Raw genomic sequence first — 72,089 nt, 5'->3', positions numbered from 1 at the left:
TAATGTTAAATGGAGAAGTTGCAGACAGATCAATGAGAGACCCAAATTCCTATATTGTTTTGTTTAATGACTTTGAATATTTTGTTTAATGATTTGAAGTACATGAAAAGCGGGCCAGGAAAAACAGTAGAAGTGAAACATTGGAATGTAATTATTCCAATACAAACTTCAAACAGGCTTCTATCAGACACATCCTAGACTTAAAACCAGTAAGGAGAAGGGAGTCGAAATAAATAAGGGCTTAAGTCACTTCAGTTCTGAGATTCAAACCACATATTAAATATACTAAATTCCATACAAGAGAAAATTTCAAAAGGACCTTTAGACAAACGTTTTAATTCAAGAGAGCTCACAATAAATCTATATGAGAACGTGGAACAGTAGTTCCCGGCAAGCCAATAGCCCTCTGCCCATGACCCTGACCAAAAGAGCTGCACTTGGTTTCCTGTATCTCTTCCCTTCATCGGGCTCTCAGAATCCACCGGCACACCCTGCTGTCAATTATCCTGTGTTCCCGCACATGAAGTGGTTTGCCAGTTCTCAGGAAAGGAACTTTAAGCTACATAGCGTGGGGCTAAAAAAGTTTCTCAGACATCAAATGGACATCCCTTTCAACTTGGAAAATCAAATATGATGACCCAGAGAAAGTTCTTTTTAAAAACAGAAAAGTAAGAGACAACAGTTGGCCTGTTTTAATCATCTTGTTTTTACTGCTCCCCACCAAGCATTTGGAAAATCATCTAGAAAGGAGCCCCTGACTACATTTTCTTATTACTAATGAAATTTGTTTTTATTTTTCTTTAAAAGTGAGGAAATTGTATGCAGTTAAACAAGTGGGTAAGGGAGGGTGTACCCATAGTTTTAGTTTGCATTAGGAACAGTTGCATTAGGATTAAATAAGACAAGTCAGGAAGATAACATCATAGAAGAGATGGGTCTTGAAATTAGTTATATCATCTACAACTTAATATCTGCTCCCGATTTAGTACAACTGAAGTTAGCTGACCAACTTGATCTTTCTGAATTTCAACTACACCTCCTGCAAAATAGCAAAAAGATCCACTCACAGGGTTATAAATATTAAATAAAATAATCTTTTTTAAAGTGTCTGCCTCTCAGCTGTAGATGTCTTATTAGTATTAGTATTCTTTTCTTTTTCCCTTTACCCAGTATCTTAGCCCATTTGGGCTGCTATAACAAAATACATAAAATGGGTGACTTATATACAGCAAACATATATTTCTCACAGTTTTGGAGGCTGGAAATCCAAGATCATGGCACTAGCAGGGTCGCATTCTGGTAAAGTCCCTCTCCTGAGTTGCAGACTGCCTACTTCTCTCTGTGTCCTCACATGGTGGAAGGGGTGAGGGAGCTCTCTGGGGTTTCATTTATAAAGGCACTAATCCCACTCATGAGGGCTCCACCCTCATGACCTCTGCACCTCCCAAAGGCCCCACCTCCCAATACCATCATCTTTGGGGGTTAGGATTTCAGTACATGAATTTAGGAGGAACGCCAACATTCAGACAATAGCACGAAGGACACATATGTAGGTGGATTCTACATATATAGGTTGATCCTACCTTCAGCTGGGCTTCCATTTGCCCTAGCTATTCTCAATCTGGCTGCATATTAGAATCACTGGGGGTGATGTTTTAAAATACTGGAATTCGGGGGCCAGCCTGTGGCACAGTGGTTAAGTGCACGCACTCCACTGCTGGCAGCCCGGGTTCAGATCCCAGGTGTGCACTGATGCACTGCTTGTCAGGCTATGCTGTGGTGGCATCCCATATAAAGTGGACGAAGATGGGCACAGATGTTAGCCCAGGACCAGTCTTCCTCAGCAAAAAGAGGAGGACTGGCATGGATGTTAGCTCAGGGCTAATCTTTCTCACACACACACAAAAAAAAAAAATACTAGAATTCAAAGAGATATATACACCCCTATGTTCATTGCAGCATTATTTACAATAGCCAAGATACGGGAGCAACCTAAGTGTCCTTCAATAGATGAATTGATAAAAAAAATGTATATATGTACAGTGGAATATTACTCAGCCGTAAAAAAAAGAATGAAATCTTGCTGTTTGCAACAACATGGATGGACCTACAGGGTATTATGCTAAGTGAAATAAGTCAGACAGAGAAAGATAAATACTGTACGATTTCACTTATATGTGGAATCTAAAAAACAGAACAGACAAACAAACCAAACTAAACAGAAAGAGACTCATTGATATAGGAAACAAACTAATGGATACCAGAGGTGGAAGGTGATGAGAGGGATGGGCAAAAATACGTGAAGGATATTAAGAGGTACAAACTTCCAGTTATAAAATAAGTAAGTCATGAGGATGTAATGTACAGCATAGGGAATATAGTCAATAATATTGCAATAACTTTGCATGGTGATAGATGGTAACTGGACTTATCGTGGTGATCATTTTGTAATATATACAAATATTGAATTACTATGATATACACTTGAAACTAATAGGATATTGTATGTCAATTATACTTCAATAAAAAAAACATACTGGTGCCTAAACCTGACACCAGACCAACTAAATGGGATTTTTCTGAGAGTGGGCCCAAGGCATCAGTATATTTTAAAAGTTCCTGCAAGTGATTCTGATGTGCAGCCAGGGTTGAGAATCACTGTTGATCTCTCAAACCTCCTTCTTTACAATGTCATTTGCTAGAATATTCACTCTTCACTTTCTAATACAGTAGCCAGTAGCTACATGTGGCTATTGAGCACTTGGAATGTGGCTAGTCTGAAATCAAATGTGCTCTAAGCATAAAATACAGATTTCTCATGAAAATGAGAAGGTAAAATATCTCATTAATAATTTTTATGTTGACTATATGTTGAAATGATAATATTTTGGATATTTTAGGTTAATAAAATATATTACTATAATTAATTTCACCTGTTCCTTTTTACTTTTTTATGAGAGTACTGAAATATTTAAAATTACCTATGTGGCTCACATTATAAATCTATTAGACAGCACTGCTATAGATCAATCGTTCTTACAGTAGGATCCCTAGCCTAGAAGGGTCAGCATCACCTGGTAACTAATTAGGAATGCAAATTCCCAGGCCCCACTGCAGACCTACTGCATCTGAGACTCTGGTGGGACCCAGCCATCGGCTTTAATAAGCCCTCTGTTGATTCTGATATGTGTTAAATTTAAGAACCCCTACCCTACATGATGATCAAATCATGTATTCCTTCTCAGCTGAGTCTCTTTGTTCTCGTCTAAGTGGTCTACGATTTGGAAACAAAATGCCAAGTGGCTTTCTTTAGGGACTGTGTGACATTAGAGACATGAGTTCATCAAACCTGAGAGCAGCATCTTTTTTATGGCTACGGGGAAAATTCTTATCAAACTAAAAGATAAAAGAGGTACAATTGTATTTTAAATAAAATATTAGATGACATTCTTGAATCTCTTCATATTTTTTGTATTACCACCTAACGTTTGTTTAGGATCTGTTAAATATCAAGAAGTTTAATATAGACGACCACTTAAAATAACATACCATGAAATTTGTACGGCACCGGATATAATCATCAAAAAGGTGTGGATTGTTTTCCTTTTAGAGATGATGCCACTAAGTCTCTGACATATTTACTTGCTCCCTGATCTGTATATTTATGCTCGTAAGCTCTCTCTGGTGTCTCCAGAGCGTGGTAAATTTCATCTGTCAGCCCCTTTGTCAACTCTCCTTCGAAAAGGAAAAAGAAAATGATTCAAGGTCAAGCAGCTCCCTCACCACGAGCAGTTTAACCTAATTTGTCTGAAAGGAGATTTGAATTCTCAAAAATAAGCCTAAATTGGAAGCTAGCAAATTAAACATTGACATTTAGTGAAAGCTAAGAGCTGTGTCCTTCTAAACCAAAGGAACAGGTGTTCTGAGTATCTCTGGAAGCTCTCATGGGCTACACAGGCGGTCATCGGGCAGTAAGTACCAGGCGCTCTGCTGAGCCCGCTGTGGGGTGAGGCACCTGTCCCTTGGGCACCCCAGTGGGCATGGAAGCAGCTGGACTTCTGCTGATGGAGGTGGAGGGCACAAGAGACCCAAAGTGAAATTCCACAAGAGAAGGGAGACAAAAGATAACACTCACTAATCCGTAATTTTGACTAGATCATATTTCCTGAAATATTTAAACCATGAAAATTAGTCATCTGAGCACAATAAATGTGTACTTTTGGTTCTATACCATAAGCAAGACATAAAAGTGACAGAAACAGACCTAATGGGAGACTCAAAACCATGTCAATGGCAAGGAGTCCCAGATCCAATGCCTACCTGTCAGAATCTATGGGACTTGTGGTTACAAAAAGAGAGCAGGCTGTGAAAATTCAACCATGTAAAAGAAAAAAGAAATCTCACCTGAGTGAAATGAAAATGAGAACATCACATATGTTAAGTATAAAACACCATTATTGTTACTTTAGTTCTTTTAAAGATTCTTCCAGAATATTAGCTAAGAAGTATAGAGTAAGAGTTAAAAATCAGGCTCTGGATTCAGCCTGCCTGGGTCTGAGACCCAGTTCTGCCACTTGAAAGCTTTAGGACCTTCAAGAAGTTAACTTCTCTAACAGTCTCTCTTGTAAAATGATCTTGCTGCCATGCACCCCATAGAGCTGCTGATAGGATTAAAAGAGGTATATATTTTAAACGTTTGATCGAGTACCCAGCACATAGGAAGCTCTCAATAAATAGTAGATATTACTTTAATGACCATTGCCATCGTCAATACAATCCCTACTGTCATTTCCAAAATGCACAGGCTCACACACATCAAATAGGGAATCAACATTTTTTAAAGGTCTACAGTAAGGCACTCTGTCGATGTTATTTCATCCTTCCAATATATCTAAAGGTAGGTATTATTCTCTGCCTTTTACTGGCGGGAAGAGAAAGCTCAAGGATGTTAAAAAAAACTTGCTCCAAATCACACATGTAGAAAGAGAGAGAGCCAGAATTTATACTCAAATCTAGTTGGCTCTAAAATCTAATCTTTTCACCACGCAGTCTACTTGGAATACTCACCATTGAGGGGAAAAAAAAAATCCTACTATAGCTTTTTTCAGGGAGGGAATATTTTTTAATTTTTAGAGATAGAAAACGAAATTTTAACTAGAATGAATAGAAGTGTATTACATGCTGGAATTGGTAAAGTTTTTTCAATTTTTCTTTGGGCACTCTGAGACTTAAGGCCTTTAAACTATGGGGTAATATTGGGTTCCATCCAATGGCAACAGAGAAACCAGTTCTCAAGAGATCTGATATATCAGAACAGATGCCCAGTTGCATATATGTTTAATTTTAACAAATAGTTTTTCATAACTATAGGATTTTCTATATTTATTAAAAAAAATCTGGCACACGAGAAAATATCAAATTGTGCTATTCCACCTCCATATGTGCCAGTTATCTATAAATATAGAAATGCAATAATTATCGCTAAAACTGTTACTTGTTAAATTTTTGAAAACAGATAAATTATGAATATGAATTTGAAAAATAGCTTAAGGAGTTAAGAAATGAATAAGGATCTAGAATCACTGACTTTCTGAAGCAGATAGGACCCCAAAAGCCACCTAGTCCAACACCCAGAGGAAGTGTTTGAATTCACTCCACCAAGTGGTTTTCAAGCCTCTGCTTCGGCACATCCAGTGACAGCAAGCTCGTTACTTCTGAAGGCTCTCATTTGCTGTTGGATCACCCTATTTGTTGAAAATTCCTTCCTATGTTTATGCAAAGTCTATCAATACGAATGCTACCATGAATGAAGCCACCACTATATGTCAGACATCCTATTAGCATTAGATTATTACCTCACAGAATCTTTAACACAACCTTATGAGATGCTCATATGGTCACATGAGACACATTAATCCAGGCACCAAACGTGACACAGCTAATAAGTGGACTGGTCTGCCTGGCTCCAAGGCCTGTGCTCTTTCCACTGCTTAGCAGGGCTTACAGGTCCCAGGTCCCAAGTTGTGTTAGTACCAGATGGGCTTACTAGGGTAGCACAGGGCAAGTTTCCTCATTAGGTTTCCACAGGACACCTCTTCAAATACATGATTGACATCTATCGTGTCGCCATAAATATTCTCTTCTTCAGGTTAAATATTCCTGAGCCTTCATTTTGTGCACGTAATGAAATTTTGTGTTTCTTCACCTTTCTGGAACTCTCCTATGGACACTTTCTAATTTGCCAATGTTCCTTTCCAAGCCTGATGACCAGAACTAGATATGATACACCAGGAATGACCTAAAGAGTGGAGAACAGACACTCATCATGTCCTCATTCTGGATACTTTAGTTACATCGGGGCAAACTTCTAGCTTTTTTTGACAGCCCATATTACCATCAACTCCTGTCATCTCTACAGTCAACAAAATCCCCAAGTCTTGCTTGTTTTAGACCCTCCCTACAGCATCTCCTCTCTTTCTAGAAAAATTATCTAACCATGTGATTCACGTGGCAAGTGACTGCTTTTTATATACCCCCTTCCTTGGCTGTAGCATTTGGCCTGGAGTGGAACTTGACCCAGGCCAATTAGAATCCTTCCAAGGAATGTTTTTAACTGAGGCATTATTATTTCATTTATTTTGACTAAACTAGAAACATGTGAGTCTGAGAGTCGTCTGAGGCCAGAGTTCCTCTCTTGTAGAGACAACTAAAAAGTACAGAAGGAGAATCAGAAAAGAGACAAATCAAGAGAGTCCTGGCAGCACTCAAGTTCTAAAGCCCTCGTGATTTGTTTACAAGAACCAAAAGCCTCCTTCCTTTGAGCCCATGAAAGTTATATTTCTGTCACTTGCAACCCCAGGAGTCCTGACTAATTCGCCTCTACCTTATCTCTGCTTGGACAGTGAATTGACTTTTTGGATCTAAGTGCTGGCCCTGACATCTATTTAATATTCTTAGATTCAGGCCATGTTTCCAGCTATAAAAATATTTTGGAATCCTCATTCTGTTATCCTTTCCAGGTTCATGTCATCTACAAATTTGATCATTTAGCGACAGACCCCTCATCCAAGTAATTAACAAAAGCTGCAGCATAGGGCAAAGCTATAGGGCAGGCCTGATGTCGGCCATAAAATTCACCTGTCAAAGTTGAATTAGTCTATCAGTCAGCAGTATTCCCATGACTTAGCCGTACAGCCAGTCAAGAACTGAGTTCAAATGTTGATGTTTCTACAACTAGTCTGTAGTGCAAGCTCCTAGCCCCCAAATATGATCTTTCTTCTCTATGATTCAGCATTCCCATCACTGAAGTCCCTTCCAGGATTGTAAAGTGTATCAAAGACAAATGGCAATGTAATTTACAGAATTCAAGCATAGGGCTGAATAGAAAGAGAGTAGGGAAGTTCGAGATTTGGAGAGATCTAGCTCTCGTTTTATAGATGAAGAATCTGAGGTCAAGGGATCTGGCTATTGTCATTCAGCTTGTTAAGTGTTTCACCTTTTTTTTTTTTAATAACGAATGTGAAGAATTAAAATGCTTTTCAGCATCTATTGAAATAATCATATGGTCTGTACTCAGCTATGGGCTTTTTCAATCAAAGAAAATGATTCCTCTTTAATAAAGCTAGAACCAGGCTGACTTAGATGAGATTATCTGAGGGTGGGAGAGGGGGTACTGAAAGTGGGGAGATGGTAAAATTATGAGGAATAGCTGAAGATAAACTTTATACACTTCATAATTGCACAGTGTCAGCCCTCTCTAGGCTTCGCTCCTAGGCACAGCCAAATAGTGGAAAATGAATGAGCATTGTGGTCAGATAAGCTTGGGTACAAATCCCTCCACTTTCCTAATCTGAATATTGGTGTGATAATGCCCACTTCACAGGGCTGTTGTGAGACACAAGTGGCTAGAGTGTGTCAAGAACATTGCCCAGTGCTGGGCACAGAATGGTTTGTCAATAAATTTTAGTTCTCTTCCCTCTCTCCTTTATTTCTTCTGATAATATGTAAAAAGATATAAAAATGTCCACATTCACTTTGGAGAAGTAGGAATAATAAAATTAAACTTTATGAATGGATAAACAAAATGTGGTGTATCCAGACAATGGAACATTATGCAGCCTTAAAAAGGGAGGAAATTCTAGCAACATGTTGCAACATGGATGAACCTTGAGGACATTATGCTAAGTGAAATAAGCCAGTCACAAAAAGACAAATACTGTATGATTCCACTTATATGAGATACCTACAGTAGGCAAATTCATAGAGACAGAAAGTAGAAAGGTGGCTACCAAGGGCTGGGAGGAGGAGAGAAGGGGAGTGTTGCTGTTTAATGGGTATGAAGTTTCAGTTTGAGAAGATGACAAGGTTCTGGAGATGGATGGTGGTGTTGGTTGAACAATGGTGTGAATGTACTTAATACCACTGAGATGTACACTTAAAAATGGTTAAAATGGTGAATGCTATGTTACGCATATTTTACTGCAATAAAAAACTTATCACTTAAAGAAAATTAAAGTTTGTGGTGGTTTTTGAGTGTTGTCAATTCCGAATTAAAAATGTACACTGAGGACGGGCTGGCCCAGTGGCATAGTGGTTAAGTTCACTCACTCTGCTTCAGCAGCCTGGAGTTCACAGGATCCTGGGCACGGACCTACATACCACTCATCAAGCCATGCTGTGGTGGAATCCCACATACAAAATAGAGGAAGACTGGCAGAGATGTTAGCTCAGGGCCAGTCTTCCTCACAAAAAAAAAAGTAAACTGAGGATTTCCAAGTCATATATCCCTCGTCTATAAAATCCCTAGAAAGCCCAAGATCAGCTTCGTTAGGGTCTTACAGTACATCCCTTTGGCTGGAACAGAGTGGAGCATGAGCGCAGATGCAAGGCCCACTTTGAAGAGGGGGTGAGTTCACCCAAATCCGAGAGCCTGCAATTTGCAGTAGCCTACAGAGCCGCTGCTGTTCTGAGCTCTGTGGTGCTGATCCTTGCAGCTCTCCAAGCTTCCACTTACATCTCCCTCCTCAGTGCTGATCCCGAGACTGAGAGATAGTGGAAACAGCAAGTTTCATCTTTTATATTTTCTGATTCAGATCACTCTAGTTTCACATTTATAATAATAGTTCTATCATCATAATAAAAAAAAATCATGTCAGCTAACATCTGAGTATTAAGGAAAAATCTTATAGTAAAATCCTGATCTTCGTGGCTCATGGTAAGTGCCAGCTCCTCTGAACTCAGCACTTACTGGCTGTGCTATTCAATTGGCATTTGTCATTTGGGGCTTGGTGACATATCTTTTTTGTTGTCTTGTATTGTCATCTATCACTGAGTCAGATTCAGTAAATTCTCTAACAAAATTTGACATCATCATTGCCTTGGGGCTGATTGCACATCCCTCGGCTATAGAAGAAAAACACATGCAGACCTTTTCTGTTATTGTTCAGCATATTTTCTCTGGCTTTGCTGTCTAAACCAGTATGAACTAAATTGCCACTTAATATTTGAGACCTCTAGCCTCTCTCTGTACTGTTGCCAGAATTATCTACTTAAAATGCAAATCTGGTCATGTCACTTCTATGCTTAAAATCATCCCATTCATTTATTTGCTTAGTACATATTTTTTGAACAATGACTAAGTGGAACATAGCCAGGCCCTGAGTTGGTTGTTGGGAATACATAGATGAGAAGACATATTCTTGTCCTCAAGGAGATGACAGTCTGGTGAAGAGGCCACCATGACACCAACTGCAATATAATGTGGGTGCAAATAGACCTGAGTACAAGGCTCCCAAGACACAAATGAACATGAGATCTAGGCGTATAGGGACAGTTTCACAGAAAATGCACCTTCCCACTGGATAACACCTAATATGAGAATCTCCATTTTCCCCCTTGGTTCTCCTTGCTTCCTTTGGACTTTGGTACTGGAAGCTTGGAATTAGGCACAACTATCAGTGTCAACAAGAGAGAATCCTGGAGAGGCAGCACTTTTAAGGCAACTAATAGTCTGGGAGAAGATATTTGCAATATATATTTGACAAAGGACTCTTAGAACATACATAGAATTACTGTATCTGTAAGGAAAAACCAAACAACCCAATTTCTCAAAATGAACAAAACGCTTGGACACTTCATAAATGAGCTATCAAAATGCCCATTAAGCACAAGAAAGGACGCTGACTACAAGGTGAAAATTAAATTAAATTAAATCAGGAAAATGCAAATTAAAACTGCAATGAGATACTACATACTCTCCAGGATAGCTAAAATTTTAAAAGACTGAAAATACCAAGTATTGGTGGAAATGTAGAACATCTGGATCTCTCTTCCATTGCTGGTGAAATATAAATTATTACAACCACTTTGGAAAACTTTTTGGCAGTGTACAAGACTGGTACAAGAATGCTCATAGCAGTTTTTCTCTAAGACCCAAGAACTGTAAACAATTCAAATGTCCATCAACTGCAGGATGGGTAAATAGACTTTGGTATACTCATGCAATGGAATAGTAAACAGTAATAAAAAGAAACAAACTTATGCTACAGACAGCATCATGGTGAATCTCACCAACATAACGATGAGCAAAAAAAAGCAAACGACAAAAGAATCCAACATAGCCAAAACTAATCTATGGTGATAAGAGTTAAAACAATGGTAAGCTTTAGAGAGTATTTACTAAGAGAAGGCAGGTTCGAGCCTTCTGGAATGATGGCAGTATTCTATAACTTGATTTGGATTCGTATGTGTGGGGAGATTCATTGAGCTATACACTTAATATTTGTGCACTTTTTATATATATATTGTACCTTAATAGGGTTAATTGTTTAAATGATTACTACCTTTGAGCTCTGGGCATCTTAGTTGTCCCTGCCTTCCACCTGTCAGAGTCTCCACCTCTGGTCCAAAGCCCCATCTTAATTGGAGGCTCCTCTGTCCACAACAGATTGGTAGAGTTTATATCAAATAACCAAATCCAGAAATCCAAATTATTTTCTATATACGCATTGAAACTCTTAAGCTGCTCTAAGAGATGGCACGGCATGGACGATTATCTCTCCTTGGTGATAGAGAGAAGCTACAGGCTGTTCAGAGACGTTGTCAATGGACAACTTTTTCCCTGATGTAAGCAAAATTGTAAGACAAGAACTTGGATCAGTAAACTGGAAGGACACTCTGCTCTGCACCACACATAGTTCCTTTGAATATTTAAAACATTGGGCATCGAGTCAGGGGACAAGGCCCAAATTTTCTCTTATAAGGAAATTCTGCAGCCAAATTTAGTTGGGCAGAAATTTGTTACAGGAATTCTAGGTCTCTGACCAGCAGAGGTTGAATGGTCTCCATCTTCTTAATTGAATGAGAAAATATCTGTAAATCTGAAATGCTGCAGCAGTGTCTCCAAGAAGGGTTCCTCGCTTAAAAGTAGTCATTATTGATTGGGCTGTGTCAATTCCAATCCCTTACAGAGCAGATACAATTAGGACAATGAGAGCTGAGGACAGAGTTTTTTGGTGACATTACTGCCTCACAGGACTTTCTCGTCTGCATCGACTGAGTCAGTGTAAGATAAAAGCATCCAGTTCAAAAAGATCTGAAAGCATCCAGACTGAGACGCCACAAGAGAATTAAACAAGGCTCCATGTGTCCCATGAGGAAATGTCTTCCAGTTGTGGTAGAGCCACGCCCCCTTCCCACAGATGCAGACTGGCATCCCTTCTCTCCACCTCTCTGCTCAGCCTCATACAGAGCAGCGTGAGTGTCCCCTATGTCAGGCATTTGTTTTCCATAGATCTCCTTAAAAATACCTTCAAATCTGGGTCCAGGTATGAATTACATTTTTTTAAGGAATTACGTTACCAATCACTGTATATTTTATTCTTGTTTGAATTGCCTTCCCATCAAGACAGGAAGGTCTCTGCTCTTAGAACGACTCCAACATCCATCTCCATCCATAGGTGAACCTTCCGTAGGTGGATACCAGCTTCCAGTGCAAAACCTTGAGAGGCTTGATGTGAACTTTTATTAGACCTCAAGCTACAAAACCAAAAATAGACTATTGCTCCCAAGGTGAATAATAAATCTTCTATCCTCTGATGCTCTCTTAGCTGTCTATGCCACCACAGCAAGCAGGGGTCAGAAATCTTGGGTAGTTTTGCTGACCCTAAGAAAAATAGTGCAATGGATTTGTTCGTTTTTGTGTCCCTGAAATGCCTCCTATTCTTGATTTTTCTTTTAATTGATCCAAGACTCTCTCTCTTTTTTAGGTACCATACTACCCCCAAAGAACCTATGGAATGCTTCAAGTGGCATCAACTATCCATTGCTAATGCTAACTTTTATTATAAATAGGTAATAGCTTAAGATGTGACCTCCATGATGGGAATATTTTGTATTTTAAGAGATTGGGGAAAGCCGCCATGACTTTTACCCCCAACCATTTTTCTACTGCTCTGTTCTCTGGGTCTCGTGAGACAGGCATTCAGGAGAACAACCATTCATCTGATAAGATGGGTGGTACCACCTGCTGACAGAGTGTCCTTCTCTGCAAATCTTGGGCGAAGGCTGAATTGTCAGTCTCAACCAGAAGGGATAATGAATCTCGACTAAACTTGAATGATAAATGTTGTACCAAGAGAATAGCAGAGCTGAGCCTCAACACACAACAGAGCAACCTGCAACTGGAAACGCATCCATAGCAGAATTCCAGAGCTAGAATTACCAGGATGTGCTTATTATCTCTTTGCAGGGAAGTAACAAGAATAGATTAAGGCACACAGAGATAGCACTGAAGCATCTAGCGATTCTGTACTGGCCCATAAGTCAGGCTGCTCAAGGCCTTCTGGTCCTACTGTAAAGCTGGCTAGCACATCCGTTTATACAAGAGTTTGATTATTTTGTATTCTGTTTTCTGTAATTACAGAATTGGTGGAGGTTCTGAAGCTAAGTCAGGATGGAAATACCAGTTTGCATCTGCCTGATTTTGAACGCTCCAGGGGAAAGAGGAGAAGGCATTGGTGACCAGCCTGGAAATTCTATCTTCTGACCTGTCTGAAATTCTTCTGTGCTTTGGAAAGGCTATCATAAGCCAAGCACCACCCTAGATTCTGGGGATAATGAGTTCACTGTTTGACAGCCTGACTTTGAAATATCAGCTGGCAACTGGCCATACTAGAAGGGAGAGTTCAGGCAGGAGGTCAGGACTGGAGCTACAGTTTTAAAGTCATCCATGGAGAAGACATGGTTGAAAATACAGAAGTAGAGAAAACTGCCCTAAGAGAGCTTGTAGAATGAAGACAGAAGCAGGATGAAGGCAGTACTAAGGGGAGAGTCAACATTTAAGTAGAGGATAAAGGGAAAGGAGCCAGTGAGGATAAGATGAATGAAAATCAAAGAAGTGGGAGGAAAACCAGGAGAAAAGAATTTCAAGGAGGAAAAATAAATACTGATGCCAGGGTACAGCGAGGCCAGGTAAAAGGAAGACGAAAGCAGATGATTTGATTTGATTTGAGAATTAAGAGCTGATCATTGCTGACATTTCCCAGAGCAATTTCTATGAAAAGGAGCAATGTGGGGGCGGGGCAGCAGCAGAATCAAATTGTGTTGATGAGCCAAACGTGGGTCAAGAAATAGAGGCATTCGTTTTAAGGGAGTCTGAAAAGGATAATAGTGGAGGGAGACAGTAGTTTTTGTAGGATATGTTTTTCTCCTAAGATGAAGGAGATGTAAATGTGTTTGTAGCCAGAGGGGGAAGGAGCCAGTGCAGAGAAAGAGTAAATGAAGATTTAAGAAAAAGAGGGAATAATTGACATAGCAGAGACTTTGGGGAAACAGAAGGAGATAGGATCAAGACTCCACAAGTGCCGGGGTTAGCCTGCAAAAAAGTGAAGGTAAGGAAGGAAAAGTAAAAAACCCAAGCTGGTAAAGAAGAGGGTGAGAAGTAGATGCAATTCATCTCCGATGGTTTCAGGATAGGAGGGAAGGAAAGCAAGGAGAGAGCAAATGCTCAGACCTTTCTGTTCTCTCAGTTTGAGTGAGATCCTGGAGCAAGTAGGTGGGAGGAGAAATGCGGACAGGGGGCACAAAAGAGGAGCCCATAATCAGAAAGCAAGGATTTCTGAGATGATTACAGGGTTGAAAGTTCAACATATTTCTGAGTGTAGTCATGGCAAACACCAGAATGTTCGATAATCCTATGGGAAATCCAGCACCATGATAGACAATGAGGGAGGAAACTCAAATGTTCTGAATCAAGATTTGAAAACAGGTAGGAAATTGACTGGACGTTAATATAATGATGAGCACACCACATGGCCCAGTTCTGTTTTTCCAACACGAGTGTCAACATCAATGTTAATTTAGTGAGTAGTCTAGAGCTGGACTTGGAAGACTGAAGACAATAGTATCAGAACACAGATCACACCTTACATACATTCACTATGTGTTCCTCATCTGATTTTTTTGTTTGGTGCCTTTAATTAGAGTTTTTTCATTACTGAGTGTGTGTTTCAAGCACTCAGTGCATTTTTCTATCCTTTCTTCTTATTTGTATCCCATTTTAATATTTTTTTCTCAGTTTAAGATTGTTTTTAAAATAACTATTTATTTACCATCTCTCTGCACAGCCATAAACTCTAGGTTGGTTGTTGAAAATTAACAGACTTGGGGGGAAAAGAGGAGAGGAAAGATAGAAAAAATTCCTCTTGTCTTGATTCTCCCGTCCTTGGTTCATCTTACTCCTTGATACATCTCTTTTTCCCATTGGTTTCCCCCAACCCACTGGGGGATGAGAGAAGCAGTCAATAATGGTTTCATGGGAAAATATTTTTCGCACTCATCCTTTCTCACCATCTTTGTCTCCCATGTTTGAAATCATCTGCATTTATTGAAGATAATATCATTTCCATGAGTCATTTCTCTTTAGGGAAATGCAATGTAATACAGAAGCTTTAGGATGACTACCTTGAGCTTCCAAATGAGTAATCCCCCAAATCATCCCAATAATGATTTGAGATGTCACGAGGCTCAAGAAACTGAGATTGGATAGTGAAAATTGGCTCTCCTTCCTCTCTACAAGCCAGCAGGACTGCAGCTGAATCAAGTCACCCCCAACGTGTCACCAACGTGGGGAGTCACCCCCAGAAGGCCAGCTCTGACAAGGCAACTGCAAGCCTTCCAGCTCTGGTGCTCCAGGCAGGAGCTGGCAACGCATCTCCCAGACTTGCACATTTTCCTCTGCGGGGTTGTCAATCTAGCGCCTTTTGTGACAACTAAATTTACTGGAAGAAAATTCAAAATTATGTCAGCGGCAGCCAGCTTCTGAAATTTTCCAAATGTGCTTTTTTAGCTCTCTATTTCCCTTAAGCCACATGATGTCATTCGCCTCTCAATCCCTGAGTGCCAAAAATTCTACTTTCATATCTTAGAAATTTGCCAAACTATAAAAACCTCAGATATCAGCTTGGGTTTTTGTCCCCCCACCAACTGGGCAAAAATTACTTTCTACACTTTTCAAAGTAAGAATGTCAATGACAAAAAAATTGCAGCTCAAAAATCTGTTAAATCTTTTACCATGTTTCCCCCTGTTTGGGCTAATGGGCTGTCCTAATTTTATTCAGAATTTTCATTTCAATAGCTTGTCGGCTGCTGTTTCACGATACATCTAACACTCCTGAAGCTCTGGACTTTACAGGTAACCAAGAGACTGGTTTTCAAACGAATACTTTGCTTCAGGATGTATTCATTAGTGATTTTTTAAGTTAGAACATTTTCCCACTGATTTGGAAGTTTCGTAGGTTCTTGTTATGTATTTACTGAAGCTTTTGAGTTCACCTAAAAGTGAAAAAAAAAAAGCCTTCTTTCAGCTTCCCTTTCTAATTACAGTCCCATTTCCTTAGCAAGTCCTTGAAAAAGAATTCCCCTAGTCTCTAATCATCTCTCTAGTCATAATCTCCATAATTGTGTCCCTTCCAGATTCCTTCCTGGCACAGCTCAGAGACTGATTTGCTCCATGTGGTTAAAAACCTTTTATTTTACGCCAGTTAGGACTTGTTTTCATGGCTTGCTTTCTTGGGCCTTAATGCTACCTCGGACGCGATTGATCACTACAGGCTTCTTTATTACTCCCAATGACTGATTGTAGTCCTTGTGCCATTATCTTATTTTAGGGGCAGACTAAACTCTGCCTGACAGGATTATAACTCTGGGGTTCCACTAGGTTTCCACCTCCTCTCCATTTTCTTTTACACATTTAGTTGATCGGTTCAATATAAAAGCACTATGAAGAGAATTATTTCTCCCCTAACACCACACCAAATAAAAATCAGGGGTCCTTGATCTTAATACATTCTTAGACTATTGATTCTCAACCGTGGGCAATTATGCCCCCAGCCCCACCACACCCCAGGGGACATTTGGTAATGTCTGGAGACGTTTTTGGTTGTCACGATTGGGGAGAGGGGCTGCTACCGGCATCTAGTGGGTAGAGGCCAGGGATGCTGCTTAACATTCTGAAATGTGCAGAACAGCCTCCAACGACGAATGATCTAGCCCCAAATGTCAATAGAAGGGAGGTTGAGAAACATTGCTTTAGGCGAACCATCACCCAACCACCACAATAAGCCCACTGAGATGGTTTCTTAGATATCTCTGTATCTCCAGCCTGGCATAACAGAATTGTTTGTTCATGAGTCTTTTTTTTTTTTTTTTTTTGATGAGGAAGATTGTCCCTGAGCTAACATCTGTGCCAGTCTTCCTCTATTTTGTATGTGGGACACCACCACAGCATGGCTTGAGGAGCAGTGTGTAGGTCGGCGCCCAGGATCTGAACCTGTGAACTCCAGGCAGCCAAAGTGGCGCCCAGAAACTTAACCACTATGGCACTAGGTGGCCCCCGTGAGTCTTTTTACTTAAAAAAAATATGCCTCATAGGCCTTCTAATGATTAGTTATCTTCAATGGTAGAAAATTTTTACTTAAGGTCTAATAGAAATCTTCTTGCTGCAGGTCACACCCTTTCTTCCTTACTCTGTCCTCACTGAAGTGGGGAAACAGCTGCACACACTCCTCTGTGTAACGGATCAACAGTCTAAACATGCACTGTTTGAACCCTGGGAGATGGAGTCAGGCCGTGGGAAGGGGTACTTATATTTCTGGGCATTCCCAGCTCTGTTGGGGGATTCTACCAAAGATACTCTGGGCCTGACAATCAGGCCCCCTATGCCTATAGTAAGACCCTCATAAAGGAGGGGGAAAATCTACCTGATTAAGCAGGAGCCATCCCCAGGTATGAGAAAGCCAAGTGTTATGGACAAGAGCTTAGGAAGACAGCTCAGAGGGTGTACCTCTAATACCCATCCCAACCAGACCCTGAGACATCAGCTCCTGAAAGAGGGGGTGGTAACAGAAAGCATGAGTTCAAGGGCACAAGTGACAAGATAGCAGCAGCAGCAAACAGAATTGGCGATCACCACGGTGAGGGCTGCGAGTTGGGGATGGAGGTGAAGGCAGAAATGAGGTCCACATCCGGGGATGGGAGCAGAAGAAAATTCACAGAGGGTCCCTCAGGTGCTTGACTCCCTGGACCACTCTCTTGTACCGTTGGGTGTCTCTCTAGAAGCACTTTGAGCTTTTCATTGACTTCTTATGGTGTGGAGTCCAAACTGGGCCCCATCACGCAACCTCCCTAGGGGCACTCTGAGGCTGAATCCCCAGGGATCACTGCCCTTGGGTGTGGTCGTACTTCTGCACCAACACCCTAGCAACGTGTTGGCACTTCTGACATTTTAAAAAGTTATTGAATCTCCAAGCATCTCATAATCTAGGAACTCGAATGTCTTTTTGAGGCATATGATCACTAAACTTGTAGAATAATCTCCTTTGCTATCTATTATGGATTATCTCCCCAATAGGACACAGGACTTACAAAGACTTTTAAAATATTAACCATATGTAAAAAATACATAATTTAATTATGTATAAAAATTTTATTATGTATACATATACAATGTAGCCGTACATATATGGCTATGTTAAGTTATGGTTTCTGCACCAAACACTTCACCAGACCAGCCATTAGACACCGAGATTAGCTGGTTTGGGTTCCATGCCCTTTTATATACACTGATCACCCTAAAGAAGTTCTAGCGAATGATGAAAAGGACTAATGTTGAGCTGCTTATGGGATATCTCTCTACTTCCATTGCAAGAATTCATCTGGAGTGAATTCACGTTCTGATGCTGATTTTATCGGATCCTTCTTTGCATTAGATTTCCTCATGTGTTTAGGAATTATGAGTGAGAAGTTACCTGTTATTCTCCTTCTCTCTCTCTCTCTTCCTTTCTTTCTCTTTTTTCTCTCTATCTTTCCTCCTCCCTCCCTCCTCTTTGCTGACCACCACTCCACTCCTGTATGGAATTTTTGTGATCACTTCATCTTGCCTCCCTCTCACCCACCTGCCACCACCAAGCTAGTCCTTATAATAATGACATTTCTGGGCTCCTAATCCATGGTGATACTGGTGCTATCTCAGATCCAACCCCCCATCCAGCTGGCCACCAGACTCATTCCTTGGACATATAGTAGTGTTTTTGTCCTGCTGCATCCCTGCTCTTGGTACTATAGGTCCAGGCAGTAGGTCCTAGTAGGTCCTAGACTGACCATGTACCATTCTGTCCTGGCTCCTCTCTTGGGCAGGGGGGATGCGGGTGGGTGGTGCTTTAATCAATGAGTGTGGTTCACGCGGCCTGTCTCACAAGGAGCACGTGTAGATGTTATTTCTCACAAAAGTTAAACCCTCAGCAGCCAATCCCCTCTTCTGGCTTCTGGACCTGTAGGCCAATTCCACTCAGCACCTTAAGTTGCTATTGTTTTTGAGCCTAACTATTGATTTTCTATGCTTCTTTTTAAAAGAATATATTTGGACTTGCATTGCTGTGTATTCGGAAAGAGAGGATGCTCTGAAACATGAACCTGTATACCATGTCTAGAGGGAGACTTCCAATGAGTGCTTAATTTTTTATTAATATTTATTTTTTCCTAATTATAGGGGTGATGGATATTCATTGTGGAAAATTTGGGAAATGCTGAAACTTATATATCCCATAGCTCTTGAGATAACCACTGTTAATATTTTAGCATATTTCTTTTCAAACTTTGTCTCCAAATTCACATACACACACACACACTTACAAAATTAATTCATACTCCACATCCAATTTGGTTTTCTGCTTTTATCACCAGTTAGTGTTTTTCATGATTTCTAAATATAATACCTAATCACTGAGAGAACATGCCTAAAACACAGAAGTATAGAAGTTATATCTCCTCTAATTTCACAAAAGGTAGTCACTGAGAAAATTGTAGTATTTCCTTCTACACATTTAAAAAATGTGAATAACAGGGGCCAGCCTAGTGGTTAAGATCAGCGCACTCTGCTTAGGCAGCCTGGGTTCGGTTCCCAGGTGTGGACCTGCACCGCTTGTCTGTCAGTGGCCATGCTGTGGCGGCGTCCCACAGATGTTAGCTCAAAGGGAATCTTCCTCAAGCAAAAAGAGGAAGATTGGCGACAGATGTTAGCTCAGGACAAATCTTCTACAGGAAAAAAAAATGTGGATAATAAGGTATATAATTTTGAACTATGCTCTTTTCACAACTTTATATTTTCATAATATTATGAGCGCTTTCCCAAATCATCAAAATGGTTTGCAGTGCCACACAGCTCTTGTTTTGTGGTTTTTTTCCCTTTAATAAAGGTCAGAATACATAAAATGAATTTTGTAATTTTTTGTGATTTTTAGTTTTGAAAATGTACTCAACTCTCAAAAAGAACTTAATCAGCTTAATATGTAATCATTATTTCAGTCACATTAAGTATATTATTTAAATTTTCTATGCCATTATTTATTTTTTATCTCCATGATCTTTGAAAGCTTAAAAGATCATGCTAAAAATTTTCACAACAGTCTTTCAACCACTTAATCTGCGTTTTTCTAAAAAATTTTGAGTGATATATTTAGTTTAGGTAGATGCCTCTTAAAAGAACGTTTTTATAATTAATGTATCTTTTATCGAACTAAAGGAACTTCTTTGGTTTAATGCTTTTGCTTTAATTTCTATTTTGTCTGATGTTAATTCTGCCACCACAGATGCTTCCTTCTGTTGTTTCTCTGATAAATAGACAAACATTTAATTTTAACTTTTTGTTGGTTCTTTACTGAGAAGTGACTCTTGAAAGCAAGTTATAGTGAGATTTTATTTTGCTTGACTGTAATCGTTATTCTCTGTTTATTGTCATCCATGATATATGTGGACTTATTTTTATCATTTTTATTTTTGTGTCCTTTGGATATTATTTCGGCTTTTTGCTGTTTAGATAACATTTGGCTGCCTTTATCTTCTTTAGTAGTTTGGTAAGTATATATTTTACTTTACTTATGATTCTATTAGTGGTTAGATTTATGCTTTCAAAAACATCATTAGTTAGGGGTTGGGTTCAGTTACCTGAAATAGAAAATCATCCAGACTGGGACTTGCTGTTCTCATGGAGCAGGAAGTCAGAACATAGGAACACAAGGTTGTGCAGCTGCTCGCCAGGGTCATCCATATTCCGTACCCGCCTCTCTCTCTGCTCTGTCACCCTAAGCACAAGGCTTTCATCCCACAGGGGCTTCAGTGTCCCGGAGGGCAGCCGTATCTTCAGCTTCCCATCCACATTCCAAACAGGAAGAAAAAAGAGGGGAAAGGAGGAGGAGAAAGAAAAGGAGTGAAGGAGAGAAGCACAGGAAGGAAGAGGCGGTTGCCTGTATCTGTGTAGTAAAACTTACCCAGAAACTCCCATCAACTTTCTCTTCTGCCTCAACGGCTAGAATTGTGTCCCATCGCCACCTCTAGCTACAGGGAGGCTGGGAAATACAGAATTCTTATCTGGGTGGTTCACCACTCTAAACAAAGCTGGGTTTCTCTCAGTAAAGAAGAAAAGAGAATATACTTGAGGCATACGATTAGAAAGTGCTTATCCGTTATTTCTAAGGTTGTCAAAGTCAAGTGAAACAGTGTGTCTTGTCTGCCTGCTTTCTTCTGCTAGCCCACCCACAACCACACTCCTGCAACACTGCGTTTTGACTCTGGGTGTTCATGAACTGAAACAGAAATTTTAAACCCATTTGTTTCACTAAATCATAACTTTATACATAACTTCTCTTATATAGAGAGAATTATATAACTTCTCTTCCAAAGGTTTTAAAATCACGCTAAGGTTTTAAGACACTTTCCTACATTTAAAAATCCTTAAACTTGGGGCCGGCCCGGTGGCGCAAGCGGTTAAGTGCGCGCGCTCCGCTGCGGCGGCCCGGGGTTCGCTGGCCCGGATCCCGGGCGCGCACCGACGCACTGCTTGGTAAGCCATGCTGTGGCGGCGTCCCATATAAAGTGGAGGAAGATGGGCACCGACGTTGGCCCAGGGCCGTCTTCCTCAGCGAAAAAAAGAGGAGGATTGGCGGATGTTAGCTCAGGGCTGATCTCCTCACAAAAAAAAAAAAAAAAAAAAAAATCCTTAAACTTATAATTATCAAGTTTCACTCTTTACTTCAGATTTTTTTAAACCATGAAATTGTCTTTCTTACATTTTGGATTTTGGTTCTTTTCTCACTCGTCTAAAATATGTGTTCAAGTGATTTTTGAAAATATGTGTACATAAGTGGTGTATACTCTGTGCCCTTGCGTATGGGAAATTATCCTCCTAATTCAACACTCCAGTGCCTAATTTGTGCCTCACATTTGAAGATAGTCATCATCAAAAAGAACCTCAGCTCATTTAGGGCCCTGATCACTTTATAACTAAAAAGTAATTTGCTTTTCTCTTAAGGCCAGGCTCAATAATTTTGGAATTCCAAAAACAAAACACAACATAAGTGTAAATCCAAAAGTGTTGAGGAATAGCACAGATCTTAGCTAAAGCTTTCTTGTAATATGGAGGCAGGAACCACATTGCACACAAGACTTCTAAAAATGTGTTTCTCCCACTGCTTTCTTTCCTTAAAGTCTCATCCTTTGTAGCAGGCCCTGTCTCACCGCATCTATGATCCTTCTTGGGTATCTGGCTTTCTGTTCTCTCCCACATCCTCCAGATTCTGTCCATACACTATTTATTTTTAATTTATTTTTTAAATTGCTATCTTTGGTGTATAGTTTATGGATTTTAACAAGTGAATAGAGTTGTGTAACCTTCACCCGAAACAGGATACAGGAAACATCATTCCAAAAGTTCCCTCATGCCCCTTTGAAATCAAACCCTCTCTCTTCCTCTAACTCGCGGCAACTGCTGATCTATTCTTCCTTTCTATTATTTTCCTTTTTCCATATCATATAAATAAAATTATACAACATGTAGCTGTTTGAATCTGGCTTTTTTCATTAGCATAACTCATTTCAGATTCATCTCCATTGTTGCACACATCAATGGTTTGTTCCTTTTTATTTCTGAGCAATATTCCCTTGGGTGGATGTACCACAGTGTGTTTATTCATTCACCAGTGTAGTGGGTGGAAATATGTCTCCAAAAAAGATGTGTTCCAATCCTAACCCCTTTTACCTGTGAATTTGCCCTTATTTGAAAATAAGGTCTTGGCAGATGCAACTAAGTTCTTATGAGGCCTTACTGAATTAGGGTCGGCCCTAAATCCAATGACTGATATCTTTATTAGAAAAAGGAGAGAGAGATTTGGATACAGAGACACAGAGAAGAACACCATGTGAAGACAGAGGCAGAGATTGGAGTGAAGCAGCTACAAGCCAAGGAACACCAAGGATTGCTGGGAGCCACCAGAAGCTAGGAAGAGGGAAGTAAGGATTTTTCCCTAGAGCCTTCAAAGGGACCATGGCCCTGCCAACACCTTGATTTTGGACTTCTAGCTTCCAGAACTGTGAGAAAATAAATTTCTATTACTGTAAACCATCCAGTTTGTAGTATTTTGTTTTGACAGCCGTAGGAAACTAATAAAACCAGTTGAAGGATATTTGGATTGTTTGGGAAATAAATTATGAATAAAACTGTGATAAAAATCATTTACATATTTTTGTGTGAACATAGGTTTTCATTTCTCTTGAGCAAATTAGGATGGGATTGCTAAGTCATATGTTAAACACAGGTTTAAGTTTATAAAAAATAGCCATAATATGTACCAAAGCAGCTCTAACATTTTGCATTCCTGAAAGCGACGTATGAGAATTCCAGGTGCTCTGCATTCTCATCAGCACTTGGTTTTGTTAGGTTGTTTTTTGTTGTTGTTGTTATTTTTATTTTAATTCTAGCCATTCCAATAGGTGTATGGTGGTATCTCATTGTGGTTGAATTTAAATTGCCTTAATGAGTAATGACGTTGAACATCTTTCAGGTCCTTAAATGCCATCCATACACTTTCTTTTATTAAAAGTCTTTTCAAATCATTTGCCCATTTCTTATTAAATTGTTGGCTTTCTTATTGCTGAGTTTGAGAAATTGTTATATATTCTGCTTATATGTGCTTCATCAGACTTATGATTTGCAAATACTTTCTCTTAATCTGAGGCTAGTCTTTTTATTTCTTTATTAGTGTCTTTTGAAAAGTGAAAGTTTTTAATTTCTATAAAGTCCAATTTATCAAATTTTATTATGAGTCAAGTTTTTGGTATCATATCTAATTCTTTTTTGTCTAACACAAGGTCACAAAGGTTTTCTCTTATGTTTTATTCTAATGTTTTATAATTTCATGTTTTACATTAATGTCTCTGATCCATTTTGAGTTAATGTTTGTTTAATGTGTGGGATATAGATTGTGGTTTACTTTTTTGCAAACGGATATCCAATTATTCCAGCATTATTTGTTGAAAATACTATCTTTTCTCCATTGAATTGCCTTTGTCCTTCATCAAAAATCAATTGAACATACTCCTGTAAATCTATACCAAGACTCCTTTTTCCACTGCATCTATGAGTTGTTTTATAATGTCTTGAAATCACATAGTGTGAATCCTCCAACTGTGATTCTTCTTTTCTAAAATTATTTTGACCATTCTAGTTTCTGCGATTTCCAATACAAACTTTAGAATTACCTTTTTATATATAACTTATACTGCTGAAATTTTGATTGAGATTATTTTGAATCTACAGATCAAATTGCAGGGAACTGACATCTTAACTATATTGAATTCTCCAATTCTCCAGACACAATATATCTCTCCATTTATTCAGGTCTTATTTGACTACTTTATCAGTGTTTTATATTTCTCTGCATATAGATTCTGCATATATTTTGTTAGATCAATACCTAGCAACTTCCCCTTGTTCATTGCTAGTATATAGACATACTACTGATTTTTTTATTTGTGTTCTGTACACTTGCTAAAATCACTCATTAGTTTTAGGAGTATTTTGTAGATTCTTTGGGGTTTTTCATGAAGATAATCATGTTGTCTACAAATAAAGATGGTTTTCTTTCTTTCCTTACTAATATTTATGCCTTTTATTTTCTTATCTTGACTTATTGTGCTGGCTAGGAGTTCTAGTAGAATGTTAAATAAAACTAGTAAGAGCAGAAATTCCTGCCTTGTTCCTGATGTTAGGTGAAAAGCATTCAATGTTTCAAAAATAAGTATGATATTAATATAGATTTTTGTAGATGCCCTTTATCAGGTTAAGAAAGTTCCCTCATATTCCTAGTTTGCTGAAAGTTCTTGTCAAATGGATGTTAACTTCAGTCAAATACTTTTTTACATCTATTGAGATGATTATGATTTTTTTCTTCCTTAATCTGTTAATATGGTGAATTACCTTGATTGATTTTATAATGTTAAACCAACTTCATATTTCTGGGATAAACCCCCACTCATTTGTGATGTAGTATGCTTTTTACATGTTATAGGATTTGATTTTCTCATATTTTCTTGAGGATTTTTGCATCTTTATTCATGTAATTTTCTTTACTTGAAAGTCTTTGGTTTTGGTGTTAGCATAATACTAGCCTCATAAACGAGTTGTGAATTGTTCCCTCGTTTTATTTTTCATGGAAGATTTTGCATAGACTTTGTTATATTTCTTCCTCACATGCTTGTAGAGTTCACCAATAAAGCCAGTAGGGACTAGAAATTTTATTCTTATTTTAACTACAAATTCAATTTCAATAGCATATATGGTAATGTTAAGGTTACCAATTTCTTTTTGGGTGAGTTTTAATAATTTGCATCTTTCAAAGAATTTTCCCATTTTATCTAAGTTGTTGAATTTATGGGCATGGAGTTGTTCATAGTATTCTCTTATTGTCTTTTAATGTTGAAAGAGTCTGTGTTACTAACTTATCATATTTTTTTTTTCCTTTTTTTGCTGGGAAAGATTCTCTCTGAGCTAACATCTGTTGCCAATCTTCTCGTTTTTTTCTCTCCAAAGCCCCAGTACATAGTTGTATATTCTAGTTGTAAATCCTTCTAGTTCTTTTATGTGAGCCACTACCACAGCATGGCTACTGAGAGACAAGTGGTGTGGTTCTGCACCCAGGGACTGAACTCAGGCCACCGAAGTGGAGCATGCCAAACTTTAACAGCTGGGCCATCAGGGCTGGCTCTAACTTATCATATTTTTAATTTCTCCCCTTTTATTCTGATTTTGGTAATTTATATCTTCTCTCTTTTCTCCTTGGTCAGTCTGGCTAGAGGTTTATCATTATTTTCTTTTTTTCAAGTTTTTTTTCAGTTTCTTTATTATTGTTATGTTTTCAATTTCTTCTTTTAACTTTATTGTTTTCTTTAAATGCTTGATTTTGGTTAATTAAATTTGGTTAATTTGCTCATATTTCTCTAGCTTCTAAAAGTAGAAACTTAGATTATTTATTTCAGATCTTTCTTCTTTTCTAATATAAGCATTTAATGCTATGAATTTTCCTCTAAGTACTGCTTCAGCTGCATCCCATAAATTTTGATATGTTGTATTTTCATTTTAATTTTGTTCAACATATTTCCCAATTTCTCTTAAGATTCTCTCTTTGACCTATGGGTTATTTATAATTGTGTTGTATAATTTCCCAAAATATGAGAATATGCCAGATATCTTTCTCCTATTGATATCTATTTTAATTCCATTATAATCAGAGAACACATTTTGCATGATCTCAATTCTGTTATATATTTTAAGGAGTGTTTATTGAACAGAATATGGTCTATTTTGATGAAAATTTCATATGTACTTAAAAAAATGTATTATATGGTTGTTGGATGGAATGTTTTATGAATATGTATTTGCTCAAGTTGATAACAGTGTTTTTCAGGTTTCTATTATCTTGCTAATTTTATATCTACTTCTTTTACCAATTACTAAAAGACTGGTGAAGTCTTCAGTTATAATTGTGGATTTGTCTACTGCTCTTTTCTGCTCCATCAGTTTTTGCTTTTTGTGTGTATTGAAACTCTGTTGTTAGGTACATACATATTTAGAATTATTATGTCTTTTTTGTTGAATTGACCCTTTTCTCATTATGTAATGTTTGTCTTTATTCTTGATCATTTATTTTTCATTTGAACTCTGCTTAATCTGATAGTGACATAGCACTTCCATCTTTCTTTTGATTAGTTTTGGCATGGCATATAATTTTCCATCTTTTAAATTTTTTATCTATCTATAATTTTGTATCTGTTGTGGGTTTATTGTAGACACCATACACCTCAGTCTTGAATTTTTCTTCAGTTGAACAATCTCTGGCTTCAATTTGGTTTATTTAAACAATTTACATTCACTGAAATTATTGATATATTTGAATTTAAATCTGTATTTTATTCCTTGTTTTTCTCTAGTCTTTGGTTTTTCACTTGGCTCACTTCTTTCCTGTCTTCTCTTGGATTATTTGAGTATTTTTAAATATTTCCTTTTAATTTATCTATTGGATTTTGGGGTATACCTTTTTTTTTTTTTACTATTTCTTTAGTTGTTACTCTTTCACACTCACTTTATAGGTCCCTTTTTCTTCTTCCCTATATATCATCCTTCTTATACATATTACATTTATTTACATTTTAAATCACATCATAAATATTGCAGTTTTTGCTTTCACTTCATACATGTTTTTTAAAACTCAGAATGAGAATCATAGTTGATTATATTTACTGGGATATTTACCCATTCCTTTGCTTTCTTCTTTCACTCCTGATGTTCCAATCTTCCTTGTGATGTCATTTCCTTTCATCCTAAATAAATTCCTTTAGCTGCTGAAAACGTCTTTATTTCACCTTCATTACCGAAGGAGTTTTATCCTGAATATAAAACTCTGGGTTGAAAGTTCTTTTTGTTTCCACTTAAAGATGGTGTTCCACTATCTTTTGGCCTCCATGGTTTCTGACAAGAAATCCACAGTCAATCAAATTATCTCCTATATGTAAGGTGTCTTTCCTTTGGCTACTTTCAAGATTATTTCTTTATCTTTGGCATTCTTTCATCAGTTTGATTATGAGTCTGGACCTGTATTTCATTGAGTTTATCTTCTTTGGTGTGTATGGAGCTACTTGAATCTGTAAATTTGTATCTTTTACCAAATTTAGAAGTTTTCAATCATGACTTTTTCAAATATTTTTTCCTGCACTTTTATTGTATTCTTTTTCCTCTCAATAAGCACTTCAATGACATAAATGTTAGAGGTTTTGATATTGCCCTACATAGTGTCAAGCTTCTTTTCAATTTTTTGCAATTTTTTCCTCTCTGTTTTTCAGATTGAATAATTTTATTCTATTGTCAAGTTCACTGATTCCTTTGCTGTCATCTATTCTATTGAGGCCATACAATACCTTTTTATTTCAGATATTATATATTTTTTTCTAAAATTTCCATTTGGTTACTTTTTAATTGTCTCTCTTTTTCTGCTGAGAAATTCTATCCTTCCATTTATTTTAAGAGTGTTTGCCTTCACCTCCTGGTGCATGGTTATAAAAGCTGTTTTAAAATTTTTATTTGATAATTACAACATATTAGTCTTCTCAGATTGGGGTCCATTAATTGTCTTTTCCCTTGAGAATTGGTCATATCTTTCTGGTTCTTTGTATGTTGAGTGATTTTGTATTGCATTCTGGATGCATTGAATATAATGTTGTGAGACTCTGGATCCTGTTAAAATCCTTTGGAGAATGTTAACTTTTGGTTGGTTTGCTTCAGAAGTCAATCAATTATGTTAGGTTCAGACTACTAGTTCTGTCTCATCCTCTGTGGGTGATAGTTCCAGTATCAGTTTGGTTTGCAAAGCCTTTGCTATGCTCCTTTGGGTCTGTTCACATACTCAGGTGTGATTCCAGAACTTGTGTTAGTTCATTCCCCATAATTAGAGGACACTCTTCTCTAGCTGTCTTCTCTCAAAGATTCCCCAATGCTCTGGTTCCCAAGGCCCCTTTTACCAGTTCCTCTGGCCAGAAAAATGAGTTTCAAGCCTCATATTATTTCACTGTTTTGTGCAATGGGGGAGAGTGGTCATCCTTGGGATAAAGCGGTAAGAGTAAAGAGAGAGAATGAATAAAGGACTCTCACCCACAAACTATTAAGGCCACTTGGACCATTTTTCCAGTTCTTCTGACCATGGAGATGAGTTATCTCTTGGGATTTAGATGCCTCCCCACCACCAGATCTAGGTAGTGCCGCACCGTGACTGGGACTGGCCCCAGGCATGGCCAGGAAAGAAAAGAGAGAAAAAACAAAACAACAGGGATCTCATCCCCCATTCTCAACTTTCAGAAGCCTCTTCTAGTGGTCATCTGACCAGAAAGATGGCTTTCTTTTGGGTTTTACTTTCCATACCTGTTGCATAGTTCCACCTCTCAGACTGTTGGTCTTCCATGAATGAAAGCTGAGACATAAAGAAGGGAAACAAACAGGAAACTCATCAGTACTGGTTGTTCTTCAAGTTTTGACTTCACTCCCCTGTCTGACTGCTATTATTTACTTTTCTGAGTCTTCAAGTAGTTGCCTTTTGTATTCTCTCCAGAGGTTTGAGTTTTAATCAATCAGATAGATAAGAAATAATAGGCTTACTCCACCTTGGTCAGTACCAGAAGACTGTCTGTCATATGCTCACTATGTAGAACAATTTGTCTCTTGAATTCTCCCATTTTTATTCTTTATTCATCACCTAAATGACAATTTCTTTTTCAGTCACTACAACATTGACTGTTATATTGAGGTAAGGAAAAAGTAATGTTCCTTCAAGAATTATACCCACCTGCTCACCATGGGCTTTTGATTTTCTAGTTTGTTAAAGGGTGCCTCATATTAAAATCTTTGTAACATTAAATTAATGTAATCTTTATCCTATGTGTCCATCATTCAACTTCCTGGCAAAGGAGGTTAAATAATCCAGCAGAATAATATTAAAAATACAAAACTTTAAGTCAACTATCTGTTCTTAAGTTAGAGTTGCCATTTTATACATCTAAAGGATTGGTAGTCTGTAATAACATGTCTCTTCCTCTCCCACGAGAATGTGATTAGAAAGGCACCATATGGTAGCAGTCTGTGTTTTATATATAAGTGGGACAGGGGAAGGAGGAGGAGTGAGAAAGGAGACAAAGGTAGTTTTGATTGTTAACCAAGTATGTTAAGAAAAATCAGGATGAATCCATTTCTGCAACAAATAGAACACCTGCTGGGCAAGGAAGGCTGGGTTCTACCTGCTGGGTGAGATTTTTAAAATGCATAAGACAAATTTCCCTATTTCTTAGGAGTTTGGTAGGAGAGAAAACTTGTACACCATTATTTTAAAATAAGTTCAGTGTGATAATGCCAAGTGGTCTGTATAAACCATAATGGGTGTTCTGAAATGGGAGGGAGAATGGGATAATCAGCATAGACTTCATGAAAGAGATGGAATCCTAAAAGAGAGGTGAGATTGGGGAATACAATGATTGGGAGATATACAGAGAGAACAGACTAAGTAGAGTGAAGGTAGCAGAAAAATATAAAGCATAGAAAGGAAATATCACACATTTTAGTTTTTAGCTGAGAAGTAGGAGATAAAACTGAAAAAGTAGACTGAGATCAGATCATAGGGGTACTAAAAGCTAAGGCAAAAATTTTTACCTTGAGAGTTAATGAAGAGCCATCACTGAAGATTGTTGAGCAGGAAGAGTGGCATAATCAGAGCTATGATGTTGGAAGACCTGTCTGTAGTGTGTGAACCTGGTGATGCTTGAATAGAAAGGGACATGGAGGAAAGAACATCAGCTTATTACTATAATGATCTGGACAAAGGGTATCAAGTGTCTAAGTAGGGTAATGAAAATTGGAACAGGAGGGAAAGAAGATAGATGAAAGTTATGATCAATGATGGCGCAGAGTGCCTTGGAAATAGGGAACACAGAGGAGTTATAGGTTGGGGAGGAAAGTAGGCAAGGTCAGTTAGAAATATTGAGTTGCTTAGAAGACAACTTGTTAGAGATGCTCATCAAGCAGATAGGAGGGAAGGCTCAAATGCATGGAAGATGAGTCAACTCTGGAAATGGGGAGGTACATGGTGAGATCATAAGTGTGGATGGAATTGCCAAGGGAAGTGAAAAAAAAGAAGAGAAAGCCATGGGAGATATCCAGTTTTTTAGGGCAGGAGGTAGAGGAGAGACAGAAGCTTTGAAACAGGAGGTGAGACAGTTTTAAGGAGGAATGACAGAGTTGTAAGGGGTTTAAGAGGGTGAAGACTGAGATGGTTTGCAATTAAGAGACCCATGGTGATCTTTACAGAAAGAGTTTCAATAGGGTAGTGAAGGCAGAAGTCAGGATGCAAGGGTTAAGAAGGGAAGGGCTGTGACTGGGAGTAAGGGGGCACAGTGGATGTATCTCTCTTGAAGGAGTCTAGCAGTGAGTACCTGGGTTCCATGGACCGACTTCAGAGGATTTGGCCTCTTATGGGTAGACCTAATCAGGAAGAAAATTGAGTACCAACAATTTGAGGGAGGCAATTGTCCAACGGTGTCAGATGTTTTTGATAATTAAGACAAAAAATGATGTGGAAAACAAGAAATGATGGAGTCAGGCAAAGGAAAGTCTTCCTCATCCAAAGTAATATGAATTTTCTCTTCTTCAAAAATCTCTCTCATCTTGTTTCAGAAAAAGATTTCTTCTCCTGCCTCCCGTCTTTATTGGGTTTATGTTGCCACAGAAAGCAAGGGAATGATGTCAAATTCCAAAGATGCATACTATGAGGAAAGAACATGCTCTTTCTCAGCAAATGAAGAGGAAAAAAAGAAAGAAAGAAAAAGCAAAGCAATGATCTGAGAAGCTCTGATGGCAAGCAGATGTACCACTTTGGCCTAACGTGCAAATTTGAAGCCAAACTCTTGCTCCAACAGCTTCTCTGCTTGGGAATTTCCAGTGGGAAGTTAACTATCTCTCCTTCTTCTTCATTCCACTTCACTCCTCAGTTGCCTTTGTCATCAGCACCTCTTCCTTGCCCTTCTCCTCTCACAGCCACCACCTGCTTGCATGTGACAGTGAGGAATGTGGCAGAAAGAGCAAGAACATTGCAGAGAGCTGAGAAATAGGTGTCTCTCCCTGCCTCACCATTAACTGGGGAACATGGATCTCAGGGTCACCTCTTTGATGCTGGGGAGGTAGAATGCACCCCTACATCACTTGTTGCTCTAAGACTTTCTAAAAACGTGAAAGGAGGGTTTGGGGAAAAGTTAGAGGCTCTGCAGTGTGTTGTTTTGGGGGCCCTCCCCAGCTGTCAGTCTGGAATGGCTTACATTGACATTTTAGGGAGATGTTATAGCGCCCCATTTAAAAATATACCTGAAGTTACTTAACACCTATTTGTAAAAACTGCAATGAAATGGGCAGTGAGTAAATGGCGATGTCAGCCTCACCCCAGTGCTTCTCGCCCCAGTCTGCTGGGAAGCTTCCTCAAGGACACAGTGGAGCTTGCATACAAAATGATCCCTCCAAGACTGACAAATGGCACCTTTTGCAGGATATTCTAAATCCAAGAATGGTTACAGAACAAGTACATATGGGAAACAGACTGGTGAGATGGTCCTTACATCTCTCTCTCTCTATCTGTCTCTCTCTCTCTTCCTTCTGCAGGGATATTTTAGATGATGTGATTTCGTGCCAGGAGTGCCTTTGTCCAGGCTGTGCTTTTGACTCTGGAGGGGTACAGAGAGCTGGGGGAAGAGGATGGTGGATGGGGCCAATGTAGAAAGGAACAAAATGCTAATGGTTCGTGACCGGCTCTTTCCCAACTTAAAACAAAGTGAGACATTCAGTTTGCTAGACTGGACAAACAGGGAAGGGATGGAGACAGAAATTGGACTGGAGACTTAAATTGTTTGACCAAAGCTTCCATCTCTTCCCTTGGTTAAAGACCTCTCAGCAACCCAAAGGAGGGGCCAGCAGCTGGACAGGGTGCCCATACAGCCAGGGACAAGGCCCTGACCTACTGCCTTCTAGTGGTTGGATCCTTCATAGGCATTCATGGGAACATCAAGAGGGAGGTCGGGGAGATGAGGGAAACATGGAAAGTCAACAATGTACCAGTTGTCACTGTTAAGGAAAAAATAAGGACCAAATAATGAATTATGTAACCCACAGGATCCATTGTCAATGAGATGGCAGAATTGTGTTCTTCAAGATGAGGACCGTGGGAGGAGCTTACCAGGGAGGCCTTGCTGTCGCAGTTCGTAGGGCTCCCGTGACTGAGCTGAGAAGCAGAGGCCCAGCCCTGCTGTTGTGGGCACTCCGCAGGCTGCTGAGGAGGCCTAGATTGCCCAAAGTTGCACTCAGACAAGCCTAAAAGGACATAAATAATCTGTTATTAAACATCCCTATGCTAATAGCATGACTCTGTATTTATCCAGCACTCTGCCAAAAGCCCAAACCTTTATCCAGGAGACCAGAACAATTGATCTTAACACCTTCGAACAGATGGAAACTGCACAAATGGGAGAAACAGGAATAGAAAAGCAAACTATACCTCTTATGTGCTAACCTTGGCCCAGAAAGGACATAATGTGTAAAGGGGAACCATCAAGAGGAAAATCGCAATCTCTTCCGAAGTCAACGTACCTTTAATTTCAAAAGTACAACTGAGTGCCATTTTCTAGACAGATGATTCCCCACTTCCTATCTCTGGCTGTTCTTTGGATAGCTTCTGTTATTTCTCTTCCATCTGTTATTTTCATTTATTTCAGCTAGATTTTTCCAAATTGGAGAATCTTATTTTGGGAACGATGTATTCCAGAGATGTTAACCCCATTTAGAAAGAATGATTGGTTTTTTTCAACTTGGAAGAGTGTTTTCTGGGTCTGGGAGTCAAGTATATTTTCCAGGTTCAGAAATTAACAGTCTTCTCTTCAGAAATGAGCTGCCAGAGCCCCTACAGAGCACCAGGAGAAGGGGGTGTGCTTGCCCATACACACGCTGCCCCTGGGTAAGAGTCTCACTCCCCACATTCCTCCCACAGCGCATCAAGCCCCCTTGAGGAAGAACTTCCATCAGGCCTAATGCTGCCTCCTGGGCTTTGGCAGGCAAGGAAACTGACATAAAAATAAGTGTGTGTCTGTGCTGTATCCAAGGAGTCAGCTTTCTCCAAAGGACCAGAACTTTCATCAGAAAAACAGAGAGGAGGAAAGGCTTGAACTTACCTGGAGCATACTGAGCAGAAGCAGGACAGGATGTGCAAGAGAAGAAAGGGCAGGGAATTAAGAGATTCCTCAAGTTCATGTCACAACCCAGTAAGAAGGAAGAAGACATGAAGGGGACTCGATTTCCTTCCATAAGTGACATTTTCACTTTGAGTCTTCTCCGAGATGTTCAAATGTTAAACATACGAAATGTAACATGTGACATTTCTCTCAAGTTACTTTCTTAAGCCTCATCTCCCTTCCACCCTCAACTTACTTTTGGCTCCCACAGTGATGGATTACTACTGATTCCATATGTGCCATGCGCTTTCCCATAAACATGCTTTTGTATGTAATGAGTCTGCCTGCATGCCATTTGCTCTTTTCTGTGCCTGGCAAACTCCCGCGCGTCTCCTCCAAGCCAGCTGAAATGTCATCTTCTCTGTGAAACCTCCTCAGTCTCCCAAACCTCAGTTATGTGTTCCACCAGCTGTGTTCTGTGCACCAAACTCACATCTCACTTATGACACTGATGACATTTTATCTTAACTGTTTTCCCCACCAGACTGTGTTAAAGTCAAGTGTCCCATCAATATTTTCAGGTGGAATAAATGGAGGAAAATCATGATGGCTGAATGTGCATTGTGATCAGGATAACACCATCTAGAATCAGAGAGCCAAAAGCAAGTTGACTTGATCAGCTTCCTCACAGTGTGTTATTTTGGTGACAGAGTCTACAGACATTATCATTGTCTCTGTACTTCTCACTGCACAGAGACACAGTGGAAAAATCATAAGACTCAGACCCAAGAGACACGAGTCCTAATATTGCTTCTGCCATTAACTGGGTGAGTGATGTCCTAAAATCCACACATTTTCAGCTTCCTTAGCTGTCAAAGTCACTAATATTATTTTCTTTACCTTTTCTCACCTGTTTTGAGGTTGAAAAAATGAACCAATATGGGCCGGCCCAGTGGTGCAGTGGTTAAGTTCGGCACGTTCTGCTTCAGCGGCCTGGGGTTCATGGGTTCAGATCCCGGGCGCAGACCTATACCACTTGTCAGCCACGCTGTGATGGCAAGCAACATATAAAATAGAGGAAGATTGGCACAGATGTTAGCTCAGGGCTAATCTTCCTCAAGAAAAAAATGAGGAAGATTGGCAACAGGTATTAGCTCAGGGCTAAGCTTCCTCAGCAAAAAACAAACAAAAAAGGGAACTAATAGATGTGAAGGTGTTTAATGGTTGTATAGGAAAATGGTAGTCTAATTGAATTTCCTTAAACTTTGCCTGTCCTTCTCATCCCACTGATCTTCGCCTGTAAATTTGCCAACAAGAAAATAACAATCATAGTTATAATAATAATAAAATTTTAAATATTTTATTGTAGCTCAAAAGCTCTTGCATTTGTTTTTCACTTATATGTTGTAGGTAGAAAGGACTTTCATAATAAATTCTTTAGGAAAGGGCATATTAGCATATGAAATAACATCCTATCACATTAAGGTGTGTTTTTAAAAGAACACTTGAGCTTCAGTGTTGAGAAGAGCTGGAAATCTACTAGCTCAAGCTTCTATCTTATGATGAGGAAATCTAGGCCAGAGGAGGTCATGTGGCCTATGGGAATTAGAGACGAGGCTGGGATTCAAATCTGAGTCGCCCATTGCCATGGCAGAGCTTGATGGCCCATGATGGGACAAAGGAGATGCCCAGGAGAAAGGGCATTGGCTGTACTCCCCAACCTGGAAGGCTGGGGGCTTGCTGGGCCAGTCTGCAGCCAGGCAGGCATAAGAGAGGAGCCCCTGCTCTCTTCCATTCCCCCTTCTTCACTCTGATCCAGCCACAGTGGCCTCCTTGCCTGTCCTCTAACACTCCAGGCACACTCCACCCTCAGGTGCTGTGCATGTGTTTTCCTCCTGGCCCGGAACACTCTCCCTCCACCAGCCCATGTCCATATGACTGGCTCTCTCACCTCCTTCAAGTCTGTGCTTAAATGTCCTCGCTGAGAATGTCCTTCACCCTTTTAAAATTGCAGCCCCTCTTTCTTTCCCTTTTCAGCTTTCCTTTTCTCCATAACATTTTATTTCTTTGTTGACTGTCTGCCTCTCTCCCCTCACACAAAATCTCCATGAGGACAGGGAGATTTGTCCATTTTGTTTACAGCCACAAGTCCAGTGCCTGGAACAATGTCTGGCATTGGCTCAAAAATATTTGTTGAATGAATGAAGGAATGCATGAATAAATAAATGAAAAGGACTTGCAGCAGAAATCATTCCTGAGAGACAGTGAGAGTGCATTATTCCCATCAGTGTCCTCTGTTGGATGTAAGAATCTTGTCACTAAACATTTGGAGGGTTCCCCTGTTCACAGTAGGCTCTTCAACCAAAACTTAAAAAACAAGCCTTATTATGTGCAGTTCAGAGAACCTATCTTTGGAAAACTGACACCATTTACCGTTACCCGATTGGAAAGTGACCTTCGGGTTACTGGGGTTAACTAAAACAGCTTACCAGGGTTGGAATACTCACTCATGGGGCCGTTGATGGATGGCGTGCCTGTCTACACCCAGAGGGGCAGCCTCCAGGGTTTCATGATGTGAGTTAGGAACCAGAACTTGCCAAGCCAGGAGTCATTACCAGGAGTTGCAGCCACAAAAATAGCAACCTGAGTTGAGAGAACAGGGACAGAGGAATTGAGAGTCTAGAGCTTCAGATCTAGCAGGAAAGACAGAGAAATGGGAACCGTCAGCAGTAAGACACTTCCAACTAGATCCATGCACGAACTGGAGACTCTGTACGGTTCCATGGTGGGATCTAGAGTTCAGGGATTTATTACAAGCATCTCTTTAAGCAGGCCCTTGGTGAGATTCCTTGAACCAAAGCCAGGGTCTTAAAGGGACTAAGGTGAGCCAAAGATAAGAAGAAGAGAGATAGGATGCTGGTGAGATAACCAACTCATCCCGGTTTGCTTGAGACCTTCCTGGTTTTAGCACTGAAAGCCCCACATCCCAGTCACCAGCTCAGTTGCCAGGCAAACAAGGATAGTTGGGCTTCCTGGGTGCTGGGCTGCACAGAGATGTGAGGCCTCTTAGAGGCTCCATCTCAGGTGTACGAGACAAGGGCAGCAACTGAGAACATCCGCTGAGAGCAAAGGGGTGGTGATGCACTATGGAGGCTCACGGAGACAGCTGAAGTTGGGAAACAGCTTTCGTGACGTAGGAGAAAATGATGGCCAAACAGTATTGAGAAAGGGGAGCCTGATTATGCTTCAAGGGCTTCTGCAAAGGCTTTGCCAAATTCTAGATATAGGAATGTGTTGAAAACATCCATATTGAGGCTCAGCCATCTTGTATCCTCCAGAAAGGGAAGGATGATTCTGTTTATACTTACCTAATTTAAAGTACAGTTTAATGCACCCAATTCATCCTCAATGTCTGTGTTTCACCCTGTGCAGTAAGCATTTTGGAAAGCATATTCAGTCTTCTTTAGGTCACTGTAGCAACTCAGCAGATTAGTGCTTCCTAAATCTCTTTGTCCTGAAACTCCCCATCTTTCCTAGTGTTCCAAACCCACAGATAAAGTGTTGGAAAATGGCTTTTCTGCTAAGATACAATAACCTATTTCCTTTGCTTTGACCCACAACATACAAAACCTGATTAAATTAATCTGTGATACTTCAAATGCTTTAATACTGATAATGTTTATCTACACTTAGTGGAACATACATTGCAGGCTATTTTTCCAATAGCACTGATGACTTTACCTTCTGCCAAGTACTTCTCAATTTATTTTATCTTTCAGCAGCAGAGCCCTTTTAGTCAAACAGAACCATACACAGTAGTCTGATACATAAAGCAGATAAAATTTGATCTTCTCTGAGTAAAGCACACAGGAGGATCAAGAACCATCTTACACTCCTTGGCAACACATGAGATACCTCTTGGAATCCTAGGGGATCTGAGAGCATAGCTTGGAAACCTCTGCACCGAGGCATTCATATTCATTTGCTCAGGCCACAGCAAAAGCAGACCAATACAAGCACAAAAGATGAGTAAACATAGGGTCATGGTCCCAAGGAAAATACTTAATTATGTACAGACAGACTGCACCTCATGAGAACCACATGCTAACTATCTGAGCCCTTAGTCCAGGGAACTTGTAAAAAGAGCATATACATTAATTAGAAAATAAGCTGGAACTTTTCAAGAGAGAAAATATTTTGCTAATAACACCAATAGCAACAAAACCCATCAAGAAGAATGGCCAGCTACCAATGCTGGCATATCCTGACTCAGAGCTGTTTGGAGTCCTACTGTTCCAGGCTCTGCCAACCTAGAACTTTCAAAAAAATTCTAAAGGGATTCCCACAAGGCAGTGTGGAATGAATTGTTCTGAGTGATCAGTCCTTGCTCTATAGGCAACCAGAGTTTAGACACATGTAAAAGTTCTGATTTGCCCATAGATAGGAAGACTCAAGCCCTCAATGAATTAGCAGAAGAAACTTCTATTTGGTTTAGGCTGCTTTTCGTCTTCTCCTTGGTAAATGTAGTCAAGTAGGCACCTCTCCCTGATTGCTCTGAGCTGCAGGCATCTTTCGGTCACTGTTAAATCACAAATTCTATGTGTATTAGAAAAATTGAGGCAAAACAAACTACTTGTTAAACTTACCATTAGAATGAGGGAATGACTTCCTCCACTATGATGAGCCAATTTTGTGTAATATATATATATTTTTAAAAAGTGTCATTTATCTGTCAAAGATAGATGAGGAAAGTAAAGAGAACCCAACCCAAGCCCATAAATGACCTACTCTGTTCTGGATTCTATTGTGGTGCCTCCATATTTTCATGCCTAAAATCCAATTAGCCGCACGATACTTACTAAAATACAATACAATAATACATGGCTTTCTCTATATACAAATTGAGATATAGGTTGACTATGTCAGCCCAGGAACGAACTAAAAATCCCACCAAATCTAGAACTTTATTTCTCCATTAGATCTGAATTATTTAGGGTTAGGCTTGGTTGTAAGTGATAGAAAATAAATAAATAAATAACAATGGCTTTAAAAAGATAGAAAGTTGTTTTCTCCCTCATGCAAATGAAGCCGAAAGGGAAGCTGTGCAGGGCTGGTTTGCACCCATCGTCCTTTCAGCTCATGTTCCTTATACTTTGTCTTCAGAATCCAAGATGACAGGATCCATCTTTTAAGCAGCAAAACAGAGACAGGGATGGAGAAGCAGAGAGCAAAGGTGTGTCCCAGCAGTCTCTTAAGAATGTTTTCCAAAACCTGCCATGGATACTTCTGTTTTCACGCCATTGGCCACATCCCTGGCCTACAATTGTAAAATATCACAGTTTTTAATTATGGGGTGCTTCCTTACCCTACTGGAAATGTTACATAAATTATAAAGTCAGAAAAATTCTGAACTCTGAAACACATCTGACACTAAGGTTTTCAGATAAGCGATTGTGGAGCAGTACTGACAAATTTTCATTTAAAAGTCTGGTGGTGAATAAAGATAACGTAGTTCCTAAGATTATCCATTATTTTACTATTCTAAGTCTTTCCATCCCACCTTCAAAGTATGCCTGGTGGTACTATATATGAAGTCTCTAACTTCTTTTCAGACTAACATTTCTCAAATACAGCATCACATCATCGATGGGTCACTGTCGTAACTGAGGATCATTACAGTCAGTCTCGGGGTGTGCCACCAGTAATGTGAGTATGAATCCCCCAGTAGGTTTTGAAAATTTGATGATTGAAAGGGTATCTTCTTAAAAGCAGCTTGGGATATGGAAGCAGAATATCCCTGTGTTCTTGTGGGAATATTTTAGGGATTCCCTTCAATGATGTCAAAATAAAGTAAACATCTTTTCCTAGAATAATGAACTGAGATTCAATGAAGAGCTAAATTTTAATAATGTCAAAAAAGACAACATGATGTACATGGTTTTAATTTAGAATAGAATATTTTATTTGCTGGGGATCTCAGAGGAGTTAATTGAAGCAGGTCTGAGAGGCCCTTATGAGTAACTATTTCCAGGGTCCAGTTTTAAGATTTTTGTTTCCTGCTTTGCAGTATTTTCTGTAGGTTGTCTTCAAGCTTTCATTTAAGTGTACCAGGAGTATGGCTCAGCCTGAGAATTCAGCTACAGGGTTGTGGAGTGTGACCAGCAGGAAGAAAAAAAGAGCAAGATAGGACACCAAATGGCGGGCGTAGCTGGTCAATGACAATGGGAAGGCCTTGAGGAATGTGAAGGCCTTCTTCAGAGAGTCCCAGAAACACTTGGGAAAGCACCCACTAAATGTCAGTCATTATCTAGGTGACAGAAGGAAATATAAATGTATTAGGGTGTCCCAGCTGAGATGAAAATTAGATACACACCTTGGTTGAATTTGATAAACCAGTTGGTGGCTGGCCCATCATGAGTCTCTGCACCGGATGTGATTTGCAGACAAAATAGTAAAGAGAATCGGGTATCTGATTCTCAGCCTAGCTCCATGGACCAAGGCTGACCCCTGAGAAGAAAAAACTATTGTCCCCATTGCTTCACAGAATACAGGGACCTTCCGGCATGTGCCACTGTGGATGATTCAAACATTTGAGGGCCTTAAAGATTTGGAGCTCCAGATACAGCACCCTAAACAACAGCACTGCCTCCACAAAAGCACCAGCAGGAAGACTGAGGGGGTAACTTCTTCTCACAGGAGGCATTTCTAGAGACCTAAGAAATGTCAGAAAGAGACTCGGTCAGGAATGCTATGGTCCTTCCTCAGCCAGTAAAATGCACATTGTGCTGTTCACATGGCCTCATCTGAAACCTAGTAAGGCCCAGGGAATATTAAGGTCACCAGACATGAAAGGTTTCATCTGTAGTGGCCGAGAACATACAGTCCAGAAGTAGAAAAAACATGTGAACAATTACAGAACAACAGTAAGTGCTAATTTAGGTAGACATAAAATACTACAAGAACAGAAAGGAAGATGCATTGGACAACATATAAGATATGAGACCAGAGAAGGCCTCAAAGAGAAGACAACATTCGAAAGTGCAGATAAATGAAAGACAAAGGGAAGGTGTCCCTGACAAGGGAAAAATATGTCCCGGGGCATGGAGGTCTGACAAGAGCCCGAAAGTAGCTGAAAGAGCTCACTGCAGCAAGGCCCTGGCGCGGCCGTGGGGAGGGCTACTGAGCATTTTCATCAGAAAATCATCATGATTACCATGGCAATTTGGAAAGATAACTCCTGTAACAGCGTGGTGGAAACACTGGAGAGAGATTCTAGCAGGGAGACAAGTTAGAAAACCATTTCAAGGCACTTACTAAGAGTTAGGCCTGAGATGAGGACACACTCCTTCTTGTTTTAAGACACAAAATAGAGACCATTTCCCTGGTTATTTCACCACCACCCCCACCTCCACCCCTTTCTCCTGGGCACTTCTAGAATACACTCTAAAAATATTTACTTTCCTGAATTTGAAAGCAATTATGTGAACAATCTGTCCTTCCAATCCATCACTTTCATAAAGGTTTAGAGTCAATTCGAGGAGTGCTTGCTGCTAACTCCAGGGTACTAGATCTTCTTACAGATTAAGTTTTCTGTTGAAAGACCATTTAAAGAAACTGAAATTCATGGTAAGGAAGAGTGTTTTGCTTAACAGTTTGAAGTTTCCTATGGGCCTTCCTGAGTCATCAACTGACTCATTCCACCTGCTCAGTTTTATTATTAATTCAAAAAAAAAAAAACTCTGATAACAATAGAGTCAAAATTATGCTACACGTTTTGATTTCTTTCCTCTCATTGCATAATTCTCTCGTTTTGCCCACATTTTGGCAGTTGTTCTCACTATCCATGCAACAATGAGAAACATTCTTTTAAAAACATTTCCAACCCCCTCACGCTCACATGAAATTATTTCAATTCTAACTTCATTTCAGTTCTTATATAAGATCCATTGCTGTCTAATATTAGATCACTGTCTTAGACGTGACTTACTTCTAATACATGGTGCGAGTTTGAAAGATTCCTCTTCTCTAAAGCCCAAAAAAAGCATTTTGTCATGTGAATAATCAAGTCCAATTTAATTATTTGTTTGATGTTGGTTTCTTTTTTCAAGTTAAAATTTGGTCACTTTGAAAAGAAATATGTGTGTTGTAATTATTCATATAAGTGAGTATGAGTGGGTGTACATGTGTGTAGTGTGTGTGCTATAAATTCAGAGCTATGATAACCTTATTAACGCTCAACATTCAATAAAGCTGAAAAAAGAAGCCCAGGTTGCTCTCACCCGTTCTCCAGCTGTGAACTCTGGGAATACCTAAGCTATCTATAAACAATCACAAGAGATTCCAGAGGAAGAGACATTTCACCTGAGTGAATGTTTTTTCTTAGCCCTCAAAATTTGGGTGAAAACTGTTTCATCACTGATCATTGACTACTATCTTGGAACCAAAAATGTGAAGTAATCTTTGTCACTAATTGTGCCAAGTCCATATCAAATTGTCAAGGTGAAAATTGTCTGAAAGATTTTATATAGGTTTAAAATTAACTTTGAAGTGAGATAATTGCTTTAAGAAAGAGAATCTGATTTTTTTTCACATGGGTTAGGAAGAAAGACGAAGAGCAGGAATGTGGAGAGCTGGTGAGAAGAATTTGCAGGTTCTTCTTTTCTTGGTGTGTTGAGTTTTATGTACCTGACACTCCTCGGATGCTGTGATTTCCTCCCCAGTGACCAGGCTTGCAATTTGCACATGAGGTCACTATACCTCCCGTCTGGACTAAGCTTCCCTCCCCATGAGAACATATAATTGCAGTTAAGCCAAATATAATAAGCCTTCTAAAAATGTGAGTTTCTCTTCCACAAAGTTCTACTCCATACCAATTTATTTCAACACGGCTTTGCAGCATCTTCAACATTCTGCTCAACTGAAAAACATTGTGTTGCAGCTTTTAGCTGTGGAGTGTCTGGCATGCGGGCTGGACCGTGGAGGTAGCAGAAAACAAGGAGAAACTTTGCAATAAAATCTTGGGAAAGATAAATAAAGATGAAGAAAAGTAAACTCATGCTTAGAACTACACTCTAGTGTTAGCTCTGACAAAGAAAGACTTAAAATGAGTATAGAACAAAAGCTTTTTCCCAGCTCAAGCATTCAGTTACCCTGTATCTTGGGAGAATCTTAGAAATTGAGAGGACCAAGGCAGCAGGACTGGGAAAATATCCCAAGAATGTCAGACAGACATTGAATCACTTGTAAAAGGCCTACATAGAAAACAAACAAACACACGTCCTGATATACACAACTTTGCAAAAAAAGCAAAACAAAGTTATAATGATCTTGAAAAATCTTGGAAAGTGTCTAGCAGACAAGAGATGGTATAAAGGAAATATACGTATGAATTGGTATTTTTGTCATTTTACGTATGAGGAAACTGAGGTTTAGAAAGGTTAGGACACAGAGCCATCCATTTGCTATATGTGTAAAATGAGATTAGGTTGTCTTTCTTTAGCATGCTATCTTTATTCAAGTAGAAACAACAATCCTTACGAGGATTTTCATTGACACGAGACTGGCCATCATTCTTGTAATCCTATGTTTTGCGCAAGACCTAACACTCTCATCCTGCAACTTCTACTCCCAGAGAGAATCTCAGATCCCTAACCCAGGTTTGGGGAGGGACCATACCTCACTTGATTTTTAACCTAACAGTACTCTATTAATGGAGTATTCGTATTAAAAACTAGTTACTATTATCTTCATCTTGATCCTCAAAAGAATTTCTGGAAGCAAGCAGGGCAAAAATTATTACTCCCAATGATCATTTCCAATAATTATTTCCAGATAAAGCAACTGAAATTTCAAGGGACTGGTGGTTGCTCAAGATGATACAATTTTTAAGAGGATGGACCAAAATCCAAATCTTGGTTCTTGTTTGCTTGTTTGTTTCAAAATCCCAGGTCTCTCTCCCATATGCCTAATGGATAATTTAGAGTGTGATTTATAGAGATACAAACTTGTGGAAAAGTCAGGCACCTCACTAATGAATTTTTGTATGTCCTTAACTTCTGCTGAATATAACTTTGCTTATATTTCTGTTTCTTTTTTTGTGTTTTCTCCCCTTGCATCTATAATTGATGTCTTTGAACTTTAAGAAAGATGCTCCAGGGGGAACTATGACAAGCTTAAGAATATCAGGAAACTTTGTACAAAAGTCCCTTTGGCATCTCATCCGGCCTTGAGTTTTTCTTCTAATGGGGCGATCTTTTATTGCCTATTAGGTAAAAAGACAAATGAATACATTTAGCCTTAATAGCATTCCTTTTCAACTAGAATGCCTCTGCCATTTCTCTTCTCCCCTTTGTTTTTTCATCAGAATAAAATATTCATCCATTTATTCAGAAATGTATGTCGAGTGCATTTTATTTGCAAGGCACTAGGGAACAGTCAACAGTGAGATGTTGAAGCCAGTTGTACCTAAGTGAAGTTCTGGCTTAGTCAGGGGGGCTGTGTCTTGGTGAGTCCAGCTTTTCTGGTTTGAGTTCCACTTTATGTAGTAATTAGGACTAAGCCTCTGAGTCCTTCTAGTGAAGGCTAAGATTGAAAATTTAGAGGGTATCCTCCAGCTGTGGGCAAAGGCAAAATATTTATCATGGGAACATGAGCGAGTACCTGTTATTCTAGAGACAAATATGGAGGTTGGTCAAAAATCTAGAATTTAAACCAGGCAAAGCATAAAGAAGAAATATCAGATAAGTGAGAGAACAGAGTCCAAGAAGCAGTCTTTCCAAACTGGGGATCTGGTGACCAACAGGTTCCCTGTGGCCAGGAGCAGCCCAAGCGTAAGCAGGCAGATGTTGGGAATCACAGCCCCTGGAAGATTCCACAGCACCAGGAAGATTCCACAACCCTTTGTGGCAGACAGCAATCAATGTAGACCCCAAATGTTGGTTGCTGTGATGCTCTGGGTCCTACAGCCTACTGCATCTGGCTTTTGTGGTGGATGAACTGAGGTAAAACCTTCCCGCTCTTAGACGAGCCATGTGGGGATCAGAAAAAGCTATTTGGGAATAGTGTTGACTCAAATAGAAGCCTTCTCAGTTAGTGTAGGAGCACTTTGTAATAAAAAGAGTTCACAGAAGGGGATCGTGCTTTGGTCAATAAAACCAAGGTTATTATTTCTCAAGAAGTAGAATAGTTTTCCTGCTTGTTCTCTAGTCACTGTCCCCAAGTCAACCCTAATAAGAACATAGCCTCTTTCTCTTGATTCCCCAAAGACTTGGAAAGATGGAAGGGAATTAAATAGTAACACCATGAAGTACCAACTTAAAATTAAATGTTAGACATTCCTTGTCTTTTTAATTCCTGCCTGTCACCATCACTAATAGGAATTTCTCACTGGCTCATGTCTCCTCAGACGTCCAGAAAGCTCCTCCCATTCTCGCTCTTTCTCCTTCCCATCACCGTTTATGTTTCACCCCCAACACAAAGTCTCGTTGGTGTCTCCTGCAGAGGACTTCCGCTCTCTCTCGGGTTCACTGTTTCTTTCCAATCCAATCTTTCGAGCACTCAAATCTGCACACAATGTTCAACCAACATATTTTGTTTAAACGAAATGATATCTGGTCTAAGAATAAGTCATTCTACTCCCTTTTGGGCTAAACCAGTTGAAGTAGGTTTTAATAGCATTCTTTTTCTTTTCCATTACAAATGTTTGATTATCCATCCACTTTAGAATTGCAAAACAAGCCCAGAACACAAGAGAGATTAAGATTAAAAAATTAAAAAATATATATATATATATATATATATATAATTAGTTCATAAAGCAGGAAGCCTGATTGCTTAGCTCTGTGGTGTGGTTCTGAGGTCAGAAGAGAACCAGAATCAAGACCTACTAAATCTTGAATTCGATAGATGGAGATTGAGGTCACTGTCCTATTTGCCTGTGGCCAGAACTCCCGCATCTAAGGCAACACTGAATCTATGCGTGGAGGCCAAGAAGGAGGCTGGCCTTAAACAACTGTGGGATTGAATACCCAGACTGACTTTGAGTTTGGGTCCCCTCCATGCTTGCCGTAAAACAGGAAAATTGGAAAAACATAATTAATTTGAGATAAAGTGTAATGGTATTGGTTAAATAAAATTCCCCTTTGCCAGCCAGCCCTCAGCAGAACCCTCTTGGATTCAATTAGAATAAATAACTGAAGTAGATGTGATTTAAAACACATATCATTGAGTATCTATATATTTTTGAAATATAGTATGTCTTCTTTAATCATGCACAGAATCTTAAATGTATACATTTCAGAATTCTGATATAAAGGTAAATTCCTACTCAATGTGACTTACTATACATTTTTAAGTCATAATGTAATTTGATGAACTTGCAGATTAATTTAACAGCAGTCATTTTAGAAAAGTGAGTGATAAGCTGCTAATTTTATTTACTAAAGCTAATTTAAGCAGATACTTATGAATCCATTAAGGGGTGAATCATCTTCCATTCAACAAGTTCATAGTGAGTATTTAGGACATGTGTTTACTATGGTAAATTAGAGGAAAAACACCACCGAGCACAGTAGACATTTAAACAAAGTTACTTAATTAAAATAAGAAGTTATGTATGGTGGGCCTTTTTTATAACAAACTTATGCTAATAAAACAAGCATATGTATTGTTTAAGTTTTTGAAATTTGAAAATGTGAACATTATGAACAAAAATTAAATTATTGCGGCCATATCAACTCAGGAAACTTTAAATATTGGGTTATGCAACTAATTTCAATCTGACTTCCTGCTCACATGTTTTTAACAACTGTGAAAGAAAGATAAGCTGTCCTGTTTTTTCGGTTCCCAGATGATTTTAACGTTTAGAAAAAATACATTTAAAAAGTGTTCAACCGTGATAATAATAAAGTTAAAATTAAAATAACTAAAGACCATTTAAAACAAAATTTTAAAAAATAATTTTGATGATAACAACATTGGGGTGTTTCTGGTACAATTTCTGACACCAATCTCTATCAAACAATAGGCCATCAAGAAATAGCAAAACATTATATTCTTTTAAGAATTTCTCTTACAAAAAAATCCAAAGGAAGAAAAAAGATACTTGCACAAATATTCATTGCAGTACTAAAGCAGAAGGAAAAAATGGAAACAACCTAAGTGCCAAATATAAAAATGGTTAAATTATGTATCTACAATTCGGTGAAATATTATGAAGCAGGTTAAATAATAACCAAAGTTTTTATAATGGGATGGAGAAATCTTTGTTGTGCAATGATAACTGGAAGTGTCCTCTATGTGATCACTTCTGTGCTGTTGTTATAACTACTATGGACAGGCAATGGAAAAGCAGGTTAGAAGAGAAAATAAAAGGGATCTACTATAAAAAAATCTGTCATGGGAACTGCTCCACCCTGATCCCAGGTCCCTCAAGTGTGGTATTATCTGCTTGTTATTATGACAGAAACATCTGCTCGTAGAGTAGATGCTGTTTGAAGGAGGAAATAAAAGAATTATTCACATATGTTAGAGGAAAAAGAAAGAAATTGCATGGGGAAAACATTTTTCTTGATTTATTCTCAAATTAGAACATGGGACGTAATACAGGCTAAGCAGATATGTATATTATTATAAGTTGAATTGTGTCCCCCCAATAAGATACCAATTGTATCTAGTGATACTATTGATAGATTAGTATATTGATTAGTATATTGATACTAATACAAGTCCTAATCCCCAGTACCCGTGAATGTGACTATTTGGAAACAGAGTCTTGGCAGATGTAATCAAGTTAAGATGAGGTCATACTAGATTAGGGTGGGCCTTAATCCAATGACTGGTGTCCTTATAAGAGGAGGAAAATTTAGACACAAACATACACACAGGGAGCATGCCATGTGACAATGGAGGCAGACATTGGAATGATGCATCTACAAGCCAAGGAATGCCAAAGATTGCTGGAAACCACCAGAAATTAGGAAGAGGCAAGGGTGCATTCCTCTCTAGAGCCTTCAGAGAGAGCACGGCCCTGCTAGTACCTTGACTTGGGTCTTCTAGCTTCAAGAACAGAGAAAGAATACATTTCTGTTGTTTTAAGCCAGTGGTCCCCCTTTAGCCACAGTTTTGCTTTCTGCAGTTTCGGTTACCCGTGGTCAACCACAGTCCGAAAATATTAAATGGGAAATTCCAGAAATAAACAACTCATAAGTTTTAAGTTGTACACTTCTAAGTAGCGTGATGAAATTTTGCGCCGTCCTGCTCTGTCCCACCGTGATGTGAATCATCCCTTTGCTGGATCCCCAACCATTGACATCGTCTGCTCCTGACATCCAACCATCAGCATCATTATGGATCGATGATCCTCCTTCTGATGTGTCCTCAGAATGTCAATAGTGGCCTAACGTGACTTTACAATGCCTACGTCATTCACCTCACTTCATTTCATCACACAGGCACTGTACCATCTCACATCATCACAAGAAGGGTGAGTGCAATACAACGAGATATTTTGAGAGTGAGAGAGACCACATTTACATAACTTTTATTACAGTATATTGTTATAATTGTTCTATTTCATTATGAGTTATTGTTGTTAATCTCTTAGTGTGCCTAATTTATAAATTAAACTTGATCATAGGAATGTATGGATAGGAAAAAACAGTATATAAAGGGTTTGGTACTATCCAAGCTTTCGGGTATCCACTGGGCGTCCTGGAACATGTCCTCCACAGATAAGGGGGGACCACTGTACTTTATTACAGCAGCTCTAAGAAACTAACGCATACATAAGCAAGGTAATTAATATCCAGTCATAATCTATTCTAAAATACGACTTTCTGATTATCAACACTTCTGAGGCAAGAAATTAAAATGTTGTTCTTTATGTATTATAGGAACAGTCCTTGCAAAATTCTTTAAAAGTTAAGGGGCAAGAGTTAGAATCATATTATTGCTGCACAGGCAGCATGGCACGCCCATGGCAAGCACTGATTGGGGAGTGAGCTGACTTGGATCCCAATACTGACTCCATCATCCACCAGCTGATGACTTTCTGCATGTTCCACCCTCTCTGTTCTTACTTCTTGCTTTGTAAAATGATGATAATGGTCGCATTGGGCTACTGTGAGAACTACATTAGCTAATAAATGTAAAGCAATTAGAATAGTAGCTGGCCCATTATAAGCATTCAATAAATGTTAGCTATAATTATCACATCTGACTCAACATTTTGGTTCCATTCCCATTTTAGAATTATGAAAATTTCACAGGCATATTTTTAGAATGCATATATCAATTTGTAAATTACTTACATATCACTCTATCAACACGTTTTCCTTCCTAACTCCCAGTAATTCCTACCCAAATTGACTTTTAAATCTCAGGATCCCTGCTCCTAGGACTACCAAAATGGGGCGTGGCAGGAAGAGGGAAGAAAGGGAATGAAAGGAAAAGAGTCCTGGTTTGAGTTCCTATGGAATTGAAATTCTATGAAGTGGCATCAGGAAGGATCAAAGGGCATCAGAAGTCTGGACATGGCTGTTCAACAAGCCAGGTGCTTAAACAAGAAACTTCCTCTGCTGTCAGTGGAGGAAGTGTGATGTTGGTCTTAGTTCTTCTCATGCTGATCCACAACTGAGTGAGAATTATTCAGAAATCTGTGTTACACTCGGTCCATATTTTTGTACTCACTATGGAGCTCTCCCTGTGACAGTGCATATAAGCATCACCAGTGTGCTTCTATGCAGCATCATTCAAGTGGAGGGCTGAGTATTTTCAGGATAATTCAGACAAATAGGTTGCAGATTTGTCAAGTCCAACTTTCAGTTTGCACGGTGCTCACCAGCATCTGCTAACAGTTGTCACTAACCTGTTCTTAACAGCTCCCCGGATATCTTAAATATCTATTGTCACTGTAACCACTTTGCCCATCTCTCTGGTAATTCTGCTGCAACTCCTGAGGCCTCCTTCTTTTATCTTACCTAATAGGACAATATGAGACTGGGCCTCCAGCTAAGAAAAGGCTGTAGGTGAAAAGCGCTCACAATAGCGAGTGTAGCACTATTCAGAGTCAGGGATTTTGAAAGAACAGTTCGTACTTCTGAAGGCCAAATCCAAAATTTACTCCCGAAGAGAAACTCATTAGCAATTTCAGTGTACCTGACTAATCTTCTAGGCTTTCTTTTACAAGTCAGGTGTAAAATAAGATTGCCCTTATAACTTGTATACTATGTAATTTTTTTCAAAGTGTGCAACTTGCAATAGTGCCCAAATGTAGCATCCAAGTGGGATTTCATCTCATGCACCAGCCAGGGCTCATAGCCACCCGGGGAATAAATGCATGAGGGAAGCAAGCCTGACATATACCTGTGTTGTCAATACAACCAAAAAAAATGGTCTTTGTAGAGAAAAGAGGGAAATCAACTCATATTGTGAATGGTGTTGGCGCTGACATGTTGCTGGCACCTGAAAGCAATTGCTTTTATTGGATGTCAGCTTAAGAAGAAGAAAAGAAAGGAAACAGAAAAAAAAAAATTAGCTGAATGAGTACAAGGGAAAAGATCAATAACTCCCTCTGATGTTTTTTTGGCAAATTGGCCAAGAAAGGGCTAAAGTCTTTACTGGCTGACGATTCTGGCATCTTTCCCAAATAGAAATGTTGCAGCCAGAAAACGCACTTAGCAAATTTAGTGAGACAATTAGTTTGGGAATAGGTATTGAAAGGCAGAGCATAGACTAACAAATTGACTGTCATCAAGGCACATAGGTCCACTCTGACACCGTGCATTGGTGACTGGTTTATGTCTCCTGGGCCAGGCCTTCCCACTGGTGAGGGCACAGGGATCCTAATTCCTGGGTGATGTGCTCAGCATCCAGCATGGGTGGTGTGACTGAGTAATTTATTACCCAAATCCAGACACTTTAGAAACGAGACGAAGTGCAATTAATAATCACGCTGGGCCATAGGAAGAAACTTGGGCTGTCACAGGCAAACCAGGGAGTATTGACAGCCTACCAGGGACACTTGACTCTCCCAGAAGTCCACTGGCTTATAGTCATAGATGAGGCTCCTTGGTCCAGGTAGCTGTTCTTATAATATGAGTCTTTACTCACAAGAAGGGGTAGGTAAAGGGGGGAGATAATTAGAGTTAAATTTGTGACTCCTGCTGGAAAAATTACCTCAAATCACTTGCTCTTCAGGTGTGGGGACAGCAGTACTATCCCTCTGTGTGTTTTATACTTTTCCTTTTCATCCAATCAAGATTTTCAACCTAGAGTTTTCATTACGAGTTAAATAGGTACAGGGCAGCATCATTGTTATTAACTGAAATGCAAACATAATTGAACAAAAACAATATAGTGATGCTTATTTATATCAATGCAATATTTCTGTGGCCCCAATAATTTGAGAAAAAGGAAGAAAACTAAGTATAGTCACAAAATACTACTTTGCTTCCAAATGCAGAAATTCAGTCAATTGTATCATATCATTTTTGTTAGTTCAATTTTCATCATTTCCAGTTTTGTAAGACTACTTTTTTATTACAATAGATGTGTAAGGTTTCCTCTCCTTCATTTCTATGTCTTTTTCTCCCACCCCAAGCCACCCAGATAGTTCAGTTTTGAATTGTAATAGATGCACATTTGTTTTTATTAAATTTTGAATCAAGCCAGGAAAATAAACTTAAAATAGAGGAGTTGAGACTCTTGTGGAATTTCTCTCACAGTCTGGAATATGAAAAATAGTCAATTAGCAGCCAGGCCCTTCTGATCAAAACTTGCAATTCATGCTGTGTGCTGTCCCACAGAGGCTGAGAGCTCCGGCATCTTGTGATGTGGCTGCCACAGAATTGCAGTGTCTTGTGCTAAGTACAGCTAGAGTAACATGTATAATATGTTCTACTTTCAAAGCAATGTCCCAAGTAGGGGTCCATTTACCTTTATGAGAATTTTGTGAGAGGTCATAGAGAAAGCGCATTTATGACCATTTTGTAGGTTGGGAAACTGAGACAGAGGGAGCAAGCTGGTTGTCTAGCACCACACAGTTAATTAGAGTCAAGCCTTGCAGTGGACAGTGATGCGTCTGACTTGTGTGTTGATCCTTCTTTTTTTTTGGTGAGGAAGGTTGGCCCTGAGCTAAGATCTGTTGCTAATCTTCCTCTTTTTTGCTTGAGGAAGATCGTCCCTGAGCTAACGTCTGCGCCAATTTTCCTCTATTTTGTATGTGGGATGCCACCACAGCGTGGCTTGATGAGCCATGTGTAGGTCCGTGCCTGGGATCTGAACCTGCGAACCCCAGGCTGCCGAAGCAGAGCAAGTGAACCCAACTACTATGCCACCAGGCCAGCCCCTTGTGTTGATCCATTTTTGTGAAACTCCTAACTCAATTCTGCCACCATCTTAGAATGTTAGATAAGATTTGTCACCTTGTAATTCATACTCATCCAATTTCTAAAGGAATCTACTGTTGATGTTTGGTCTCTGTAGCACAGAATGTATAATTACAATTAACAAAATCATATAGTTGTGTTTTTATGTATTCCTCAGCTGGTACTGAACCCAAAAATGTAACTCATATTTGGAACCCAAATATAAGAGCATTTACTACTCTTATATTATAGTATGTACCTTACCAAATTCAAAACCTTAAAATTTCCAGGAAACAATGTTTTCATAATTGCATTATCTCAACCACATTTAAAGAAAAGCAATATGGACTCAAATGTATGTCTGATTAAGAGATTCACGTTATAAAAACTTGAAGTCATGCCAAGTGTCTGGTTCCGCATTTCCCACATCACCAATATAGTGGCAGCACCAGAAAATTTGATATAAGTTATTAGGATAATGACAAATATTTTCAGAAACACTTGCTAAAGAGATTGTGATAATATAACAAATTGTCCAAATCAGCAAACGAAATGTCAGAACAAGAGGGATAAGCTGGGACCACAAGAATAAACTGAGACTGCCCACTGGCCACACTGGGATGTATTATGACTCTAGCTGAAGTCCAAAGGAAATTTAATGAGACATTTGCAAAAATCATGTTGACATAGTACAGATCTTAATAGGAGATGCTATGGATGTTCTTATCTTTTCTTTTTTTTTTTAAAGAAAAAAATAAAGCCTGACTGTGTTGTATTATATAGCCTCCCTAGAAATTATTTCTTTTCTAGCCTGTCAGAATTCAAAGTTCCAACTTGTCTATGATATTCTGGAATTTTCTTTTTTTTAATATTTTCTATTATTTTTTTAAATTGCAGTAACAATGGTTTATAACTTTTTTTTAATCATGACTTATAAAACTCGAACATTGATCTCTTTTGGTGATTAATAGTTCACAGTAAAAGAAGTTAAAAGAGTGAAAATAATATTTTCCCCATTTCTGCAAATTAAAAAAAATAGTTGGCAGGGCTGGTCTGGTGGTGTAGCAGTTAAGTTCATGCGTTCTGCTTTGGTGGCCGAGGGTTCACTGGTTCGGATCCTGGGTGCGGACCTACTCACTACTCATCAAGCCATGCTGAGGCGGCATCCCACATAGAAGAACTAGAAGGACCTACAACTATGATATATAACTATGTACTGGGGCCTTGGGGAGGAAAAAGAAAAAAGAGGCAGATTGGCAACAAATGTTAGCTCAAGGCCAAAAAAAGCTCAAAAAAAAAAATTGTTGGGGTAGAGGGGTGGGGACGAAAAAGAAAACATCTTTCCTTTGGGCTAAAGCCAAGAATAACCTCAAAGGACATATTCTTCAGAGATGAAAAATCAGAGGAACTTCTCTAGGAATGTGACCAAAGCCCTGGGTGACATGATGTGATGGGTGAGACGTTTCTAACACAAGAGGCCTACTAAATTTTGGGGGGTGGGCTCTGAGGCGAGGCCCTTTTTAAAGGCTCTTTGTTTCTCATTTTTCTGTGTGGGCTTCTTGTACTTTGAAGTTCCAGCCAGCACCGAAGAGAAAAACTCGCACTGGTGTTTTCAGTTCGACTGAGAGCTGTGATGTAGCAAAGACTTGCCCCATATATGGACTGCAAGCTGATGCTGCAGGTTCAGTAATGCCTGTAATAATCATCTAGAAGCATCCCTGAAGTGAACACAGGCTTGGGTTCTCATAAGGTAATTCATGAAGCCATCATTCCTGGATAGCCGCACAATTCATGAACACAGCTAGAAAGAAGAGCCTGTTGCCACTACCCGAACAGTTAAAAACATCCAGTACATTGTCTATTAAAATGTAAAAGCGGCACTGAGTTCTTCCATTTCAACTCGAATTCCTGGCACTGGCTTCGTGATCCTGCGGGGACATTCTCATTAGGACTTGTTGCTTCCACAGTCAATGTTATTAGTGGCAAACCGTTAGGCCAACAGTTATGCCCTGTTCTTTTGTTCTTGAAGGAAACATCTGTTCTTTTGTCAGGGAGCACATGCCAAAAACTCTGCGATTATAAGCAGAGGGCTCTTCGGGGAGTAGTCAATGCATCATACAGCCCGGAGCACAGACCTTGAAAACTTCCCGCACTCCCGTCCCTGCAGCCCCCTGGATGCTAGAGAATTGCGAGCTGGTCACAATGAGACCCCACCCGTAGTCCCCCAAGCATCCAAGCTGGAGGAAGGAGGAAGAGAGAGTGGGGGTTAATTATTGATGAGGCTGCATTAAAAACATATTTATCTACTCACTTGACAAGAGCGTCTAAGCCACCCGCACGGATCTGAATCATCTAGGCGTGTGCTTGTGGGGTCCCAGCATGCCATATCATACTTGCTGCTCAAAGGAAGAAAGGAGCTTGAGACAAGAACACGCTGGGAGGTGTGCAGAAAATGACTGAAGGAACCACTTAGGAGGCCTTGAGTTCTGATCTTCCAGTTCTCTCAAGGTCAATGCCCAGAGCTCGTCCTTGGCTTTCAAGGGCCCACAGGCTGGCTTAGAAGCCTTGCTGCCTGGGTCTGAATTCAGGTTCCACCCATTCTAGCTCTCTAACCCTAGAGGAATAACAAGCTCTCTGATCCTCAGTTTCTTTATCTGTAAATAGAAGCAATAATAGCACCTGTGGCATAAAAGACCTAACGTATGTAATATACCCACATTACAAAATAATAAAGGTGTGAAATTAATAATGTAAGTTTCTATCTTTAGAAGCTAGAAGAGTAAATTAAATCCATAAAAAGAAGAAGAAAATAATAAAGATTAGAGTAAAAATAAATGAAATAGAAAACAAAATACAGTAGAGAAAAAGGTGGTTCTTTGAAAATACAGGCAAATCTGGGAGATATCCCAGGTTCGGTTCCAGACCACCACAATAAAGCCGATATCACAATATAGCGAGTCACATGAGGTTTTTGGTTTACCAGTGCATACAAAAGTTATGTTTACATTATACTGTAGTCTATTAAGTGCACAATAGCATGACGTCAAAAAAAACAATGTACACACTTTAATTAAAAAATGCTTTAGGGGGCCGGCCCCATGGCTTAGCAGTTAAGTGCTCACGCTCCACTACTGGTGGCCCGGGTTCGGATCCCGGGCATGCACTGACGCACCACTTACCTGGCCATGCTGAGGCAGCGTCCCGCATACAGCAACTAGAAGGATGTGCAACTATGACATACAACTATCTACTGGGGCTTTGGGGGAAAAAAAGGAGGAGGATTGGCAATAGATGTTAGCTCAGGGCCAGTCTTCCTCAGCAAAAAGAGGAGGATTGGCATGGATGTTAGCTCAGGGCTGATCTTCCTCACAAAAAAAAAAAAAAGTGCTTTATAGGGGCTGCTCCCATGGCATAGTAGTTAAGTTCGGCATGCTCCACTTTGGTGGCCCAGGTTTGCAGGTTCAGATCCTGGGCATGGACCTACACCACTCATCAGCCATGCTGTGGCAGTGACCCACACAAAAAATAGAGGAAGATTGGCACAGATGTAAGCTCAGGACCAATCTTCCTTAAGCCAAAAAAGAGGAATATTTGCAACTGATGTTAGCTCAGGGCAAATCTTCCTCACCAAAAAAAAAACTTTATTGCTAAAAAATACTAGTCATCATCTGGGTCTTCAGTGAGTCATAATCTTTTTGCTGGTGGAAGGTCTTGTAAAAACAAACAGTATCTGCAAAGTGCAATAAAGCAAAGCACAATAAAAAGGTATACTTGTGCTAATAAAAAATTGACAAACCTCTATTTAGACCCAAGAGAGAGAGAAAGAACACAAATTATCAAAATCAGGAATTAAAGAAGAATATTACTAAAAGTCTTTTAGACATTAGAAGGTTAAAAAGCAAGTATCATGAACAATACTATGCCAATAAATTTGATAATTTGAATGAAATTAATGATTTCCCTAAAAACCACAATGTAAGAAAATTGACTGTAGAATATAAAATTTAAGTAGCTCTATATCTATTAAAGAAATTGAATTCACAAAACACTTTCACAAAGAAAACTTCAAATACAGTTGGTTTTAATGCTAAATTCTATGAAATATTTAAGAAATGAATAATACCAATCTTTAAATAAAAACACTTTCAGAAAATAGAGAAGGAGCAAACATTTTTCCAACTCTTTTTATGAGTCCAGCATTACTCTGATACCAAACCTAACAGAGACATTCCAAGAAAACTATAGATAAAAACCCCTTGTGAACATACATGCAAAAATCATCAACAAAATATTAGCAAACAGAATCTAACAATGCATAAAAAGAATATTATACCTGACCAGGTACAGTTTATCCAAGGAATGCAAGGTTGGCCCAACATTTGAGAATCAAGTAAAATAATTTACCACATTAACAGAATAAAGAAGAAAAATCACATAAGTATTTCAATAGATGCAGAAGTTGCATTTTAGAAAATTCAACAACCATTCATAATAAAAGTTCTCAGCAAACCAGAAATAGAAGAGAACTTCCTCATCCACATATAATGCATCTATGGAAAACTTACAGTAATAGCATACTTAATGGTGAAAAGGCAAATACTTTCCCCTAAAGATTAGAGGAAAAACAACCATGTCTGCTCTCATGACTCACCACTATTATGCAATATTTCTTTTTTTTGTTTTTTTGATGAAGAAGATCAGCCCTAAGCTAACATCCAATGCCGATCCTCTTTTTTTTTTTTTTTTTTTGCTGAGGAAGACTGGCCCTGAGCTAACATCTGTGCCCATTTTCCTCTACTTTATGTGGGACGCTGCCACAGCATGGCATGACACGCAGTGCGTCAGTGCACCCCTGGGATCCGAACCTGTGAACCCTGGGCTGCCGAAGTGGAGGGCATGAACTTAATTGCTTGCACCACTGGGTAGGCCCTATTATGCCATATTGTACCAAGGCTCTTATACAGTGCAATAAGGCAAGTAATAGAAATAAAAGGTATAAAATTTGAAAGCCAGCCCTGATGACCTAATGGTTTAAGTTCGGCTCACTCTGCTACAGTGGCCCGGGTTCAGTACCCAGGCACAGAACCATACCACTCGTCTGTCAGTAGCCATGCTGACAGTGGCTGTCAGTGGCTCACATAGAAGGACCTACAACTAGAATATACAACAATGTACTGGAGCTTTGGGGTGGAAAAAGAAAGAGAGGAAGATTGACAACAGGTGTTAGCTCAGGGCCAATCTTTAAAAAAAAAAAAAAGGCATAAAATTTGAAAATAAGAATTTTGTTTGCAGAAGATTTGTTGTCTATACAGAAAATTCTAAGAAATCTACAAAAAGAACTATAAAAATTGATATGTGAATTTAATAAGGTCGTGGGTCAGGTCAATGTACAAAAATCAAATGCATTACTACATATCAGCAATAAACAATTAGAATTGAAAATTTAGAAATAATAAAATTCACACTAGCATCAAAACAAAACAAAAAATGTACTCAGGAATAAATTTAACAAAAGATGTGAAAGATCTATACACGAAAATATACAAAACATTGCTGAGAAAAATAAAGGATGTAAATAAATGAAGCAACATATCATATTTACGAATCAGACGACTCAATATTATTAAGATAAGCATTCTCCCCAAATTGATCTCAGTTTCAAGGTAATCTTGATGAAAATCCCATCAGACTTTTTTATAAAAATTAGCAAACTATTTTAAAATGTATGTGGATATGCAAATGGCATAGACTATAGCCCAAACAATTTTGGAAAATAAGAACAAAATTGGAGGGCTCCCACTATCTGAGTTCATATTTATATAGAGCTACAGAAACCAAGACAATGTGGTTTAGGTGTAAGGATAGACATGCAATGAAACAGAATAGGTTCCTGAAATAGATCCAAACCTCTATTGTCAATTGATTTTTGACAAATACATTAATGCATTTCAATGAAGAGAGTGTAGACTTTTCAACAAATGTTACTGATCTGAACATGGGTATGGAAAAAATAAACCTTAAGCCCCATCTCACACCATACACAAACATTTATTTGAAATGTATTTAAAAACTCAACATAAAAGCCAGCATCATAAAACTTCCAGAAAAATATACAAAAGAAAAATCTTCTCAATCTTGGGATAGGCAAAGATTTCTTAGGACACAAAAAAACATTAAAGGGAAAACCAACATTAAAATTAAATCAAAAAATTAAATTTTCTGCTCTTCAAAAGATACCGTTAAGGGAATGAAAAGGTAATCCACCGACTGGGAGAAAGTTCAGATAGATGGCTGGCTGGCTGGCTGGCTGGCTGGCTGGCTGGCTGGCTGGATGATAGGTGAGATACTCTTTCATGAAGATAAATCTTCTTTGTGTCTTCCATAATTTCTGCCCCTCATGTCTATGTTTTGGGGCAATGATATAGATATAGATATAGATAAACCAATATACTGAGCACCAACTAGGTATCGGCTCCACTCGGAGAAATAGGAACAAGAGGTCAAGATTCATGCCCTGCAGGGGCAGGGAACACAAGCATTAAAAAAAGTAGCAAGGCAAGGGCCAGCCCTGTGGCCTAGTGGTTAAGTTTGGCGCACTCCACTTCGGTGGCCTAGGTTCACGGGCCCAGTTCCCGGGCGCAAACCTACACCACTTGTCAGCCATGCCACGGCAGTGACCCACATACAAAATAGAGGAAGATTGGTACAGATGTTAGCTCAGGGTAATCTTCCTCAGCAAAAAAAAAAAAATAGCAACACATTCTCTGATAGACAGACAAAAACATAGTGTTACAGCATTCCATGTAGCACAATTATTCAGCTTTGCTAAAATAAAAGTCTGTTTGGCGTTTACCTGATTTGGTTCACCCTTAGTAGCAGAATCTAGACATTATACATAACAATAATCGACAGGGTTCTTGTAGTTAGCAATTTTAAATTTTTATTACATTTTTCTAGTGTCCAGTATTGAGCCGAGCACTTGAAAAATATTAGCTCATTGAGTACAGTGACCCCATGAGGTAGGTGTGATCTCAAGAACAGCGGCATCAACATCATCTGAGAATGGGTTAAAAATGCAAATTCCAAGCCCCCCTGTCCCCCCAGATGCACAGGATCAGAAACTCTGGGAATGGGACCCAGCACTCAGATTTATCAAGGGCCGTCCAGGTGATTTTGTTAAGATTAAAATTTGAGAACCACTGGTCCAAAGTACTGTCTTCTTGCTTAAGGGCTGTGGTCACTCTGAGCATCTATTATCTGCATCATCAAGCTTGAATCTTTAAGCACTGAGCCTTTAACTTTCAATCCGCAGTGAAGGCTTCCTTTTTTTAAATTCTGCCAAAGCTGGTTCTGGCTGGTGATGCTGTAGCTGGTGAAGCCGTGCTTACCGTGGCTATATTGATGTTCTCTTTGGCAGCTGCATTCTTATTGGTATATCAGATTTTTTTTTTCCTATGGCTGTTGAAGAAGGGTTTCAAAGTCCCTCTGGCAGGAAATACTCCACCCATTTAAAGGAACAACTGAAAGTAAGTCCATCATTACAGAAACAAGAATACCATGTTACTTTCCATGTAACCCTTTCAAACATCTTCCTGGTAAGAACGTCTCAAGTTGTCCAGTCACTTGGAGCCACGATAGCTCCTCAGAAGAGGGAAGTTCATGTGGGTTAGGGGTAGTAAGAGGCAGCTAGAGAAGGAGAAGCAAACAACATAAGCAATGAATGCAGGGTTTTGTTAGTAAAATATTTCAGTTCTCCCCTTTCTGAGCATCAAGCGGGAAATGATCCGTGCATTGGAACAGAAACGAAAACTCTACATCAGTAAAACAAGAACACACATCACCACCCACACTCATGATCCTTGACAGCAACTCGTGGCTGCAGGATTCATAGGAAGCACAGAAACTAGGAGGGGGAATTCCAGCACCAGCCCAGAGACTGCAGAGCTCATTATAAATAGTTACTTTTATGTGAGAAATGAATAGCTTTGAGATGAAAATAATCAAGTTGCAGAAATGAGTTAAGAGAGGGAAAGAGGATCTGATTCAAGTTACTCTCTCAAGGAAATAGAGGGATGTTCCATATCTTCAAGTACAACCTCCCGATTGCAATGGGAGGAGATTGGATCCTTCTGGTTGGAACCAAGTAATTTTCAAACCAAGGTCAACTGCTCATTAGGGGCAGAGGTGGGGCCTCAGACCCTGGTCTTTTGGCTTCAATTTGTTGTGGGTGGTTAAAGTCCCTATTTTTCTGAAAAGTGCAAGTGATTGAACTTCAGACAAGTGGAGATCATTACGGCCTAGAGGTTCTGAGGTCCACTCAGTTACAAAAGCGAGGTTTGATTTAGGCTCTAAGTGGAATAAATAGCAGAGCTGGTGTGAGAACCTAGTACCACAGGAGGCCCTGAAAAGACCTCACAGCATATGAAACTATATCCACAGCCCAGGAAAACAAGGCCATAACAGGCCCTCTCCTAAAAAGAAATGGGCCACATTTTCACTTGGTGAGACAGCTCCCTTGGTCTCAAATTCTACTTTATGATCAGCCTAACTCCAAGGCACAAGTCACAAACACAACTCGTGCTTCTATCCATGAATCATGCCTGCCTCTGAGTGAAAACCAGGCCTTAACAGTGTCTACTAAGAGAATTTTTTAAAAGCAAGCACGCAAGAAAGAAAAGTGTCATTGTGATGCTAATGTAGGATGCTGCAGTTTGCCTTCGTTTCATATAGTTCTTTAAAAATTTATAAATAGGGTTTCTGCCCCTATTTGCATTCTAAAAAGACGGTCTTTTTTAAAACACTATCTGATATGGCTCCCCCCATCTCAAAAATAAAACAAAATGAAAAAAACAGTTAATGTTCAAAATGTTTAAATTATGCACAAATACAAGGAAATCAGAATAAAAGGCAATACCTTTTTGTTTCAGCCTGCCCTTAAATGTTCCTGTGAAAATCCATCTCATTATATTCACGGGTCCTAATTTAAAGAACAGAAGACATGGTGGGCGTCCAATGACTGTTGATGCCGCTATTGTTAACATCACGAATGGCATGGGGCTTTTTCCTACCCAGGCACCACATTTTGGAACAAAGGAAAGGAACAAGGTGGTTCTGCTATTATCCACATTGGCCTCTGGCATCCACTCGGGGAAGTGGCTGAGGCCAGCTGCTCTTTCTCAGGTGTCCGTGGGGAATACGCACATGCGATTAACCTAACTGGCCACTGGGTGTGACCACGCTCCACACAAAAGGAGGCGGAGGCCCCTCTCAGGGACTTTTCCCTGGCAGAGTTTACACACGCGCGTGCACGCACACACACGCTGCATACACACCACAGGAAGTCTTCCCCTTCAGAAGGGAAAGTTTAAAATGTCAGTTCATGCTTGTTTTTAACTTCCAAATAGGCGCTTCAAGTCAATTTTATTAATTTTCCTTTTACTCCACAAAAGGGTACAACATCTTTCTACTAGGTCTCGATTAAAATGTGAGAAGCGTACCAGTTCTGTATTCCCAATAATACAAATTAAAAGAAATTACTCTTTAAGTGGCTTGTTAAAAATGGAAAGAAAGAGGCCGGTTCTGTGGCCTAGTGGTTAAGTTCAGCGCACTCTGCTTCCGCAGCCCAGGTTTGGACCCTGGGCAGGGACCTACACTACTCATTGGTGGCCAAGTTGTGGTGGCAACTCACATGCAAAATAGAGGAAGATTGGCACAACTGTTAGCTCAGGGCGAATCTTCCTCAGCAAAAAAAACACAAAAAAATGGAAAGAAAAAAAGGGGTGGAGAGTCTTCAAAAACTCACACTGGCTGTGTCTCAACATCCCTGCAGCAAAATCCATCCATCCAAAAATTATATGCCTGTGACTGCCACAGCTAGTAGTGTCTGTGGCTGGATTGCAGAAACAACTGTTTCCAGGTCTCCTCTGAATGGTAGACCCAAATATTTTTTCTGTCATGAATTAGACCCACATCCATTGCAATTTTAAAGAAATTTTAAAATTTCTGCTGTGATAAGGACTTGGGTCCAAGTGACATGTAAGATAGCCACGCTCAATGGCATCTCATGATACTATTGGCAGATTAGGCTTTTTCATTCCTTTTCAAACACAGAACAATCTTTAAATAGTGAACAACAGAAGGAGGGATAAAATCCAGTATTGCAAACAAATATAAAAAGGTTAACCACTCACACTGTTTTTAACTCAAGCTTCTAACTACCAACATTCCTGGTCTCCGGAAAAAGACACATGCACGTACACGCACGGGCATGTGCACGCACATACAGGTTGGAGCCTATTTTCCTTAATATTGACCTATAGTTTAAATTGTGTCATTCTCTGTGAGCCTACACAAAGGGGTATTCATTTGATTTATACCATTTTCCCCCAAAAGGTTCATAGTGCTTTCACAGGCTATGTTAAAGAGTAGAAACAGGCACATAATGTCTCCATGAAGAAGCAAGATCCAACATTGCCCTTAAGAGCACATCCTATTTTTATAGCATCTTATTTTAAAGAAATCCTTAATGTGTGTGTGCAGTGCTCAAAAAATATTTGTTGATTGCTAACGCCATGTCTGAAAATCAGTTGGAAGATGTTTTCCCAAGTCTGCCAACTTAACGGGGATCAGCTAAGTGCCTGGCGTTCCTCCATGTTCCTTAGCTGAGGATATTTTTCTTTAAAGAACTGTTTTTGTGGAGAGTCTAAAAGCTGAAGGAGAAACCACAGACTCAGAGCTCAGACCGGAAATCTTCAGTGGGTCCTGGAGTCATTGTACTTTTACATCAAGCATGACAACTGGCATTTTCTTTTTAAATAAAATACGGCATCCTATATAATTTCTTAGGGATTAAGAAGAAACTTGGGCACAATTAATGAAACCAAAATAAATCTCATGGTCCTTAAGAGTTTCATCTGCATTATTTCTCACCTTAATTTTTTTTCAGAAAAAAAAAAGTGAAGTTGTGCTTATGGCCAAGAGTGTATCGATAGATATTTTAACATCCCAGGATAGTCAAAACAGTAGCTGCTTTTTCTTAAGAAGGAGATTTTAAATGTATATTGTACTTTTGGGGATGAAACTCAGAGACCAGACACCTCTGTTTTCTGGTTCTCTGGACTCTAATCAATTCTAACGGTAATGAGCTAACAAGTAACGGGACGGTTGCTTTCAAGTTATTTTTCATGTCGAATTGCAATGGGGGTTTCTAAGTGCCAAAGGTGATAATGGACGCAGAGACTGCTGGTTGTTAATTTTTGTCAATCAATGGGAACCATTGGAACTAGCATAGTGGAATTAGGAAAGTCTCTCATCAACGGGATCAAGTTTAAATGAAAAGACCACTAAATTCTACATAGAGAGCAGACCCTTCTTTCTCTGACCCCTGCTTGCTTTCCATCCGCATCTCCCAACAAGCCTTCTATGAACCCTATTTCAGCATTCCCTGAACAGACCCACTTTCAAACATCCATATTCTTTGTACATTCTGTTTCCTATGTCTGAAGAGCTTCACCCTGGGCCTCACCCTGCCTGTCCAACTTAAACTCTTCCTCATCCTTTTAGCTAAAGTTAAAATTTTATGTCTTATATGCAATCTTCTCCAAATGCTCTCCCCTGAGTGGGCCCACAGGGTTGGATGTATCTTCCTCCTATAGAGCATTGAACCCACTGTTTGTATACTGATCATGTGTATTCACGCTTGTCTCTCACAGCAGACTGAGAGCAACACACACATTTTCTTATTTGTGCCCCCACAGAGCCCTAAACAGTGTGCAAGACTTTGTAGGAACTCAATGATCATTGAATAAAGGCAGGAATGAAGACGGCATGGGTGAAGTGAATAAGTAAATTAATCAATAAGTGGACAGATGAATAAAATCCAGACTTGGCTAGAGCACTGTAACAGACAGGGGCTTACCTGTTAACCAGGTAAAATGGAGGCCAGGACACAACGCCATTTCCTCTGCAGTAGACATTCCCCTCCACATCTCGATGAGGAAGCAGATTGTAACAGGCCCTAGAAAAGCACATCTTCTTACACAGGACCCACCTCTCTCCCAGAATTAGGCCTCTCTGGACTAACCCTCTCAGTTCGGACCATGAAATTTGGTACAACCCCTGAACAGTAATATAAATGCCACCTGATCTGATTTTAGCTTAACAATTTTCAAACTCCTATTTCCCTATAATTTGGTTTGAAAACTTTACTCTGATCTCCTTTCCTTTTGCTTTTTTTCTATGACTTTTCATTCTAGAGCATTCTATGTAGCTTCTCAGCCAAAAACTCCCCCATGGGGCCTCACAAAGTAAAGTGGTGTATAGAGATTCCCATTTTTTTTATAAGCTAAGCTATGAATCCTGTTCAGTTTAAAAAAATTCACCTGATTCAAATTTCCATCACCTCACATTTAGAAAGATCTACCCTTGCTTGGTTATCCTATCACACAAACAAACATAATCCGATTGTTGTTTCTGTAACCATGGTGATGACCATGGCTCCAACCATCACCTCTGAGAGAGTGGGTCCTGGATCAATAGTGTCGGCCCTGGACTCCTCCTCAAACACTGATTTCATGTGTCTAACAGCCTACTAGACATATCTGTTGGGATGACTTGGCAGAATTTTAAATAGGATTCTCCCACAAACCAAAAGCATCTCCCCCTCAACAGCTCCCCCACCTTTTAGTTGCTATTTGCACATCATCTTCTTTAGTCATGTAGGCTGAACACTTCTGGTTTCCTTTGCTTTCTTTCCCCACCAAAACTGGACTTGTCCTCGGGTCCTGACAACTGTGCTTTTGGTTACCTGACAACCCAAGGCCAGTTAATAGCACATACTGGATGTAGTCCTTCCCATCCCTTCTGAACTTTATGTAATACCCACAAGACATCCATGTATTTGTCCCCAGGCTGGTTTCCCACCATAAGACTGCAGGCCATTTAAGTAACTCCATATTTGATTCATTCCTCTAGCCTTTAACACAGTGCTAGGATTTATGTGATTCATAAAAATGTGTTAATATTAGATAAATATTAAATGACACCCTTCTTTACATGACTATTTTCTGAGTTCATCCTAAGCAATACTTGCTTGGACTATTGCATACTCTTGTTTAAACACTTCTCCCTACCTTTGAATCTGTTATTTTATCTAAACCATTACACACCACATTAATTTTCCTATGTTATTTCATCTTGTCCAAAAACTCTTAATGGCTTCTCATGCCTAATGAAGTGAGAAAGTCTCTTTTGCCTGGCATTGGGGTTTCTTTAAGATTTTAGACCCAATCTATCTTTTCATCTTTCTCTCCCACCACTCTCTTAATTTTTCCTTTCTTTGCTATTTCCTGAACACAGCTCTGTCATTCTTAGGATACTCTTTTCCCATCTTCTCCTACCCTCCTGGTACCCAGTGAAGTTCTCTCCACTTGGTTTTAATGCTGTGTGACCAGTGTGAAGTTGAGTGAACCCTCCAGGCACGGCACACTTCACCATAGGTCTGTGTGAGGTCCTTCTTTTGTTTTTATTTATTTTCAATTTTTTTTCCTTAGCCCTCACCTTCACTTCTCTTTCCTGTCCAATCATGCAATATTTCTCCTAAATCCATATGTTTAAAAACATGGAATATTTAAAACATGGAATCTATCACCCACCTAACTATTTCTACTCCCACTTTGCTCCAGACAGGACTCTAGGTTGCCTAGAAAGATGCATAAATTATAGCAAGAGAGCATGTTTTAAAACAAGCAAGAAAGGAGATGGGGCTGTCCCAGTGGCATGGTGGTTAAGTTCACGTGCTCCACTTCAGTGGCCCAAGGTTCACAGGTTCGGATCCCAGGCGTGGACTTACACACTGCTTATCAAGCCATGCTGTGACAGGTGTCCCACATATAAAGCAGAGAAAGATGGGCACAGATGTTAGCTCAGGGTCAATCTTCCTCAGCAAAAAGAGGAGGATTGGCAACAGATGTTAACTCAGGGCTAATCTTCCTCAACAACAACAAAAAATAAGCAAGAAAGGAGAAAGCAAAACAAGGGTAGGGAGATTAAGGTAACCCCAAAATGAGGTTAATACAAAAATGCTCATGATAGAGAGCCAGGTACTTGCTACAGGAAATTCATGAACTTTATTCTCACCTTTCAAATAGCCAGCTAACTAGGGAAGCCTGATCAGTTACACAATTCAGTTTCCACAAGACAAAAACAGGTTGAATGTTCAGGAAAAGCACAGCTAGCCAGGCAAGAGAGGAATGTCTCTTGGGGGAAGCATACTATTAATTTTTGCTTGAAAGGAAGCATTGTTTTTTAGGGAAGAGAGATTGGTAAAGTGGAGTCAAGGCTCAGAGTGGAGGATCTGGTGAGAGAAGACAGTGAACGTATTAAAATACTTTTGATTGCAGGGCCATAAGTGGAAGGAGATGGAAGTTAAATAAAAACTACTGTGAGCAAAAGGCATTGGGCTTAAAGCTAGACATAGTAGGCTGGGCTTGTCATTCTAGTCAAATGACCCACATGAAGATAGCGCTGTTCTACTCTCTCTACTACTGATCTGTCCCTTAAGTTACTCAGAATTCCCACAGAAAATGTAAAGCAAATGAGTATTTAATAAGGTCAGAGACACCGTGGGCACAATCCCACTTCCCAACCACAATGCTGTGCCAGCAGGTGACGGAAGAAGTGAGATGGTTTCCACCACAGTTCACCAAGCAGTGCTTCGGGCCCACCATTTCAAGATCCCTATCCTAGAAAAAGAGGACACAGGACAGGCTGACCCATGGTATGCCTTGTGGGGCAGCGGGGTCCTAGGAGGCAATCAGGGCTTGAAGTCCTGGCGAGCACTCCAGTTCCTCAGATGGGCCACCTTGGGTAAACAGCACAACCTTCTGATCCTTCGTTTCTTCATCCATAAAGAAGAGTATAATAACTCTGTTCATAAAGTTATTTTGAGACTGAATTGTGAAAACACAAATGTTAAAGTTATTGTCACAAAATAACACGAACTAACTACAGTCGTAGACTTCCTTCTACCCTCTTAGAGCAAGTGCCTCAAGAGAAGACTAAATTGGGGCATTTCACTCTGTGGATTGTTTCTTTTGCTGTGCAGAATCTTTTCAGTTTGATGTAGTCCCACTTCTTTCTTTTAATTTTGTTGCCTATGTTTTTGGTGTCATATCCATGAAATCATTGCCAAGACCAATGTCAAGAAGCTTTTCCCCTTTATGTTCTAGGACTTTTATAGTTTCAGGTCTTATGTTTAAGTCTTTAATTCATTTTGAACTGATCTTTGTTTATAGTGTAAGACAAGGGTCCCATTTCATTCTTTTGGTGAAGATGGTCTCTTCATCATTTGTTGAAGAGAATATCCTTTCCCCATTGTGCCCTCTTGGCTCCCTTGTTGAAGATCGGTTCACCGTATATATGTGGATTTATTTCTGGGCTCTCTATTCTGAGAGAAATGAAGGATCAGAAGGCTGTGCCGTTTACCCAAGGTGGCCCAATCTGAGAAACTGGAGTGCTCACCAGGACTTCAAGCCCTGATTGCTCTCTCTTCCATTGGTCTATATGTCTGGCGTTATGCCAGTACCATACTGTTTTGATTATAGTAGTATTGTAATATATTTTGAAATCAGGAAGTTGATGCCTCCAGCTTAGTTCTTCTTTCTCAAGATCATTTGGCTACTTTGCTCTTTTACGGTTTTATATGAATTGTAGAATTGTTTTACCATTTCTGTAAAAAATGTCATTGGGATTTTGATAGGGGTTGCATTGAATATGTAGATCTCTTTGGGTAGTATGGACATTTTAACAATATTAAGTCTTCCAATCCATGGACACAGCATGTCTTTCCATAAAAGATAACTTACAGAATGGGAGAAAATATTTGCAAATGATATTTCTGATAATGGGTTAACCTCCAAAATATATAAGGAACCCCTATAAATCAATAGCAACAAAACTAATAACCTGATTTAAAAAGGGGCTAAGGATTTGAATAGACATTTCCCCAAAGAAGATATATAAATGGCCAACAGATACGTGAAAAAATGTTCAGCGTCACTAATCATCAGGGAAATGCAAATCAAAACCACAATGAGATGTCACCTCACACCTGTCAGGTCAGCTATTATCCAAAAAAAAAAAAAAGTAATGGCGAGGATATGGAAAAGTTGGAACACTTGTACCTGTTACCTATTAGTGGGAATGCAAAATGGTATAGCCTCTATAGAAACAGTATGGAGTTTCCTCAAAAAACTAAAAATAGAACTACCGTATGATTCAGCAATCTACCATCTGGGTATACATACAGAATTGAAACCAGGATCTTGAAAAGATATTAGTACTTCCATGTCCACTGCAGCATTATTCACAATAGCCAAAATGTGGAAACACCTTAAATGTCCATTAACAGGTAAATGGATAAAGAAAATATGGTATAGACACACAATCGGACATTATTCCACCTTAAAAAAGAAGGAAATTCTGCAATATCTGACAACGTGGATGAACCCAGATAGCATTATTCTTAGTGAAATAAGCCAGTCACAGAAAGACAAATACTGCACGATTCCACTTACATGAGGTATCTAAAATAGTCAAATTCATAGAACCAAAGAGTGGAAAGGTGGTTGCCAGGGGCTGTGGGAAGAAGGAAATGAGGAGTTACTGATAATGGGCATAAAGTTTCAGTTAAGCAAGATGAATAAGTTCTAGAGATCTGCTGTACAACATTGTACCTATCATTAACAATACTGTATTGTACACCTAAGAATTTGTTAATAGTGTATTGTCTTTGTTTCTTCACCACTGTATTCTTAGCTCATTGATCATAGTAGGTGATCAGTAAGTATTTGATGAGGGAAAACTCTAGTAAAGAACTCTGGGAATTCAGATTTTATTCTACTTACATATGTAAGTGCATATGGTAAACAAAAATATGTATATACACACATATATATACACACATACATATTTCTATTGACTGAATTGTGTCCCGCTAAAATTCATATGTTGAAGCCCAATCTCCAATGTGATAGTATTTGGAGATGGGGTCTTTGGGAGGTGACTGGGTCATGAGGATGGAGCCATCATGGTGGGATCAGCGCTCTTATAAGAAGAGACAGAGAGAGATCTCTCTCTCTATTTCCGTCATGTGAGGACACAGCAAAAAGATGGCCATCTGCAAGCCAGGAAGAGAGCTCTCGTTAGGAACTGAATCGGCCAGCACCTTGATCTTGCACTTCTCAACCTCCAAACTATGAAATATAAATGTTTGTTGTTTAAGCCACTCAGTCCGTGGTATTTTGTTATGGCAGCCAGAACTGACTAAGATATATCTGTATATATGAATGTTATTTTAAGAAACAGTATAATGGGCAATAGAAAGCCAGTTTGCGCCAAAATAGTCTAGGAGTATTGCAAAAAACAACCTTGAATTTAACCCTAAATCAATGTACCAAATAAGTGCATGGCAACAAATGAAAAAAAAAAATTACTAGAATTATCCAATAGTACTGTTTGTTATTTTTTTACAAATTTTTTCATTTGCTTGCATGTTATTATAAAGTACGAAGACCAGTACATTCTATTTTATTTTTCACACCTGTAGGAAATATGCCATTCATTCGTTCATTCATTCATTTATTTTTTTTTTCGATAAATAATTATTATATGCCAGCTGAAAACTCAAGCGCTATGCTAGGTAATTAATGAGAAAATTAAATCCACTTCTGCCCTCAGAGACTTTGCAGTCTCACGAAGGAAGCAGATACCTGTACAGGTAATTATAATACAATGATGGAGGCAAAAACCCAGTTTGCAACAGTAGCACATGGGCATAGTACCCAGTCTACAATCAAAGAGAACAGAAAAAGAATTTCTCTAGGAAGATGAATCTTAGCTCAATCCTGAAATTCAAATAAAGTAAACTGAGGAAAGTTGGAAAAAGGATGATCCACATAGAGGGACAGTAAGTGTAAAAACTTGCGGACAACCACAGACATCCTCTTTAGGAAACTTAAAGAAATTCTGTACCAGTGAACAGTAGAGTATTGTAGAGAGGGACACAGACGCCGTGGCAAAGATTCGACTCTGTGAACTAAACATGACATGTGCACCACCACTCCTCCTTCCCAGGTCCGTGGCAGGCATGGCTAATTGATCACAGCATTCCCACAGAACCCAGATGCAGCCTCAGAATCCTTCTCAGCATGGCGCTTTAGGGAGTCAATTCCAATCCGTCAGAATGCAAGATGGAAATCTACTTGCCATCTTTGCTGTAGCTGATGGGGAGCTTTTGAAGGTTATAAATAGGGCAAGAACAGTAGCCAGATTTGTGATTCAAAAGATCTCTGTGGTAGAACTGTAAACAGTGGATTGGCAGGGGGTCAAAACAAAAGTGAAAGGATAATGTTATATCTTATATATGAATCACCATAGGACATTCTTCTCATAGCCTGTGTTCCAAAGGGAATGGTACAGAGCCTGTGGAAAGGACTGAGCTGGCACTGTGTTTGGTCTTCTAATTAGCATAAATTCCAAAGAGAACAAATTTTAGAATTTTCTCTAGAAGTTTCCACACCTCAGCTATGCTAACATTTGCTCCTGGAGGAAGAAGATGCTGCAGTTTATTTAGAAAAAACAAATCATCTCGCAATGAACACTCCCACCTTTCTAAGGAGGAAAGGATGTTATTTGTAGCTGCCGTTTTACCACCAGGAGTAGAGATCTGGAAACTGCAGTAAGAAAAATTCAACAAGAAGGGAAGAATAATTTAGTTTGGTCTACACTGCTGTTACAGCCAGAGCAGCCAGCAACTTTCAAAATAACTTCAACTTGGCTTGTTGAATTAAGAAACAGAGCCACTTTTTTTTTTTTTCAATTTTTTTTTATATCCCAACAGAACTGCCACTTGTCAGTCGATTTGTTTTGAATTCCCAGGTCTCCTTGGTTTGTTTGTAGCTACTATGTTTTTTTCAAGTGCACGAAGAACGTTACAGTTTTGATAATCCATGTCCCCCAAAGGCTCCAGGGATGCAGAGAAGCAAACAGAGCCAAGTTGAGAGGGGATATATCAGCAAGAAAAAACACAAGATAGGAAGGCCTGCTTTCATTACACCGGTAAGGTCTCCCAGGAATGCTGGGGAGGGGACCAATCAAGCAGACAGCATCAGAGATTCAACACCGGGCATCTAGCAAAAGGAGAGAGGAAGAGGAGAGGACTGTGTTGGATATGTAGATGGGTAGCATTCTGCAGGCTTGAACAAGGAGGGGAAATCCCTTTCTCAGAGGACTCCATACCAAAAGAGTGAAACCTGGAGAACAGGGTTGTGCTGTTTCAGTTGAGAGAAAGATGTTTATTTAAAAGTGGCAGAGGAGGTTGGAAGTCTGGAAACTCTGTCCCCACCCTCTTACTGTCTACCACCCTGTAACTAAAAGTACACTTACATCACCACTCTGTCCTCTATTTGTTTTGTTTGTTTGGGGGAGGTGCTTCCAGTGCAACTGGGAGACACTATCAAGATGTTGAAGTTCATAGATTTATGCGTTATTCTAGAAAGGATTTAAGAGGAATTTTAATGGCAAGATGTGGCTTCCTCGCACCCAAATTTATCAGAACTTGTGGAGTCATTTTACTTGGCTTTCAACAGCTAAAAAACAAAGCCTTTGACTGACACTTAATTAGCTTGATCTTTCTCTCTTAAGGAACAGCTGTTCCTTAAGAGACTGGAGGAAGTGAATAGGGAAGGAATGGGATGCAATGTGAATTTTGCCTGTGGTCTGTTCTGGTACAGTCCATTTCCACACAGGGAGCCAATCTGTGAGCCAATCACCAAAGAGGCAGGCTCTAGGATAAAATGTAAACCAGTCCTTTACTTTTCCATCAGAAGTGAGTCGACCTGAGATAGGCCTCTCTTTTCATCTCTAATCTCTCTCTTCAACATTATCCCCACCCCACCTCCCGGCCCCAAACACTCTGTGATTCCTCTCCTCCACTGTCTCCGTAGGAGGATGCTGAGCAATGATTCATGTTATTCAGATTGTCCAGAGCAGAGCTTCTACAAGATAAATAATGTTTTTCTTACTAATATGAATCACCTC

This window comes from Diceros bicornis, chromosome 39 (genome assembly GCF_020826845.1).
Source record: "Diceros bicornis minor isolate mBicDic1 chromosome 39, mDicBic1.mat.cur, whole genome shotgun sequence".
In the NCBI taxonomy this organism is placed as follows: Eukaryota; Metazoa; Chordata; class Mammalia; order Perissodactyla; family Rhinocerotidae; genus Diceros; species Diceros bicornis.
The sequence above is the reverse complement of the archived record's forward strand: the minus strand, read 5'-3'. Positions refer to the sequence as shown.